The sequence below is a fragment of the Gossypium arboreum genome, chromosome 1 (assembly GCF_025698485.1).
Source record: "Gossypium arboreum isolate Shixiya-1 chromosome 1, ASM2569848v2, whole genome shotgun sequence".
Classification (NCBI taxonomy): domain Eukaryota; kingdom Viridiplantae; phylum Streptophyta; class Magnoliopsida; order Malvales; family Malvaceae; genus Gossypium; species Gossypium arboreum.
In genome coordinates, this window is record NC_069070.1 from 15,692,593 (window position 1) to 15,750,000 (window position 57,408).

The 57,408-nt window shown below is 34.5% G+C and overlaps 2 protein-coding genes and 1 pseudogene across 3 annotated transcripts; 1 reads left to right on the top strand and 2 right to left on the bottom strand.

Annotated features, from left to right (window-relative positions):
* Positions 1-22,420: 22,420 nt before the first annotated feature.
* Positions 22,421-26,942, top strand: LOC108483475 (calmodulin-binding protein 60 A-like). 2 transcript variants are annotated; one of them, XM_017786904.2, is made up of 7 exons: positions 22,421-22,922; positions 23,227-23,305; positions 24,667-24,719; positions 24,815-25,302; positions 25,671-25,831; positions 25,981-26,187; positions 26,282-26,942. In XM_017786904.2, exons 1-7 carry the CDS (start codon positions 22,822-22,824, stop codon positions 26,816-26,818), a joined length of 1,626 nt encoding a protein of 541 aa, XP_017642393.1. In that variant the 5' UTR covers positions 22,421-22,821; the 3' UTR covers positions 26,819-26,942. The 2 variants fall into 2 exon arrangements, with proteins under 2 accessions (XP_017642393.1, XP_017642394.1); XM_017786905.2 differs by having other exon boundaries at positions 22,428-22,576.
* Positions 26,943-27,026: 84 nt separating this feature from the next.
* LOC108483476 (probable aspartyl aminopeptidase) lies at positions 27,027-31,406 on the bottom strand (annotated as a pseudogene).
* On the bottom strand, positions 29,468-31,652 carry LOC128279306 (probable aspartyl aminopeptidase). The gene is made up of 6 exons (XM_053018255.1): positions 31,637-31,652; positions 30,951-31,079; positions 30,593-30,642; positions 30,328-30,530; positions 30,093-30,162; positions 29,468-29,557 (listed from the first exon to the last, which is right to left on the bottom strand). The coding sequence occupies exons 1-6, from the start codon at positions 31,650-31,652 to the stop codon at positions 29,468-29,470; spliced, it is 558 nt and encodes a 185-aa protein (XP_052874215.1).
* Positions 31,653-57,408: the final 25,756 nt, after the last annotated feature.

Below are 57,408 nucleotides of genomic sequence, written 5' to 3' on the forward strand. Positions count from 1 at the left end.
GATCATCAATAGAGTTAGGAAATATTTATTACCTCCTTTCGAGATGTTAGGAGACGGACCCCATAAATTAGAATGAAAGTAATCAAGAGTCCCCTTTTTTGTTCAGTGCACTGCTGAATTGAAGCTAACTCGAGTTTGCTTCTAAAAAACGCAATGCTCGTAGAAACCTAACTTACCAACTCAAATGTCTTTGAGAAAACCCCTGTTGCACAAGACTGTCATACCTTTCTAACTCATACGACCTAGTCAGATGTGCTAAAATTTGGTTGAACCGGAATCGATGGAGAAAGAATCATGCCCCAGTGTCATGACATCATGTTGGCTCCCATCACAACGTGGAGACGATTTTTGACATTTCTTCAGTAATTGCAGCCGCACCAGTAGCTGTTTACCCTTACAGAATGTATAGTTTGTCCTTTTTCTGTCTTCTCATTACAATGAAAGCTCCACGAGAGACTTTTAAGTCATTTGATTCAATGGCTATCTAATTTGCTGCAATTCATTGCGCAAATTAAACAATTTTCTGCACTTAAAGAGCTCGTATGAAAGCAATTTAATCGTATGAAAGCAATTTAATCATATGAAAGCAATTTCATCATGTTTTTACTTAGTTTTCATATTTTGGTAATAGATAAAAAAGTGTAATTTGAGCCATTTATATGACTTTAGAGGCCAAAATAGGCCTAAAGGAAGGCTAATGTATTCTATGAGTGTGTAGGACATCATTCGAAGGCATAGGAACACGAGACTGACCACAATGTTGCAACATGGAGTTTTGATGTCGTAACATAGTGAGTAGAGTACTCAAAAGGAGCAAAATACCTTCAATGTCACAACATGGATAGAAGGTGTCGCGACATAGCCCTATACTCTAGCTTGAGCTGTAAACTTCCATCAGTGCTACGACATAAGCCAGAGGGTATCGTGAAACAGAGGGTGTCGTGAAACCGCCTTGACAAGGAAAGTTAATGAGCCAAGGGCCTTTTGGTCTGCACAATAAACTTTAATGTAAAAATGCAAAATTAGGTCAATAGAAAATGGCCAACCTTGAGCCTATAAATAGACGACTCTAAACACTTCATAAAATTTTTTTTATTCAAGTTTTAGTTTACAACTTCATTTAGTTTTAGTTATCAGTACGTACGTTTCTTTTATCATTGCAATTTACTTTTGCTTCTATTTTGTTCTTTAGATAATCTAATTTAGGGATTCATCAAATCTTTTGAGGATTTTGTTCACATACTTATCAATATATGTAAGGATTCTTCTTAAACTATATTCTTGATTTATTATTCATGTTCATCTTTTCAATCAAGTTTATGATGTTTACTAGATCTATGAGGAACTAGTTCTTTTATGAGAGATTAGCTAGTGGACGTGGGAGAAATTAACTTTTATGTAGGGTTTCTTAGCGGATCAGCTGGTGGGGATAGAAAGAACTTAAAACCACTATGCTTGACAACCCTAGGAAGTCATCTAGGGAAATGAACCAAAAATTGGTATTTCCTATCCTTGAACATGTTACCCTAATTTGGTTTGGACTGTGAGGTCGAGAGATAAGTAGTTCTTTCTGACTCATTAGTTTAGTGGAAAATCGAGAGATCCTACTAAGTTAATGACTAGTTGATTGAACAGAACCCAAAATAGGAGTTAGTTATGACCACCGAAGCGACTTAGCCTTTCGTCCTTAGAATTGATCAAATCTAAAAATTAGTTTTACGTCTTTATTTTTATGCATCTTAATTATTTTTATAAAGTATGAATTTTCATCACCTTATGATTTATTGTAATATAGTTTATTTAAATTACTAATTAGATCTATTAAGAATTAGTTTAGTTTTGCCTCCCTTGGGTACGATCCTCGGAGTACTCCAATACTTCGTTGTATAAATCTATATTACAATCTAACCTATTTTCTTTCTGAAACCATCTAACGATAATATTTGGTTGCAGGATTTATAGTCTAGAGGTTAGTATGTTAGGAGGTGGTCAATTTGTTGGCACCATTGCCGAGAAGACAACGCCACTAGATTAAATTTACTTTTTACATTTAATAGAATAATTAAGAAAATTTTAAATTATAGATGCAATTTTAATTTAATTTAATTTATTTTATTCTTCTATACTAACGTTTTTCTTTTCTTTTAAGATCTCAGTTCACATCTTGGAAGAAGAAGATACCTGTTCAGCCAATAATTGAGAACAACTTGGCAGTATTATCAAGGACAAATTCGATTATCCATGGTCTGACCATGAAATGAACTATGGTGATGAAATATACGAAGAGGGAGTGTATGAAGAATGATAGATTATGGAAAATCAAATATTGTTAATGATAGAGTTGAGCCAACGAAGAAATAAATCTTTAACAAACCAGTGGAATAGAAATCAAGGTTCTGATACGGTTGAACATCCACTCTAGTTCGTTCGCATTCAGAGCAATATTGAATATAATTCTTGGAAAATTGAGAAGGAGCAACCGATGGCAACAACATTCTGCACCGATAAAGTTTTGAATAGCCTGGCTGACCTGACTTTAAATGAAAATAAAGAAGATCCCAATGATTCTCAAGAAGAGATTGCTCCAAAGGAGGATGCTAAAATTGAGTCAGAACTAATAGTCGAGTTGGCAATTAAACTTGAGAATGTGCTAAGCACTTAACTTGTCCCCACAATAATACCATTCCCCTTACAGTCGGAGAACGAACAACAAAAGGATGAAATGGAATGCGTAAGTTTTTTGAACTTATTCCAATTACTTAATGTTAAGTTACCCCTCATTGAATCAACGGAAAAAGATCCAAAAGGTACAAAGTCTCTAAAATAAATAATGGATGGTCGAAAGAAAATTGAAAAGGGAGATCAAGTTAATATCAACACATGTTATGGAGAAATAATCACTAATCAAATAACCCCAAAATTGAAACATTCAGGGAGTTTCACGATTCTAATAAAAATAGGGAACATATACTTTGGTAAGGCCTGATGTGACCTAGGAGCCAGTATTAATCTTAAAAACACCCAATTTATACTAGAGCTATTTAACAGATCTTTGGTTAGACCGAAAGGGATGCTTGAAGATGTGTTGGTTAAGGTGCGTAAATTAACCTTTTCGATTGACTATATAATCCTAGACTTTGAGACCAACTGTGACACCATCATTTTTATAGGGAGACATTTCTTAGCCACCTCTAAGTCCACTATTGACTTAAAGAAAAATGAACTGAAAATAAAAATCAATGGTGAGATTGAAACATTTAAATGTGGTGACCTGCAAAATAAGGGATATAAGGAAAATTTAGGGAAATCATGCTATAAAATATCTATAAATTTCTCTAACAACTCATGTGGATGTTTGACTATATTAGAACCTTTATTGCTATTCCATTGGTTTGTTGAGGCTTCATTTCTTCGTTGGCTCAACTCTATCATTAGCAATATTTGATTTTCCATAATATCCTATTCTTCATACACTCCACTCCCTCCTCATATATTTCATCATCATAGTTAATTTCATTGTCAGACCACGGATAATCGAATTCGTCCATGATAATACTGCGAAGTTATTCTCAATTATTGGCTGAATAGGTATTTTCCTCTTCCGAAATGTGAATTGAGATCTTCAAATAAAATAAAAATGTTAATAGAGAAGAATAAAAGTAAAAAAAAAACAAAAATTTTAACGTATCTAACGTATCTATAATTTAAAATTTTCTTAATTTTTCTATTAAACGTAAAAATTATCTAGTAACGTTGCCTTATCGGCAACAATGCCAACAACTTGACCGCCTTTGGACGTACTAACGTCTGGAGTGTAAATCTTGCAACCAAATATTATCATTAGGTTGTTTCCGCAAGTCTACGGGTTAGGTTGTAATATAGATTTAAATAGCAAAGTATTAGAGTACTTTAAGGATTGCACCCAAGGGAGATGAAATTAAACTAATTCTAATTTCTAAGTTAATAGATCTAATTAGTGCTTTAATTAAACTATATTAAGATAAATCCGAAGGTGATGAAAACCATATTGTATGAAAATAATTAAAATGCATTAAAATAAAGATGGGAAACTAATTTGTAAACTTTATCAATTCTAAGGACGGAAGACTAACTCATTTTGGTGATCATAACTAACTCCTATTTCGGGTTCTATTCAATCAACTAGTCATTAACCTAGCTGGATCTCTCGATCTTCTATTAAACTAATGAGCCAAAAAGAACTACTTATCTCTCAACCTTACAGTCTAAACTGGATTGGGTAAGGTGTTCATGGATAGACAATACCAATTTTGTGTTCATTGCCACCTAGATGGCTTCCAAGGGTTGTTTGGCCTAGTGATTTTAAGTTCTTCCTATTTCAACCAGCTGATCCACTAAGAAACCCTACATAGAAGTTAATTACTCCCACGTAAACTTGCTAATCTCATATAAGAGGATTAGTTCCTCATGGATCTAATAAACATCATAAACTTGATTGAAAAGATAAACATAAATAATAGATCAAGAATAGAGTTTAAGAAGAATCCTGATATATATTGATAATTTCATAAACAACAATACAAGAAGAGTTGATGAATTCACAAATCGAGTTCCACAACAAATGAAAATAACCTAAGTCTAGAACAAACTAGAAAGAAACTAAAAATAAAACTAAATGAAAGTCGTAACCTAAAACTTGAATAAAAATCATTTATAAAGTGTTTAGAGTTGTCTATTTATAGGCTTAGGTTTGGCCATCGTTCATTGACATAATTTGGCTAACATTTTTGCATTAAAGTTTATTGTGCAGACCAAAATGCCCTTAGCTCATTAATTTCCCTCGTCAAGGCGGTGTCGCGACATCCTCTGGCCTGTATCGCGACACTAGTGGTAGTTTATGAGCTGAGGCTTGATTACAGGGTTCTGTCGCAATACCATCTGACTGTGTCATGACATTGAAGGCAGTTTGTTCCTTTTGAGTGTTTTGCTTACTATGTCGCGACATTTGTAACACTGGGGGTTTGTGGAAGTGTACACAGTCATTAGCAAGTAATAAGTAAGTAACAAAGTTATCGTCTTCACAGGCACTGTATATGTTAATCAAATAATTGCAAAATTAAATATTACAAGTTTTTAATAAAACACAATAATTTTGATTGGTAGGTGTTAAAGTAAGTTAATTAAATGAAAATAAATTAATCTAAATGCAATAAATGAAATGAGATGGTTTAGCAACAAATTCACAATATTCAACAATAATAACATGAATGAGCTAGAATAATTACACATTTGACTAAGTTCATTTTCATCATGCTTAATAAAGTTTCAGAAAATATTCTATGGCAACTCGATCATTCATTAACTTTGAAACCAGTTTTAAGTCCTTTCGGAATCTTTTACTTAGAAAAACATGCATACTACCATGATCATATTTAACTAAAGGGTTTCTTAGAGTTTATGTGAAGTAACAAGGATAGATCAGGCTTGCAACAATTTAATCACACAACCCTAAAGTTATGCAAGGTAATAGAGCTCTCTCTCAAGTTATTAAAAAGATCAGGATCTAAATTAAGCATGCACTTTCCAATTATTACATCCATTAATTGCCATATTGTCAGGATCGATCAACTAACTCTAATGCATTCAATCACATTTTAACGAATGAAATACATGCATGATTTTAATTTGGAAGCATGAACGATTGAGGCACAGAACATCATGAACACAAATCGAATGATCTTCATCAAATTGATGTAATCATTCTAGCTAAACAAAATTAAGCTATCATTGTTAATGAAAAAAATAAAAAAATTGCGAACATGTTTAATAGCTAAGAACAAATTAAAGATAAGGAAGAAGAAACTCTGAATGATTTTAACAGTCATCTAGAAATCAGTTGTAGTGGCTTCCTCTGATCCTTATGTTTGCTCTTTGACAAAGTGCTCCTCAAGGTGGCTGGCCAAGAAAGAATTTTCTTAAGGAATTTCTAGCTAAGGGGAATGGGGAGAATGAAAGGATTTTAGCGTGAAGAGGAGAGGAAATGAACAAGTGAAGAATGAATGATGGATGTGAAGAGAGGGATGATATTTATAGTAGAGGGATAACTAAGGAGTTTACTAAAAATAGCTTGAATATCCCTTAGGTTTCTCATTTGCTTGGCCGGCCATAAATTGTGGAGGAAGGAGTTGATGGTTGCTTGATCCATGCTTGATTTCATGCATGATCATGCAATGAGGTGGACGGTTTCTTAGGTAAATTTTGAGAGTTGATTTCTAATTTGTTTACAAGTGTAGGAACCTCCAAATTAATTATCTCAAAGCTAATCTTGGACTGCTATTCATGCTTTAACCGAATTTGGGCTCCTCTCCCCTACTTGGATGGTTTTGTGATCCAATTAATCAGGCTTGCTCTTTTTAATCAAGACAACTTCAACTGGATCAAATTGAATGCTCAATTTGTTGTCTTTGTCGTCCAATTAAGGGGGATTTTAATTCATATCCATGCATAAATTGAATAAGCTTCCCTTCTTATTAATTCAATGGTCCCACTACAATAATTAAAAAATAAAAATTAATATGTAATAGAAAACAGTGAAACTATGCAAAAGTAATACAAAAAATTATAAAATTGCATACTTCACTAAAATTATGCCCATTGTTTCAATAAAAACAGAAATCACCCAATTTAAATATCAAATACTCAGTATTAACATAAATTTGAAGTAAAAAGGTGACATAAACGGCTATAAAAATCTATATAATTTAGATTTTACAACATCGACACTCCGTGTTGCAATATTACGGCCAGTCTTGTGTTCCTATGCCTCCGAATGATGTCCTGCACACTCACTGGATACGTTAGCCTTCTTTTAGGCATATTTTGGCCACTAAGGTCATATAAATGACTCAAAACACACTTCTTATTATTGATGAACTAAAGATGAAAATTAAGTAAAAACATAACTAAATTGCTTCTATTCAAGATCCTCAAGTACGAAATATGGTTTAATTCGCTACAACGAATTACGATAGATCACCTGATGCCAATGGAATACAAAAAATGCATTGTGTTTCCTTGGTGAAAAAAATGGCATTAATCAAATCAATTTTCCAGTGTCTAATATCCTAGTCAATAAGATTTGAGACTTCATCCACAATTAGATTAATAGTAGATTCCTGAATTTTGCTCGAAAATGTACCCGACAACTAGCTATCATTCCAAACTAAAATGTTGAGACCCGAACCAACTTTCTAGCATATCCCTGCTTCAATGAGCCCTTTAGCGCTCCAAATGCTTTTCCATATAAGTGAAGGATTAGACCCTATCCTAGAACTTAAGAAGTCAGAGTGTGGATGATATTTGGCTTTAAACACTCTGGAAACCAAAGAATCTAGATACACCATAAGTCGTCATGCTTGCTTGGCCAATAATGCAACATTAAATTTAGCTAAGTCACGAAAGCTCATACCACCATTCTCTTTAAGTATACAAAAGTCGGTCCATTTACACCATCTAATCACCGGCTGATCCCTCAAGTTGCACCATCAAAAAACATTTATAATCCTTTCCAAATCTCGACATAAAGAATGCGACAACAAAGAACAAGACATGGAACATGCATGAATAGCTTGTGAAATCGACTTAATAAACATTTCCTTATCACCTTGAGAAAGCATTGGAACATTCCAATTTTATACTTAATAAACATTTCCTTGTCACCTTGAGAAAGCATTGGAACATTCCAATTTTATATCCTACTATAGAGACAATATTTCATAAATTAAAATCAACCTATTTCCTTCTCCTCACCATAGTCAGAAGGCCAATGTATTTATCCACGTCTTTAGTGCTTCTCATCCCAAAAACCTGTACAACACTTTTTCGATCCACAGAAAAAAAAAATTAGTGTTGAAATAAGCAAATATATTTCTCAAAATTGACGCACTACCTCGAATAGTTTCATACTTTTGAGAAGCATCTTCGAAAATAATGCTATCGTCTACAAAAAAGAGATGCATAATGTTGGGACTTCGCCAACATATTGTATGCCCCTTAATTGCCCCCCATGTCTAGCCAACTTTAGAAGAGTCGCAAAGCCTTCATCATATTGACCCAAACCCCTTGAATGCTGAAATGACACATTTAACCTCCCATTCATCACCACGGAATAACAAACTGTACTAATACAATGCATAACCAAATATACCTAATGTGGAGTGTGCCTCACATTTTGTATGAAACAAAGTTGACATCGTGATAAGGAAGAGTTGAAATCCTGACGATGCGACACACGATGTCCCAATGAGAAGAAACTGACGTCCCGACAAGTTGATAAACGATGTCACAACATGGCGATGTGTTCCCTACTAAACTGGGTTTCTTCTCCTAGTTAAACTCTGCTAAATTTTCCTAGTCGAACTTTAATAGCTTTAGGGATATTTTAATCAAATTAGCCCATGAATTTCAGCCTATAAATAGGGCTTTTAGCAACCTTAGAGAGATTGATTCAATTTCATTTAACTTCAAGTTATTTGAAATTTAGTTTTAGTTTACCAACGGGATTTTTATTCTTTTTTCAGACTTCTCGACAACTGTTAAATTGTTTTCGGCTTATAAGCGTGGAAATATGAAAATATACACACATTTTCATACCCTTTTTAACTCAAATTCATGCAGTCTCGGTAAAATTCTTGTCGAAAAATATATAATTATTATAAAATAATTAAATTGTACTTAAATTATTAACATAATAAAATTTACTTAATTCTATAATAAATTTTGATTAATTTTGATCATTTTCAACAGATTTGCACAAAGGGCGAAAAATGGCTCAATAGACATTATTAGAAGTGCAAAACCGAGAAGCAATTTTGAAGCATCAAGATGAATTAAGTTTTCAGCCAAAGATGGTCCAAATTATGTGTATTAATTCATAATATAATTAATTTTAATTTTAATCCAATTTAATTTGGGTTAAATAAATTATTGTTAATTAATTATAAAAAGGGGCCTAGTTGAGCTAAACCAAGAAACCCGATCCAACCAAACATTGGGCAGCCCAAAATGGTCCCACATGTTGACCCAATCAGGTTTTTTGGCTGATTATTAGGCTTGCAAAATGGCCCTTGAAGACTCCTTCAATTTGCATTCAAACCCTCTCCACTATTCATGCCTTTCAAGATTTGCCCCTACCTAAAAGTAGCATGTTTTAAATCTTCAAACATGCCACATGTGTGGCCGGCCATGGGGGGAGTCTTTGGCTGCTGATTTTGGCTATTTCTGGCAGCCTTCTCAACCTATAAATACCCCCTTGGCTGCTCACTTCAAACACATCTCAAAACCATTCATTCTTCACTTCTCTCTCACTTTTCTCTCTTCATTGTTCTTCATTTCCTTCCCCATTCCTTGCTGATTTCACCTCTTGAAAAAGAGTCCTTCAACCACCATTTGGAGCAGCATTCAAGTGTTCGTGGAAGCCTCATTTCAACAAGAACAAGCGGAGAAGGAGGAGCAGAGCAACTTAGTCAAACTCGGAGAAATAGCAGATTTGATTCTTGTTCCTTATCCTTTTAATTTTATTGTTGTTGTTATGAACATGTCGATGAATATTTGTGATGTTGACATGTTTAATTTAATTAATATGGCTTAAATTTAATTCGTGTTAGGTTGATTTCATTTCGTCTACTTGAGTTATTAAACTTGTGTTTGTGTTGTAATAGGTCTCAGTAAGATGTTTGATTAAGTAAAACTATGACCAAGTTATTCTTGCATTACAATTGTAAGGTAACTAATGAATTAATTATTTAAATGGATTGAAATTATAATTAATTGACACGATACTTAATCAGTGCATGATTAATCATCTAAGGTAGCTGAGGGTTAAATTAGCAACGGTATCTAACGATACATTAGCCTTGTATAACTTACAAGATTATTGTGATTAAACTATTTCAAGGTAGGAATACATTGTTACCTCACGTAATCTTTTATGTGCTCATGAGATTGAATTAATTGTTTGAATTGACATAGAGATATGTACAACAAATTATTTTAATTTTATAAATATGTATGTGCATTAACACATTTACTTATTAAAATTTGTTTAATCGGTTGAATTGACATAGAGATATAGTCAAGAGATAAATGGATTTTGGTAGGTAAGTATGTCCATAAGTTAGCAAATTATCGAGTTGCCGTGAATTTGTTCGTAACAACATAAACATGAGTTTAATAATTCTAAGTTAAGAAATGTAATTAATCTAGCACTATTATGCCATCTTGATTAAAATCATCTTTTGGAATCGTGCATTGGAACTTTTATTTTATTTTAATTTATTTTACTTAGTTAAAATCTTAGTTTTTAATCACCTCCTCAAATCAAAATATTTTTCTTCACCAAAGTGTTTTAAATTGCATTCATAAATAATTCTTTTCACAGTCCTTGTGGGCACGATAACTCAACATTTACTTGTCACATTATTACTTGTTGCGATTGTGTACATTTGCACATTTATATTGTTCCAAAGCGTATCCCCTATCAAAAGAATCAATTTCTCTTTTCCCTTCTTTTTAGTTTAATATTTGCTTTGCATGTTTAAATTAAAGTTAGGAAAATTTGTATTTAAACCCATGACTAGCTAAACCCATAGGGATATTAACGATCAAAGGTGGGATTAACTGACAGAAGAATTAGGGTTTGCCTTAGAATTGGTTGGCTTGAATTATGTATGCTCAAACCCTAGGATTGACAATCCTAGGAAGTAATCTAGGTAATTGAGGTCGAGAGAATAATTTACCGAGCACCTCTTAATTTAAACCCAGTTTAAACTACGTGATCGATAAATAAGTGGTTTTGTTGATTGGTTAATTAGTTAGCGGCCGAGAGGTAATAACTAGTTAATTATTAGCTAGTTCATTAAAACTTGAATTCTAAAGTGAATTACGAACACTAACTTGAGTTAATATTTTGTATGTCAATTGAGTGAATTTCTATTGTTAATTTTATTTATGCTATCTTTGTTGCTTAATTTTGATTTGGTTTTTCGTACTATAATTTTAGATTATTATTGTCATGTTAGTGTAGAAAGTAGTTTTTGGTTTGAATCAACCTTCCTTGGGTATGATCCTGGGATTACTTCCCGAAGTCTTTTGTTTTAAACTTTACTATATTACAATTTGACATGTATACTTGCGGACACAACTATCTATTTTATATCTTTTTGTTGCAGTGTTTCCAGTTCAAACGTTCGTACGTTTAGCGATGATCAACTCCCATGACCCATTGTTGTAATCTCGTTCCTACGTGCTTAATACAAGTAGGGATGGTCCCAAAACTTCAAAACAAAGCTTTCTAATTTCTTCTTCGTACGACTCCTCAAGAACCCAACAAGCCTCAAAATGAAATCATCGCCTCCTATCTCGCATGCGAGCCTCTTCTTTACACATCATATTATTAACCAAAATTGGACATTGATCTGAAAAATAATGCTGTAGATGCATTAAACCAAAAGAAGAAGAAAACTCAAACCAGTTAGGAGTAGCAACAGCTAGATTAAGCCTTTCTCGAATATTGGCATTTGATGAATGTTCTTGTTCCCAAGTAAACCACCTTACTTTATACCCAATATCTGATAAAACATAATCATTTAAAATAGTTCGAAATGCCTCCATTGTCATTGCTCCCAAAGGCAACCCTATTGTTTCTTGAAAGAGTTATAAATCTCATTGAAGTCCTCAAGCACTAACCAAGGAAGAAAAGAGCTATTTCTTAGCTGACATACTAACTCCCAAAAATTAACCCGGAATCGCAACTTTAATACTCTATAGAAACCCGTTAACCACCACTTCCTCCCGTCAGCCCCATCATTGATCTAATCATCAATATGACTACCAGGAAAGTTGCATAAACTTATATTAAGCCATACTCTCCAAGAAAGAGATAAACCACCTCTAAATCTCGACGTTGCCGCATCAAACCCGTGATAGAAGCCACACTACCTATGCACCCTCTCTATCCTTTGATTATTGTGTTTCGCTTTGATAAGAAACACTAATTAGGGATTGTACTCCCACAACTTTGAACCGACCAAGGTTCTCCAGCCCACAAACATTCCAACTAAGGATTTTCATTGCATTCGGTTGATATGCTTACTAAGTCCAGCCGGTAAAACATTTTGAGCCACAGACTGACCCATTAAAGCTTTAGCAGAATCCCCATAAATAAAAATTGAAGAAGCATGAAAGTCTGATCTAGGCCTCTTTTTCCCATCAACCAGATCCAAAGGACTTTCCTTATTATTTAGGCCCATCCCATCCATATCCAAAGCCCTATCCCCTATAGGTATATTATTTTCATTCTCACCACTTGAGCTCCTTGCCAAACTAATTCCTAGATTCATGCTAATCTCATTAAAAAAATTATAAATATTTGAATCCCCCAAATCATTCCCCATATCTTACCCATTCCCCTAAAAAATTTGAGAATCGTATATTAGAGTCCTCATGAAGCCAAATGCTCTTTGACGGGGCATCTCACTTAGGGTTTGCCCCAAAGATTCATCCCACTCCATATTCATCTCTTTACTTCCTAGAGTAACACGGGTTGGATAGAAACTTTCCCCATGACCAAGCCTCCCATAGATGACGCAAAATAGAGTAAGATACTCATATTGAAACCAAGCATACACATGCTTTTGTGCTGACAAAGCAATCTTTTTCCTTCTCTTCAAAGGAGCACGAATATCCACATGAACCTGCACACCAGTAACTGTATAAGCCCTTCATGTAATGAACTTTGCATCATAATTTATAAATTGTCCAATAAAATTCTCAAATTGTTTTGTCATATTCTTTGACACCAGACTGTTTGACAAATCATGGATTTGAACCCATAAATTAGTAAAAAAAACAACGGGACTGAAGCGAATCTTAGCCAAATTGCAACTAGTGAAAAACCAAAAAATGGTTATTAAAGGTCCAAGGAGCACCATCAACAAACTTAGCCAAATCCAACTCATAATAAAATTGGAAAGATACTGCTTCAACCCCAAGTCCTTAATAGATACTCTTTCCAATGGATGCCATAAATTTGTCAGTGTAGTTCGCATAGCTCGAAATTGGACCACACTAGCCGTCAGAAAACACCCTACCAAACAAAGCCCCGTATCGGCACCCTCGATCTAATCTTCTAAAACTACTTGCCAATCCTCCTCCTCACCATCATCCAAATGTAATCTAGCAATGCCATCCTCCTTCCTCAATCGTACTAGCCTGACAGCCAATTGGTAGCGCCACCAACACACAACAAATAGACACCCACTTACCAAAGTCGGAATCAAATAGACCCAACCAGATCTCTTACATATCGTACCCACATAGGGAAGAGATTTGAACACAACCAAAAAAATTAGATGAAAAAAGAGACAACATCCATAAAAGAAGACAAAAAGACATGATCAATTTTTGTTTCTTTTGGAATTTTTATATATATTTTTAGAATTTTATGAAATTTTAAATTTTTTGCATAATTTTAAAAATCATTTTATTTTTATTTTTATGCAACAATTAATTATTTAAAATTTTCTTTTCAAATTGTAGTAATCTTAATATATTATATTAATTATAAAAATTAAATTTATGATAACTATTTTGGAAAAATGCAAATAATAATTCAACACTTGTATCATTAAGCAATCAATCATTTTAAATAAATTAATAGAAATTTTTGGAGACGACATTGTTAAGAGAGGTAACTACAAATTTTAAAAGATTAATTTTCATTTACCATAAAATGGATACTGAAAGATACCTTTATTCTAAAAGAATTAATAAAAAAATAAAGTGATTGATGATTTAGGAACATATATTATAATAAATTTTTCCATTTATTTCATTTGTATTTTCCTTTTGATAACCTACAAGGAAAGATTAAAAAAATAAAATAATGGTCATTTCCTTAACCTAGCACATGTAAAGTATTTCCATGTATTTTCTTTTATATATATTTATAAATTTAATAAACATATTGATATATAAATTAATTTCAAATTAAATTTTATTTAGTAATAATTATTTATTTATATTTAAATTGAAATAATATTAATACATTATATTTTATATTAATTATAAAAATGAAATTTAGAATAACTATTTAGGATCATATACAAGACTAAATATGATAAATACGCCATTTTTTCAATTGGCCAAATAAGCCTCCTTTTCAAGATTTAGGAAAATAGGTCGATTTTGGAGAGTGTGTGAAAGCGAACCCAATTGGACATGTTTTCCTCTTATGGTACAAATTCCAATGCGCCAACGGTAGAATTTTTAAACAGTCCAATGGTTTTTTTATTTTCTTATAAATACCAGGACATTTTTCATTCTTTTCACTCAAATCTAACCCTTTCTATTCTCTCTAAACTCTTAATTCTCTCAATTTTCTCAAGATTTGTTTGAAATTTTTCAATACATTTGTATAAAAATATTATAGTTTTATTTTATTATTTCATAGATTATTCATTTTGATTAAATTTTCAATAATGGCAAGTTCTCTAATTCATTTTGACGACAAGCACATTTTCGCTGCTCAATCGATAATGGTAAGGAAAATTTTTAAAATTTTTCATTTTCAATTAATTTAATTTTAAAGTTTTTTAATTTTTAAAATTATTTTATTTTGTTTATATTAATAGGTGGATGATTGTGTTTTGAAAGGGTTCATACACAAGTTATCAAAGAGCCTAGATAATGAAATTTGTGGTTATTTGTAAGATACGTGATTCTTACATGCGTCTCGTATGCTTGGGGGCTATAAATTGGATCCTACACTTATCAATGCATTTAAGGAAAGATGGAGACCTGAGACACACATTTCATCTTCCATGCGGTGAGTGTATAGCTTTACAACTCAATTTATCGGTGGATGGGCCAGTCGTTATAGGGGTGATCTATCGTAATTCGGTGTAGCAGATTAAACTATTTTTCGCACTTTAGGAGCTTGAGCATAAGCATTTTAGTTATATTTTAATTACTTTTCAGCAAGTTTAGTTAAGTGTACTAAGATTTGTTATTCGAGTCTTTTATTGACCTTAGAGGCCAGAAGAGGCCTAAGGGTGAACTAATACACTTCGTGAGTGTCCAGGAGACCATTAGAAGGCGTAATAACTCAATATTGGTCGCTAGGTTGTGACATCTAAAGGTTGCAACACAAAGTATTAGATGTTGCAACATAGGGAGTAGAATTGAAGAAGTCCAAGACTGCCTTTAATGTCGTGACACAACCTGAAGATGTCGCGACATATCCCTAAAGATACCTTGAAGCTGAGCATACTGCCCTTGATGTTACGGCAGAGGACCTGATGTGTTGTGACATCGCTTCTACACATGAAAATAATACAAGCCAGGGGCATTTTGGTTTGCACAATCCAACTTTAAAGCTCGAGAATGTCAGTTGACCTAGGATTAAGGACAACAACCATCCTAAGTCTATAAATAGGCTCAACTAACACATATTATGGACCCCTTTTTCCTTTGTATAATTTTCTATTTAGTTTTAGATTTTAGTTTTTCTTTTCCGTTAGGTTTTAAACTTTATTTCCATTATTGTTATTTACTTTCGGGAAGAAATTAGATTCTGAAACTTTTCTCAAACTCTGTGAAGATTCTACACTTTAATTCAATACAATCAGGCTTATTCTAAAATTTATTCTTGAAATCGTTCTTTATGTTCACTCTTTTATTCAAGTTCATATTGTTTATTGGATCCATGAGGAATTAATCCTCCTGTGGGGGATTAGCGAGTGGAAGAATGAGTAATTAACTGTTTTGTAGGGATTGCTTAATGGATCAGCTATTCAATATGGGAAGAACCTAAACCCTAGGCCTGATAACCTTAGGAAGTCATCCATGTAGGAATTAACTTGAAATTGGTATGGTTTATATGTGAACACCTTAACCCTAAACTGGTCAAGACTGTGAGGTCGAAAGATAAGTAGTTCTTGCCGACTCACTATTTTAGTGGACTTATCAAAAGATCCTGCTGATGCACTGACTAGTTGATTGAACAAGAGAACCTGATACGATAATTGATTAAGATTACTGAAGCGAGCTAATCACCCATGCCCATATTTGATATATATTTCTTTAATTGATTTCTTGCTTTTCATTCATTTAATTCTCCTTTATTTATTTTATTATTATTTTATTATAATCCAAAAAATCTTTTTGTAATTCTTCGTACCATAATTTGATTAAAGTATTAATTAGATCTATTTATGTTAAAATTAGAATTAATTTAGTGCTCGCCTCCCTTGGGTACGATCCTTAGAGTACTCACGTACTCTGTTGTAACTATATTACAACCTGACTCGTATACTTCCAAATACCGTTTCCACATCTTTCGTGTAGGATTTCTACTCTGGACATTGGTATGTTTAGAGGCAGTTAAGGGGCAGTGGTCGTTCCTGGTAAGGAGGACCTTTGTGAGGCAGTTTTAAGAAATGTGCCAAACCAGTTTCAAGATGACCAGATAGAGATGAAATGGTTGGAAGATAATTCTAAAGACCTTCCTAAGGATGTGACTAACATTGAAAAAGAATAATACGCTCAAACATTCATCCTAAGGTTAATCAGAGGCATTCTAATGCCCGATAAATCTCAAAATTTGGTACATATAAGGTGGTTGTTGCACCTAGTCAACTTCAAAGAATGCGGTGACTAAGTTGGGGATCAACCGTGTTGGTCACATTGTATAGGGATTTGTGTCGGGTGACGAAATCAGATAAGATATCAATCGGTGGTTGTCTACTCCTGTTGCAGTCATGGGCATGGTGTCGGCTACCATTTTTACGTCCCCAAGTGGACAACCCTTATACATTCCCATTGGTGACAAGGTAAAATTCATTTGATAAAAATATATGGTTAACATAGTAAATGTTGTTTATTTATTATATGTTCGAATTAACATATTATTTAAGTAAGTGGAACCATAGGTCGAGTTATGTGGGACTATCGGAGTAACTCGAAGATATCTAACTGTTGTTAGATCAACACTCGGAAGTCGAGGTTAGTTATTGAATTTTTTAAATATGTAAAAATTATGCAATGATTTGAAATTTAAAATTTTGTAGATAACAAAATTTATAATCATGTACTACAGTTTGAATGGATGTCATAGGTCGATCTGGATATCATAGAATGTGTTCTGCTCGAATTTTTGGCCATTCGAAGTATGTGGGATATGAATGTGCTATTGATAATTTACACGATGATGGAGATGCAGGAATCCGATTGAGTGATATAACAATTCGGGTGGAGGCAAAAATTTTTACCAGCACCACAAGACATTGAAGCACTGCGCAAGCTTGATTTGTAAGGGAAATCCGACAAAAAATAGTGAGAATTTCACAATGAGTATATCGAAATTTGAGATTGTATGATGGATTTCATACCCATTCGCGAACCTTTTTTCACATTGGACACGATGACCTCTATAGAGTACATGCCTTTGTTTAGACTCACCGGCAAGTCATATCTAATGTCAATAGAGGTGAGAAGTAGGAAAATTCTTATGAAGAGGTCATGATGATCACCCCAGCATCGTATGTTCAGAATAAGTTTCGCGATGGGTTCATCATTGGCTCTAACCCAACAAGGGGCACCGATGTCTGCACCACATCTCGGTCAGTTCCCCCTACATATTCTAGTTCTTTTCACTAACCCCATGTATTTTTTACAAGTACCACACTTGCACCACCGCAACATCCTGTATCTATACCTTTTACAGGTGTGTATTTCACGACACCCATGTCCCCAGCATATTACTCGGTGCCGACATCAATGCAGACATATCCACTAATAACAATGGTTCCGGGATATTATGTGCAACCGGGTTTTGCAACATCATACGGTTATTCTTTGATAGTGTCACAAACACCCACCATGTCATTGTTTTATCAATGTGGCTCATCATTGCAACCACCTTCTCATAGAATGGAGGACACGTGATGGGAGGCTAGGATGAGCATCGCACTCAACCACGAAAGAAAGAAATGAAAAAGAAGACGAGGGTGGAGATAAAGATGAAGACAAGGATTGAGATAAAGATGAATACAAGGTTTATGAAAGAGGAGGAATCGACACCCCAAGTTGTATGTAGAAATCTTACTCACAACCATCAGCTACTGCCTTGTGACAGACATTCGGCCCGATGAAGCAGATGATATATTTTTCATTTACTTTTTATGATGTAAATATAATTTATATCAATAAAATATTATATATTTTTGTTGCAACTCACAATTTTATTTTTTAAATTCTAATTTATATGGTACGAAATTCTTCATATATAATATTTTATATGAAACATGTAACGGCCCCAAAGTTAGTGGTGTTAGAAAACACGATTTCAAGATTCCATTTTTATAAACTGGATCCATGAATATTTTTATTCAATATTTAAGAAGTTATATAGTAGGTGAATTGAATTTTGGATAGGTAATTTTATCGAATTAGTGATTAATTAAGGTATAGGGACTAAATTGTAAAAATGCTAAAAGTTCAATCACTAGAGAAATTTTAATTGGAACTTAAATTAGGGCTTAAAGTGGAAAATTTTCCACTATATGAATGTTAGTAGACGGTGGCAAATGATGTTAAACATTAAAAAGGTTAGTTTGGTAATTTAATAATTAGTTATAAAATGAAAGACAAATAAAAATAAAACCAAAGGTGGATGGATAGAGACCATTCATCTCTTCATTCATGCAAATTGAAATTAACAAGTTGGCGAGGAGGAAGAATCGACCTTAGGGTCTTAAAATTCAAAGCTTCAAGTGGTTAGTTCAATTTAGTCATTTCCTTGTAATTTTTATGTTTTTCAAAATCCCGAGAGCTCAATATAGCTGACCTATGTGATATTTTTCAGAATTTTTAAAGTTTTAGAATGATGCCATGGATGAATCTTTGAAGTTTTAGGTATTAGATTTTTAGAATTTAAGCTTGGGAGTGAAAATGACTAAATTGCAAGGTTAAATTGTAGTTGTGTACAACAGGGACTAAAATGTATAAATTTCAAAATTGGTGGTAAAAATGAGAAATAGGAGGTATACAAAGGACTATAGTGGAATAGGTTTAAAAATTTGGGTTTTGAATTGAAATTATGTTAGTCTCGGTTTTAGAGACTAAATTGAATAAATGTCAAAATATGTAAGACTTTACGATTGATTGTAAATTTAGTTGGAAAAATAATGTTGTGCATTTTCGTATTAATGTTCGTAGCTAAAGTCGATGCAGGAGCATAAAAAAGAACGGGAAAAGCGAAAATAGGTGACGAATAGAACGGGAAAAGCGAAAATAGGTGACGAATAGTTTGAATTTCTGTAAGGATTGAATTATTACTGATATGTTTGTGGAAAATGTTAGAATACTACTTATTTTGAATCGATTGTCTTTATGTTTAAATAAATTATCTTTATGTTTAAATCGATTGTCTTTCTGTTTAAATCAATTCATTATTGTTTAAATCTATTCTTTGTTATTTAACCTAATTCACACCTTATCATAAATGTCTGCATATTTTTTGTTACTTGTTTTTTGATAGAAATGTTTAGATGAATTGAAATAACTCATTTTGAGTTGAATGTGATTGAGGTGCCTTGAAGCATATTGGTTAGAAATGGGATTGGATTATGTCTTTAAATGTGATTTTGGTGCACTTGTAATAAGTTTAATAATTGGTTGTTGCATGTATATGGCCTAGATAAAAGTTGGGTTAAGGTAACTTGATTGTAAAGGTTTATTTTTGTGCATATGGGATAACACACGACCATGTGTCACACATGGGCATGTGACACGGCCATGTGCTCTTTTGTAATTAGAAGGTTTCAGGTTAGCATGGTTTTAGTTTGTTACATGGTTTAAGGACATGAATGTAAGGAGTAAATCATCAGTTCTTCTATACCCTATATTATAGTCAACATTTGCATTGGATTTCCAACCATATAGGTTGATGGCATATTGGTATAAGTAATTTTTCCCTAGGACATCAAACCACCGAAGTTGAAATCGAACGTATTGACTGAATGTCGTGCCCAGGTGTCAAGGTTCGAGTTACACTCATACCTCGACTGATAATGGCCTTCGAAGTTGAAATCAGTGTCTAAAACCGACGAATGTCTTCCTATTGATGATTTAGGGGCATTACAAAGGGAGTTTTGTAACAAAGCAGTGAACCACCGTACAACCGTGTTGTAGGACTTCCTATTTTTGCTTCGGTTCTCACATTAGCCACAACATTGGTCGAAAATTGACCAGCTTCATCAACCTCGACAAACTCGACATATAACTCCATTTTAGCATTTCCGCTTGAGCAGTGCGAATCTATGACCGCCTCCAGCTCCAACTCACCTTTAGCATCAAATAGCTTATATTTAAAGGGGTCCACTGATGTCAAATATCTACATTTCTAACTTGAAATTCTTCTCTAACTTGAGCCCCCGACTTTCCTCCTGATTTTAGGTTGTAGCTTACGTAATTGATTGGTACGGTTGAAAGTCAATTCCACGAACTGGGCTCTTACAAATACGAACCTGACGTCTGTATTGAAAATTTGACCGTCATAATAAATTACAGATTTCACTTGTCGACTCATTTCATTTTTAAAAATAATTAAATATTTAAAACAAAAAATCTTCATATAGTTATCCAAAGAAATGCAGACGACACTCGCAATGCAACTATTAAAAATAAGAACGGATTTGCTTATGTCTAAGTACTGAATAATATGGTAGTTTAATAGCAAAAAAGAACAAAAAGAGAGGGAAGGCGTGCTTCAAAACACATTTTCATCGAATAATGATAATGAAAGGGTCTTCTATGCTTGAAAATATGTTTTAGCATAATCAATTTCAACATACGCGTACTTGAAAGAGTCTTCAGTATGCTTGAAAATGTAGTGGTAGACAGAAAGCTCGCCCAGATGAACTCGCTTTCTATCTACCATCATTCAAAGCCTGCAAAAGTGCCTTGATCCTTGGAATCTTAGGTAAGATCTAAGGCACATCATTCAAATATTCAATGAAAACGCCTCTTCTATGACGTGTTTTCAACCATAAGTTATTTTTTTCCTTTTCAATATCACCCCTCCCCCGCGTCTATAAAAAAGGGCTCTCCTTTCATACTCCATTATCTCTAAAACCATCATCTCGCTCGGCCATCATCCCTCCACTTTACAATATTTCTCTCTCTCAGTTTTCTTCCCTACTTTAGTGGTCAAAATTTTCATCATGATATTTATTCTTATTTGAGGTATTCTTGAGTCGTCGGTGATGCGATATTGCTCTGAGACACACATTTCATATATCCTGTCGAGATGAGACTATTACTTGAAAAACCTATCCTGTGAAAGTTAGGTTCCAAGGTGACGGTGTTTTATATGGTCACGGGTGGAAGTCTACTAGAGGTTTCGGTCAACGACCGTTATAAGGTCATAGGTCGGAGTATAACTGAAGAGCCACTTAACGGTCATTCTGTGGGCACGAGCTCAAACTTTTTGTACACCCTATGATTATGGCATCAATCTTATGTATGGTATATGTAAGGCATCATTTGCAGGTATCCAAAAAGCTTGAACTCGTGACTGTATAACGACCGTCAATTAGCCCCTAGTTATACTCAAACCCTTGACCGCATAACGACCACCGACTGGGACCTCCACTTAGATTTTGACCTATAATTGTATCAAGTATTGTCACATTGAAACCTGACTTCCATAAGATGAGTTTCTTAAGTAATGGCCCTATCCTGACATGACATATGAAGTGTATGTGTTTTGAGATACGTTCTTACATCCCTAGTCTTTCAAATCTACCTATAAACTTTCACGGTTTCACTCTCAAAACCTTAAACCTAATAAAAACCCTAATTTTTAAACAAAAAAATCTAACCCTAATACCAACCTTAACCCTAAAAATCATAAAAAATTGGTGGCTGAGGAGAGTATGTGCAAGCGCATCTAGCTAGGCGCGCTTTCACACACTGTCTTCAAAATCGACCTATTTTTCTAAATCATAAAAAAAAGACCTATTTAATCAATTAAAAAACCACATATATTGCATATTTAACCGATATACGAAATAGGAAGAATAAATAAACACGTAGTGTTAAGATAAAATCAATTATGTTAAACAAGCTAATAGAAAAAGAAAATAATTTTTTAAGTCTCGAGGCTAATTTAAAATTTAATAGATAATTTAGGAACATCTCAACCTCACTTAATACCAAATAATTACGTGTCTTTTTTTCTTTTATTTCATTTGAAATTTCCTTTCTTCCAATAATTCACAAGTAAAAAGAGAAGAAAGGACAGCAAATCATGTTTATAGATTTGTTTAGTTCCAAAACGAGGTCAGTGGGGTCCCACATTCAGACAGATATCCTTTGGTTACATATAAACACACAACACAGAATCACAACCACCTACCCAAGCAGTTGAAGTGTTAAACTCAGACAAGAGAGAGAGAGAGAGAAAGGGCCAATACAGGATCATGAAAGAGATTCAGGGTAAAGAAGCATCCCAGACACAGCCAAATTCAGACAATGGGTAGGAAAGTGGGATGGGAAAAAGGGTTTTAACTCTTGCTTCTTCTTTTTTTCCACTTTTGGATTTACTCTTTGATTATCATTTACTGATGAATGAATAAATAAATAGTATCTCCTCCTGCTGGTTTCCTTTTCAATTGAAGTGCCGCATGTTGGGTTCTTTAATGTTTGTGAATGAACCTCATCACCATCCAAACAGCTTAGCTTCTGGGGGTGTTTTCATTCTTGGAGTTAATAGTTTTAACAATGTCACATAAGAGACCCCAAGAAGATAGTACTAAGGGTCGACCCTCAGAAGCCTTTACTCCTGATCAGGATAAACGGAGAAGGGTTCCTACATTGAGAAAGTACACGCCTTTCATTTCTTACATTAATTTCATTATTCTTTTTTTCCTTATTGATGCATAATTTGGGGTTTTCTTGTTAGGTATAATTAAGTTTAAATGAGTGAATATTTGTACTGAGTTTATTTCTTAGTAAAGTTGTTGGCTGATATTGTAACCAATTAAAAGAACTGAATTAGGCATTTGGTTGAACCTCACTTACACCTATCCATGTGTTGTGATGAATTGGTAATATAATCCATCTAATATTATGCATTATTTTTATAGTGTTTCTTCTGGTTGCTAATCTGTTTGTAAACGATGGTAGTGTGGTTCAGGAGGTGATGAAGTTGCAATCAGTCCAGCATTTGCTGGAGCCAGTTTTGGAGCCATTAATTCGTAGGGTGGTATGTTTCTTTCCTTAATCATGTTATTTCAAAAGTGCTCCTACATTATTTATCATTTTCCAGCATAGAACAGGCGTAGATTTTTATTTACATGGTAAAAGAGAGTATTAGTGAGCTTGCCTTTCTCAAGAGTTGAAATCATAAATTACCGTGTCCTATGCTTAATGAGGTTTAGTTTAGCAGTTATTATAGTCCACGCTACTTGGACACGGGAGTAAAAAATTTTGGATACGGTTACACATACAGCGGTGACATTGGCATGTTGCAGTTTTTTCCTTAAGGCTTTCCTTATAATTGGAAGGCCTAAACTTATTACCCAACAATGGGGAATTAAGCCAAAGTAATCAGTCCTTAAGGGAGCACATCAAATGGGCCTATATATAAATGTTGGATGTCACTGATAGTATATCGCCTACCAGGTATTGTACTCTACCTTTTGGGAACTAAGTGACATGGAAGAATAAAAGAACAGACAGTGGTGGCAAGATCAAGTGCAGGGGCAGAGATTAGGGTTATGACCCAAGGCATTTGTGAACTCTTGCGGATAAAGATCATCTTGGATGATCTTAAGGTTAAATGGAATGAGTCAATGAGGTTGTATTGTGACAACAAGTTGGCTATTAGTATCACCCACAATCCAGTTCAACATGATAGAGCCAAACATATTGAAATAGACGGACACTTTATAAGGAGAAGTTGAGAATGGAGAATCTCATTGATCCTTACATCTCCACTTCGTGTCGATTAGTTTTAGTTTGCAGGTTTAACTATATTATTGAAAGTATGTTTTCAGTCTAATGATCATAGCTTAGCCATTAACCCCATAAAGATTTGTTGGATCATATGCACCTTTGTGTTTAGCAACAAAATTGGTTGTCTTCATGTGTCTTGGGAACATATTTCCTCGACTTAGCTGTCTTTTTCTCTAGTTATTTCACTTAAGCTTTGAGATCAGATAGGAAGCATGATAAAACAAAACTGAAGGTGTAAACTGAATTAATAGAAAACAGAAAGTTGGCCTTTCTAAAATAATTAAAACTCTTGATACTCGATTCTATGTATGTCATACAGATGTGTCTTGTATGCTTTTCAGTTCAACACATTCTCTTGGCATCTTCACTCAACCTTTCTGTGAATGTTATATCAATGCTATTTTGCTTCACTGGATGGACATGCTGCCAAATATTGTTGTGTTTTTCATTGTCTTTTTCTAATGCCGATGCTATTGTGCCTGACATCTAATTTCAAAGTTATTCTTGGAAAAGCGAGCAAAAACTTGTATTCTTATCTATTAGTGGCAAGCTCCCTTATATTTTGGTAGTTCTTTATCATATGTTTATTAATTATGTTATGTTCCTTAGGTCAAAGAGGAAGTTGAAGTGGCTCTTAGAAAGCATTTGAACAATATGAAAAGGTACGAATTCAATTAAAAGAAGGGAAAAAAATTCTCCAGAAAGTTGGGTTAGCTTCATAGTATACTAACCACGAGATTCTGCTCTTTTTTTAAAGGAATGGAGGGAAGGATGTAAATTCTACATCAAGAAGCTTACAACTCCAATTCTTAAATAATCTCTCTCTTCCCGTGTTCACTGGAACTCGAATTGAAGCAGAAGAATGTTCTGCCATTAAGGTGGCCATAGTCGATTCTCTTACTGGACAAATAGTTTCCTCTGGCCTTGAGTCTTCTGCCAAAGTAGAAGTTGTGGTTCTTGAGGGAGATTTTGATGGTGATGAGAGGGACATTTGGACACTTGAAGAGTTTAAGAATAACATTGTAAGAGAGAGAGAAGGAAAGAAACCTCTCCTTGCCGGAGACGCATTTCTAACTCTTACCGGGGGAATTGGATTAGTGGGTGAAATTTCGTTCTCGGATAATTCAAGCTGGACGAGAAGCCGTCGATTCAGACTTGGTGCCAGAGTTGTTGATGGCTCAGATGGAACTAGAGTAAGAGAAGCAAAGACGGAATCCTTCATTGTCAGGGATCATCGTGGTGAATGTAAGTACTTATTTATTAGTACCTATATTATATAGCACATGAAATAGAAATTTTCAGGCTACGAAATCAGATGCTTGTCACTTTGAGTAGTGTTCTGCAGTCGTCTATTATTGATTATATCAAGCTGTTGAACAAATTCTAATATCGTTTTCCTTCTTTCTCCACTTTTAATCTATTATTAAATTGCAAATATCAAAATACTCTTCAGGATTCCAATCACAACAAGAAAAATAGAAGTTACATTGCTCTCTTTTTTCTTTCGTTTCGGCTTCTGAATTTGTATATGCATTGACATGGTTGTTTTTAAGCCATTATGAGAAGGAGAAAGAAGATACAACTCTTTTTCAACTTTCAGTTTCTGGTTGCAGTATACAAGAAGCACCATCCTCCATCTCTTTCTGATGAAGTGTGGAGATTAGAGAAAATTGGCAAAGATGGGGCTTTCCATAAGCGCTTGAGTCGGGAAAATATCAACTGTGTAAAGGATTTCTTGACCATGCTCTTCATAGATCCTCCAAGGTTGCGCCATGTAAGACTTTGACTGCTCTTTCTTTTTGCATGCTGCTTAGAATTTTTATGGAAGGTTCCTGTTTAGCCAGGTTTCATGTTGACTATTCATCGACATTTAGGATTTTGACGATGTTAAAATACTAATAGCAGGAATATTTGTTTATGCAGATCCTCGGCACAGGTATGTCTGCTAAGATGTGGGAAGTCACGGTGGAGCATGCTCGAACATGTGTGCTTGATAAGAGGATGCACTTGTACTGCCCTCCTGGTTCTCAACAAAAATCTGGTGTGGTCTTCAACATTGTTGGACAAGTGATGGGTCTACTTTCGGAATGCCAATATAATACAATTGATAAGCTGTCTGAAACTGAGAAGGTACACTTACTCTTATCTGATTTTGTCTATCTATTTTTATTTATTTACTTTACTTTTATCATTAGGAGCTTCTGATTATCTGCTCCACCATCAGATTGAAGCCCAAAACTTGGTAATTTCTGCATTGCAACAATGGGAAGAAGTTGTTTCATTCGATGATGAAGCCTCACTGACAAGCTCAGTCAAGAGGGAGATTTCTAATGGTACCAAGTATTTGGCTTCTCAAAAGATAGGTGGATTTGATTATGCACAACCAAGTGCTTCTTCTCCAGATATCATTTCAACCATCTATTCAGTCGGTGGCTTGAGCGGCTTAGACGATTATGCGCTGCATGGATATGACCAAGCATTGAGTTATCCTGGCCAAGTCACTAATTCCCTGATCTGTGACACAGATATTACTCAGACTTTCTGTGATGAAGATCACCTTCGGTATTTCGGTAGTGATCTTCAACCCCAGAGCCTTGGTTTGGAATCACAAGCGGATCTACAAACTGCGGTTGAGGGATTCCTTTTGCAGCGTACTGTTGCCGTTCAAGCGCAGAGGAGATGGACCAAGGTTTTCAGTGTGCTGAAATGGTTCTCCATTAAAAGAAGAGTTAAAGAAAAATTCCGAGGTCTTCAGATATAGCCATGGGTTGCCGTATTTTTACGGATTCCTTTGTTTTTGTGGATTTCAGAAAATGCAACCCTGTAATATCATATTAAATTGCGATGTCTGTGTGTGTCTATACAGAGAGAGGGGCTTTACAGAATTAGGCTGATTTTTTGTTGTAAAAGTATGGTTGCGTCGGTGGAGACATCAATATAAGAAAAATAACTCTAACACGACAAGATACTAAAAAAAACATTACAATACTTTAAACATTGAAAATATAAAATATATGATAATGGATGCTACACGAAGATCAGGTCTATTGCATGCCTGCCTTCATGAGCATTCACCAGCAGCAGATTTGAATAGTACCAGAAGCTGATGCCATTGAAATAACACCTTACCAAGCCACCATACAAATTGTAGATCTAGAAACATACACCAACTAAACCAAAAACTGAGACTATGCGTCACATGTTTGCAGTCCATTTTTGAGCAAGCCATTTGGAAGTTATGTTTGGTTTATTGTACCTTCCCATCGAAGATAAGAGGATCTAAGTGTCAACAGAGATCTTGGTATCAAGCTGAGAGAATTTGTGGAAAAATGCCTTGAAATGCTCATATGAATGCTTCACATCATCAACAGCACACATTTCTCGTATGCTATGCATTGATAATTGTGGAGCACCGACATCTACTGTACAGATCCCCACACCGCTAGCTAAGATAGGACTAATGGTTGAACCACAAGGCATATCGTTCCGAACCACGAAATCCTGCATGTATAGAATTTACTCCCTACAGTTCATGCATTGTAGATCTAGAAACATACACCAACTAAACCAAAAATCAGTTCATGCATTAAACCACTTGTTATAACAGAAGCATTTCCTCTCTACTGTCTTCAGATAGAACATGATGCCAGAACATTTCTGCCTTGAATCACAAGTAAAAATTTCAGTGATGATGCTTCAACTCTTCATTTTTCCAAGTACCGGGTACCCACATCCAATGCAATCCAAACACGGGTATGGTGATACGAGACTCTAAGGACCCTCCAAATACATAGAAATCTTTGGGTAGGGGAGATGAACATAGCTGTATCGGACTCATACTTGTGTCTGGCACTCACAACTAAGTCCGAGAAACATAGATTTTGAGGACTGAATAAATTTCTTATTTTCAGCAAAAGCTCATCTCCCATTACACTCAGTTTTATTTAAAGAAGTATGATGGTTATTACTGATTCAGTTCCAAGGGATCAAATGCTCTTCGTTGTTTTTTTTATTTTTTATTTTGGCCAAAGAGATCAAAAGCTCTTTAAGTTAAAAATCACATGAAATAAAGTTTTCTTTATCATTAAAGTTAGTACATCAAATAATTCATAGCCACTCTATGGTTAAGATAAGGATGGAACTGACCTGGATAGGAAGGTTATGCTTCACAGCTATTTCCCGAAATATGAAAGATGTGACTGCATTGGTCGCATATCGTTGGTTTGCATTGTGTTTGATAACAAGACCCCCGTGCAACTTAGGTTGATGGCTTTCCTCATGTTTGTCCTGTACATAACACCATATTACCGCAATGCAAGAAAATAAATTATCTGGAAATGCGAGTTATGATTTGTTAGCCAACAACATACCATGTAATTTGGGTGAAGGGCATGTGCCATGTCAGCCGAAACAAGGAAACTTCTCTGGATAGCTTTTGCTAGCATCTGAAAAGAAACAATGTCAATCTATATGCTCAGATATGTGCTAACTGCTCTCAAATTTTGTTAGCCAACAACATACCATGTAATTTGGGTGAAGGGCATGTGCCATGTCAGCTGAAACAAGGAAACTTCTCTGGATAGCTTTTGCTAGCATCTGAAAAGAAACAATGTCAATCTATATGCTCAGATATGTGCTAACTGCTCTCAAATTGGAAAATCTGGTATGGAATGATGAATGTTACTCCAGTTCACATGACTAACTTTTCACCTTATCTTTCACCTAATAGGAATCAGAAAAGGTAACTGAATAAAGGTGGATATAGAAAATACAGGTGGAGGATTAGTAAACACCTTAGAATCAGAGGTGAAAGAATAAGTTATTCGTGACAGAGCATCTAACATTGCAGGAGATCCCGCTCCTTCTGCTGAATTAGATCCAACCTCCTCATGATCAAACAATGCCACCATTCTAACACCACTCTCATTTTCAAGGTCGTTGTCGGAGGATGTAGCATCAATTAATGCCTGTAATGAAATTACATCATGAAAAAGGGATGAAGCAAACAATATGCATACCATTATCAGGTTTAATATAACACGGCTCCAAATATTCCTCATTTGGAACGAAAAACAGAAAACCAGATCTACATATTACAAGAGTCAATAAACTCAAACATAAACCTATAATTTTGCTAACAGCAGCAAAAAGCTATTCATACCTTCAGAGAGCAAAACGACATGCAAAGATTGTCAAGCCTTCCGGAAAGATAAATTCCTTTGCAGCACTGGCTACTATACTTGATTGGGTATCACATGCTTGCAACTCAAAATCACATATTTGATCTGGTTGACATCTGAGCTTATTTGCAATCATCTAGATACAAAAAAAGTAATAAATTTATTATTATTTTTAAAAGAGCTCTGATATGTAGCTTACTGCACTTGATAAAACCCGGGATTAAAAATTATCAAACCTGTAACAGGAATGCATGATGTCTTGATTTGTTTGTTGTCTTTTCAGCCAAACCGTTTTCAGCAAACTCTTTATTGAGCTCCACCTGTGAAAAGCGGTTGAACAGATTGAAAAGAGAACAAAGAAAAGCAATTATTCGTCCAGCAGAAATGCAGAAAAAATGATGTTCTAGTCAGTCATGAACTCATTTAAATAAGCTTGAAATTAAACTACGTAATCTATAACGGGAAAGAGAAATATCATGAATTGCCAAAGCTGATGAAATAGTTTTTTAGATGTGAATCATATGGGTCATTTATCAATATATCATTCAACACTGGCATTCCTAAAGTGGCTTTGGTTCCAGTAACAATATGAATGGATCACTAAATGTGCAATATAGTCATATGATATTTTATATTATTAGTTTCTAGTCACGAAGCAGCAGATAACAAAGAAGCAACTATCGAAACACCAAATGCAGAAGTAAAAGGCCTTTACCTATTTCACTGGAATAAAGTTTTAAACCGTTGTAGTATGGTTGACACAGGTCTACAATAATAAACGAAGTCAGGATATGGAAATGATGAACAACTAAAATCAGAAATATAGCATGCAATAAAACACGGATAAAAAATTACCTTAACTGATGTTGCCAGGACAGGTAAAAGATGACTCTGTGTGTTGACCTTGAATCCATCATTAACACCCCTACTCACAAGAAATGCAATAACAAAGTAATTTCTATCTAAAATACTAACAGAGATAGTAAGAAATCAAACTCCTCAAAGAGTAAAGTTAATTAAATCCCACAAAGCAGTTATTTACAGCAATTACAAGCATATAGCACTTTGGGAATTCATCTAGGAAGCCTACCTGTCTAAGTGACTTGCCAGGGTAGGGACACGCATTATAGGCTCTTCAATTCTAACTAGCCGATGTGAATAGGAAACAGAACCACCCTTCTCCTCTCTTATCATCGCCCTTCCTGCAACTGTCAAGTCGCGATCAAACCATGTATGCCACAAACCACCTCCATACGTTTGCACACCCACCTCCAGATAACCGGCTTTTTTTACCTAATCAATCCCACAAGTCATTTTTTCTTCAATCATAAATTATTGGGTAAACATTTTTTTACCTCGGAAACAGGCTTCAATTTTAGACAAGGGCTATCAGTATGCGCACCGACTATATGGAATCCATTTCCAACAACATATTTAAGCATACAAAATATTAGTGGATAAAAAACTAAAACATCATCTAATCACAATAAAGACATAAACTTTCAATCTTTTTATATAGTAATTGACAACAACAAAAATCCTCGATCCCTAGTCAGACCACAGTTCTTTTCAAGTCCATATTAGCAAAAATAAAAGAGAGTAAATTTACTTCCATTTTTACCTTAAATTTTCTTGCCAAACAAATAAAATTACAAAAATAAACAAACAAGTCCTATTTGTTTCTTAAGAAAGCAAAAAAACCATACTTTTTACCAATAGCAAAAGCAACAATGGTTGAATGATTCCTGGTCAAGAAGTATCTTTTCCCGGCTTCTAATTTCCAATCCTCTCTCTCTACTACTTGTTCATACCCAACCTTTTGCAAACGTTTCTTGGCCTCATCTGTGAATAAATAAATAAATAAAAACACAGCAAAAAGATTCAATAAAACCCAAGAGAAAAATGAATACACAAAGAATATAACAGTAAATTACTTAGATTGAACGGACTTGAATAAGTTAAACTTCCACCAAATCGAAAATGGAGAAGAAAAGGATTACCAACTGCGTGGAAAGCAGTTGATAAGAAAATTTAAAAATATATAATCTTTATAAGAAAATGTTTGATGAATTATCAAAACTTTTATAACAATTCTTCTAAATAATATTTTTTTATCATAACTTCATAAAGTTATTTTTTATATATAATTTATGATAAAAAAAAACTATAATATTTTTATAATATATAGAATGGATATATAAATAAGTTATGTCTAAATTTAACCATAAATTTTATAAATAAATATATTATAATACTTTTATAATAAATAAAATTTTTACCATAACTTTAGAATTTTTTGGTAATTAAATAAATTTTTTGTTATAACTTTATAAAATACACAAACTATTTTTGTAATATAACTTTTTAGAATTTATAATATAAGAAATTTTTGTCATAACCATCCCTAACACCCATATGTTTTTATACTTATAATATAATTTTATAACTTTTATAATGATTTTTTAGAATTGGTTTTAGGTGTAATTACCTGCATAATTACTACAATTCTCACACCTTAAAAATTGGAAAGTATTATTGAGGTGCTTCAATCACACTTAATTCAATGGGATCCATCAATTACAATAGTTATTTAAACATGTCATCCTTGCACAATTGCTTGCACCTAAATCCAATTATTGTGTGACTTTTTAAAAATTATCTTAATTTTTTTATAATTGTAAATTTAACCCTTAACAATTTATCTCTTTTACATGAAAAAGTTAATTGGATCGTGAAAATTTTAATGGAACTAATATGACAACTTGTGTAGTCGTGTACTTCATAAAATCTCAAAAAGTAATTAAAGATTCAATAAATTTAAAAAAATTTCATAAAAAATAAAAATAATCTATGTTAGCAATGAAGTATACTTAGATTGCCACGTAAATTGTCATGTAAGTGCTAATAAAATTTTAGTAACAAAATGGCTTGACTAAAGCTTAAAGGTTGAGGGCTAAAATAATATAAAAAAAGTCTAAAGCCAACGTGACAAATTTGTAAACATTAAAGGCTAAATTGATTTTTTTTCCTTTTTTTTTCACTAAAATAATACTTGACTCACCTTTGAGTCTGAAAACGAATACCCGAATGAAGAGATGGTTGGGAGCCCGATAAAATTCAAGCTCAAGAAAGTCCAACTCTGTAAAAATTCAAGTCCAAAATCAATCTAGCCCGAGTTCGAGATAAACCCAACCTAAACTCGAAAAAAGATGAATTTATAGTTGAACATCTATAAGAGATATTAATAATTAATATAATGAAATGTCCCAAATATTTAGATTTTTGAATGTGTTTGGTTGTCAGATAAGTTGACTTAGTTTGGTGATTAGGTGCCTTCTGCGTTCGCGTTTGGGGCGAATTGTGGATTCTTTTTTCTATTGCGTGGGGTTTGTTGAGAGTTAGAGTTTTGTTTAAATTTTAAAAGTTTCAACATATGGGGTTTTGGATAGGGATTAAGATAATATTAGATTTAATTATATTTTAATTAAATCAAATATCCTTTATTTTGTTTTAATCTTGGTAACCACCCAAAATCCTTCTTTTGGGGTTTCATGTTCCTTACTTTTTGGCTGTCATTTTGCCACTTAAAATTTCCTTCTTTTGGTTCATTTTTGATTTGGCTACATACACTTTCATCTTGTTTTTCTTGCTGCCATTGCTCGTTCCTTTTGTACTTTTGATTTCGGTTTCGACACTGAAGATAAATTGGTGTAAGTTGTTGGGTATTCTTTTGGCGTTGTTCGTTTCTACTCATCTTCGTTTGGTAGTTTAACGATTAGTTTCGTTATGTAGAAATATTTATTTTTAATACTTAGGGCAATTGGTTCATTCTTTCTGGGCGAAGGAGTAGTAAATCAAGATCCTTCGGTGGTGTAAGCGTCGATTTTGATCGTTGTGCGTGAAGAGTAAGTGTTTGAACTCATTCTTTGGAAACTGTTTGTATGGAAAAAAAAAGGGTATTTTGAAGTTGGCTTTTTGTGATTCATAACGTATTTCATGTGTCGATGTTGTGTCGATATAGATCGAATTCATCACATGTAATTTCCTCGTCAGAAATTGAGATTCAACCTAATATGACATACAACGAAGAACCAATCCGGATTCTAGCTCGAGAGATTAAAGACTTGAGAAATAAATGCATAGCTTTAGTAAAAGTCTTGTGGCATCGTTACGATATCAAAGAGGCTATATGGGAGTCTGAGGAAGCTATGAGAATGCAGTGCCCTAACGTATTAGCTATGAGAAAGCAGTGCCCTAACCTATTCACTAGTAAGATTTTTGGGGGCAAAAATCCCTAAGGGGAGGAGAGTTGTAACAGCCCGTTTTTGGACAAATCAGAACATTGGTTTTGGGACCACAAATATGAGGTCAAAATATTTATTTTATTATTATTTTAATGTTTACAGCATGATTGAATGATTGTGTGAAAGTTTCGTTTAGTAATTTTATTGTTCGGTTGGTTAATTCGGTAAAAAGGACTAAATCGCGTAAAGCGTAAAACTTGAGTTCTAATAGCTAAAGGTGTCTAATAGCTAAAGAACTTAAAGTTTAGGTCCTTAAGTGGAAAATATACCATTAGTATGTTAGTGGATGTTAATGGTTTGGCATAAATGAAAATTTTAATTTATTTTAAGGTTAAAATGGTAAAATGATTAATAAATGATAGATAATTAAAACAAAATCAATTATAATTCTTATTCTTTCATCTTTTAACTAAAATTGAAGAAGAAGAAAAATAATATTAGGGTTCTTCATTCAACTAAGGCAAATTGATGCAATTAGGTATTTGTTTTGTCCTGTTTTTAATGATTTCTATGTTTTGTGATCGTTGCAACTAGTACTAGCTAACCTAGGGACTAATTTGCAAAAATGTTAAAGATTTTGAATGATTCCATTGATGAATATATATGAGTTTTGATGTTTGATGATAGATTATGAATATTTATTATGAGTTATACAAGTTTTGTTGAGTGATTTTTGACAAAAATGTCAAAAAGGGATTAAATTGAGAAAATGTGAAATATGATGGTTAAAAGTGTGAATAAATTGAAAATATAGGCTTCTAGTAACATGTATTAAATTCAGCTAAGCATGGATTTGTACTAAATTGCATGAATTTGCAATTTTATGTTATAAGGACTAAATTGTAAAAAATGTGAAAGTTAGGGGTAAATGTGTAAAATATCCCTAATATATATTTTGGATTGAATTTAATAAATATTTGATTGAACGAGTTAATTTTGAATATATTTAGATCAATAAAAACAAAATTCGGATCAGGATCGGGGAAAAACGAAAGTTATTGACTAATCGACTCGATTCACCGTTTTAATATTTGAGGTAAGTTCGTATGTAATAAGCATTGTTATAATTATGCTTTTAATTCTTTGATATTGCATAAATTGTATATATGATACTACAGTCATGTTTGACAACAAATCGGCTATATATGGCACTTAGTGTGCGATTCGACATAGCTTCGGCTATATATGACACTTAGTGTGCAAAATCAAGATAGCTTCGGCTATATATGACACTTAGTGTGCGATTTGAGATAGCTTTGGCTATGTACAACACTTAGTGTGTGAGATATTGAGTATTCAACGATATTCCGAATATGTATGAGCTTGTTATGGATTGGTACAGGTATGTACATGCATAGTATGAGCTTTAAATCGAAGAAGTTACAAAGTTTACATATAAACGTATGAATAAGTATGTGAAAGGTTTGTTAGTAAACATGAATTTTATGTAATATGTTTAAATTGATGAATGGTGTATTTGTGATTAGTTAAGTTTTTATAATACGAGTTTACTAAGCTATAAAGCTTACTTTGTTTATTTTCCATGTATTATAGTGATTTCAAAGCTAGCTTGGATTCGGGGATCGTCGAAGACTACGTCACACTATCCAATCATCACTTTGGTACTTTTGAGCTTTTGGTTTGGTCATGTGGCATGTTAAGATTATGGTCATATTGATATGTATTTTGGTAGTGAGTTTTGCTATTTGAAATGACTCGTGAATGGTCATGTTTTGGTTTGTATACATAGCCATGAGACTTGGCTTGTTTTGCTATGTTTGAACCAAATGTTGGCATATATAAATTTATGGCTTATGTTATGAATTCATGTAAAAGTATTTTGAGTCCATAGATGAATATGTGAATGATTTATATTATGAGGTTTGTGGTATTGGTATCATTCTTATGAATTGGTACAAAATGATGTGTGTTTGGTAAATGTTTAGCTAGTTGATTGGTATATGTGTTTAGGTATGTTTGATTAAGAAAAACATAAGTTATAAGCATGTTGGTTATTAGTGTCGGAAATAGTATGAAATTTGTCTTGGTTGTGGCTAAAATATATGTTCAATTGTGCTATGTTGTGATGCCATTTGGGTTGTTTAAGTATATGAAGTTGTGGGTAGCAAATTGGCTTGATAAATAGCCTATTTTTATCCACACGGATAGAGACACGGGCATGTGTCTCAGCCGTGTGTGACACACGGACTTGTTACACAGCCGTGTGTCCCCTGGTGTGGAAATTGAAATGAAGTCAGTATGTCGTGTGGCATAAGTTAGTATACCCTACAGGTTTGGCATGGCCTAACACACAGCCTAGCACACGGGTGTGTGTGGCCATTTTTAGGGCACACGGGCTAGCCACACGGGCGTGTGTGTTGGCCGTGTGACTCAGGCTAGAGAGTTACACGGGGTAGGACACGGGCTGGGGCACGAACATGTGCTCCCATTCTGAATGCCTACACAACCATGTGCCCCTATTTCGAATGCTCACATTTGTTTTAAAATTTTAAAATTTCCTTTAAAATGACTTAAAAAAACAATTTTTATTTTTAAAATCTAAACTCTCTCTTTTTAAAAAATACTATTTTTCTTAAAAGATTGAAGCTTTTATTTTGAAATAGTTGGAAAAAATCGAAATTTTATTTTCAAATTTTAAACTTTCCTTTAAAATAACTAAAAAATATATTTTTAATTTTCAAAATCTAAACTTTCTCCTTTAAAAAAATATTTTCTTAAAGATTAAAGCTTTTACTTTGAAGTAGTTGAAAAAAATCAAAACTTTGTTTTAAGAATTTAAACTTTCCTTTAAAATAATTAAAAAACAAATTTTATTTGTTAAAATCGAAAATTTCTCTTTAAAAAATCACAACTTTTCCCATAATCAAATCTTTTTTTTAAAGAAACCTTTATTTTAAAAAGGGGAGGGAAAAATAGAATTTTTGGGAGCTCCTAGAGGCGAAAGATCAATGGTCCAGTGACGTCCCCTTCATCGGAACCCAAAATCCAATCCTTCATGAAATGTCTATGGGCAAATATATATATATATATATATATATAAGAAAAGAAAAAATAAAATAGAATGCTTGTAGTTGTTGTGTTTTTTTCTACCTTTTTTAAGAACAAAAACAATGAAAAGCCTCATTTTTTTTCCTTTCATGTTTATATATTATTTTTTTGATCTTGGTTATTTGTAAAAAATAATAATAATAGTGTTTAATAATAATAATAGTAGTGATGATAATAATAATTTGGGCTTTGACAGGCCTAAAAAGGAAAGAAGAAAAACAGAAAAGAAAATTAAAGGTCTCAAATAAACCAAAATCGGGTGGGCTTCAAACGGCCTAAGAGAGAAAAAAATTTAAATGGACCCTCAATCAAGCTTGGATAAAAATGGGTGTCTACAGTATGGATTTGATATGATATGAACATTATTATGTGATATTTTACTATAAAATTAATGTATGTTAAATGTATGAATTGGGGCAATGGGCCAAATCACTCACTGGGTTATTAGCTTACGATTCTGTATGTTTTAATTTAAGTAATCCTTCAGCCTAGCGGTGGATGGCGTCTCGGGAGGCTCAGGTTTCACATCCTCAAACATAGTATTTTGTGGTTTTATTATGTTTGTTTTAATTGCACTTTACTATGGTTGTTAGTTTTGGACAAATTATGGATCGTTTAGTTCATTAGGACTCAGATGGCTCATTTTGCCAATGCCTAAAATGGTTAATAAACTTATCTAAGGTAACTAAAATTAAATGATAAGTTTTTCAAGTAATAGGCGCCGCAAGTTAAGTTTGAGGATTACAATAAAATGAGTAAAAAGGATTTGGTTAAAGAGATTTTAACTCGGGATTTTAACGTGACAATTTGTTTTATTTTCTTTTACTAAGAAAATTTGTTTTATTTGTACTTTGTTTTGCAATGTGACCTTTATAATCTGACTGTAATGTCTAGGCCAGGTATGAGATGTTACATTTGGTGGTATTAGAGCTAGTTTCAGAAACTCGGCTGCATGTTTTTGGGTCTAAATTATTTTAAGTAAAATATTGCTAAATTGGGATTTTGTTAAAATTATGTTTGAAACTTTTGGATAAGTGAAACCGAGACTCTGACGTCGATCCAAGGAAGTACTTTAAATTTTAGTTATACAATAAGGACACTTTGTATAAGAAACTATAATGTAGGGTATGGACTTTAGAGACTATAGTACAAGAAGAAAAAATTAAATAAAAATAAAAATAAAAATGTTTTCTCTATGTTCCGATAAGTATCATGATAAGACTTTATTAATAAAAATGGAACTTAAACTAATTGCTCAAAATTTCTGAAACAAAATGTAGATAAGAAAATAAGTATTTATGGTTCTCGTGGATGTGGCACCCGGGGATGCAGTGGACACCGTCGGGGCGCACGAGTTGAATCTTCTTAGTGGGTAGTATGCCTCACTTAGATAAGAGTGGAACTGTCGGGACTCCGACTGCTGAGACTGAGCCTGTAACTCAGATTTCCGGGGATGATGCACTATCTCAGGCAATGTTGAGGGTTTTGGAGAGGGTCGCTGGGACCCATACTAGATTTGGATTGGGGAGTCGAGGGTCGATTATGGAATAACTTCGGTTTAATAGAGCTGAACCGTTTAGGGGCATCATTGGAGTCACCCCGATTATGGATGAGTATTGGTTGAAAGTCACTGAGAGAATTATGAATGAGTTAGATTGCACCTTTGAGTAGAAGTTAAAGGGAGCAATATCCTTGCTTTGCGATGAGGTATATCGTGGTGGATGACAGTTCTGAAGGGCGCTTAGCCAGAGCAGCCGACATGGGGTTATTTTCGGAATGCTTTTCAAGGTAAATACGTGGGGGTGAGCTATGTTGAGGCCCGTAGTGAGAATTTATGAGTTTAGGGAGAGAGATCAATGGCCGAGTATGAGGCCAAGTTTTTACGATTGAGCCGGTATGCTCGGGGACTTGTTTTTAATGACTATGAAAAGTGTGTAAGGTTTGAAGAGTGCTTGAGGTATGACCTCAAGGTTTTGATAGCCCCTCAGAGAGAACGGGTCTTTATAGGTTTTATAGATAAGACAAAGATAGTTAATGAGGCCAAGCACGCTGAGCGAGAGATGAAGGATCGAGAGAAATGTCAAAATATGAACAAGAGGGATTCAGGTCCTTCTAGTTCTTCTCAGTGGCCCATGAAATGAGCCAGATATGATAAGCCATTACGGGCAGAACCAGTCACCAGATTGGAGCCAGCTGTTAGAGCTGAGCAGGTTTCAATATGTGGTTATTGTAATAGACGTCATCTGGGTGAGTGTTGGAGAAGAACTGGGGCTTGTTTTAGTTGTGGTACAGTGGGGCACAAGATTACTGAGTGTCCCTTAATGGTTGGGCTTGGGCAGGCTCCAGTTCAGGGTTAGATTTCGCCTCAAAAAGTTGGTTAGCAACCTGTTAGAGGTTGTGGTCCAATTTGGGGTGGTAATGGTAGTGGACGTGGTCAAAGAGCATAGGGTGGAGGTGCAGGTTAGGTTGAGGCTAGACAACCAGCGTTGATTTATGTAGTGAGGCGCCGAGAGGATAGAGATGCGGCTGATATGATTGCTGGTACATTCACTATTTTCTCACTGCCTTATTTTGCTTTAATTGATTGTGGATCTATGTATTCTTATGTATCTAATGGTGTTGTAGGGAATTTGGTAATTGTGGCTGAGGATACTAGTAGGGAACTTTCTATGATTAGTCCTTTAGGTCATTCTGTACGAGTTAGTGAGTGTATAGGAGGTGCCTGCTGGAAGTTCAGGGGTTTATATTCCCTGCTGATTTGATGGAACTGCCTTTTGGGGAACTTGATTTGATTCTAGGTATGGATTGGTTGGTGGAGCATCAGGTTGGATTAGATTGTAAGTCCAAACGGGTGACTTTCCAAATTAGGACGATTTGTAACATCCCAAATTAGAGTCTAGTCGGAATAGTGATTTTGGGACCACAAAATTCGACATAAAAATATTTGTTTTATGATTATTTTGAGGTCTTGGCCATGAAAGCATGCATGTGTGAAAGTTTCATGAAGAAATTCTAGGTGTAAGATGTTCAATTGAAAATTAGGGATCAAATCGAATAAATTGAAAAACTTGTGTTCCAGAAGGAATTTGTATGAAATTGCTTTGGATTATTAACTAGGATGTCTTAAGTAGCAATTTGCCCAAATTCTAAGTTTTTGGACAAAAAATGGCCATGGATGGAAAATTTTGAAAGTTTAGTAAGGAAGGGCATTTTGGTCATTTAGTAATAAGTGAAATAAAAAGGGAAAACCAAAGCAAAAATTCACTCATCTTCTTCCTTGTGGCTGCCAAAATTTGCAAGGGTTTCATAAGCTAGGGTTTTGACATTTTCAAGCTTTATAATAAGTGACTCCTAGCCCCGTTTTTAACGTTCTTTACATTTTTTACATCCTCGTAACATGTTCTATCCATTTCTACCCATATTTCAAGTTAGGGCTCATGTTAGAAATTTGACCACGTATGAGATGATTTTTCTTTGATGATTTATGGAGGATTAAAAAAGTTAGATGTTAGATAAACATCTTTTACTAGATGATTTTTCATGAAAACACTAAAAAGGGACTTATTTGTAAAAGGTACAAAATGTGTGGTAGAAATGTGAAATAGAGCAAAATATGGGCTGATATGAGCTTAGAATAGATTCAACTAGGCTTGGGTAACTAAGAAAATACATGCATTTCGTTTTACGAACATTAGGATCAAATTGTAAAAATGTGAAAGGTTAGGGGTAAAGTGGTCATTTTTTCTAAGAGTGAAATTTTGGGGCTGAATTTGAATAATGAGATAGAATAATGATTTATTTTGTTTATATAGACCCCGAGAGACCAATTCCAGAGGTTGACCGTGAAAAACAAAAGGTTTCAAATAACCAAAATCCAAATCCGAAACATCTTCCAAGTAAGTTCATGTAACTCGAAGTAATACTTTTAAAATACTTAAATGATATTCCTGAATGTGATATAAATTTTGATACTCAATGTATAATAATTCATGAAACATGATTGTATTGAATTTAAAAAGGATTTAAATATCCCGGTTGAATGAAAAAGGGTATCTGATGGAATTCTTAAAAATAAATTGACGGTAAAAAGGATCTAACCCGAATGGGTGATCCTTATGTGATCTGGCCTCCTGAAGAATATGTATTTAAATGGATTTAGCCCGGATGGGTAATCCGAATTAGGATCTGAATTTATCCTGGACTGGTAATTCAGATCCAAGCTCATTAGAGTATTTGTCGTTGTAGGGGATTTAGCCTGGACTGGTAATCCCGCCGTAAAGAATGAGGTTCGCGGGAGTGTGCTCGTTGAAAAGGTCACTAATATGAATTGATGATAAGTGATTTAGTACGCCATAAGTGTACTAAAGAATATCCATCGAGATTCCGGGAAATTCAACGGGATTAGTATAAGAAGTGGAATTGAGATTTTTGTTATGATGAGCTCATCTACTATTTGTTTATTATTATATATTACTATGTGTCTAATCTTGATGATTGAGTACCTGTGTTAGGGAATATATTCTATACTTGATGGATTGCCTATTTAATGTGTTTGTATGTTAAAGTAAACGGTAATACTTTCCTGTTATATGGACTTACTAAGCACGTAAATGCTTACCCCATTTCATTTTCCCTATTTTATAGAGTTCGTGAACTCGTGGAGCTTGGAAGACGGTGGGAGCCTTGATCACACTGTTAACGAGTCTCATTTTGGTATAAAGAAACATTCATTTTGATATAATGTCATGTATAGGATTGTTGATCATTTTGTTATATGTGTCATTTGGTCGCCAAAGAAATGGCTTATGAAGATATGCTAATTCGTTTTGTATACGACCATGAGATGTGGCTCATATTGATATGGGTGGTAACCATACTAAATATACATGTTTAGGTTTAAATGTTTCTTGTGATGTGATTGTATAGCCTAGCATGAATAGATGTATAAAATGAGGCCCAATAACTTGAGAATGGTTATGGCATAAAATGGTATGTGGTTATATCATGGCCTAAGTATAAAATGTGGAATGTGCTAATGATAACCCCAATACAAGAAGTGTAACTTGAACAAGTGTAATAACGTTTACATATATGAATCACGTCAAGGATGTTTAAGTGTAATTATATACCATGTTAAGTGTCCATGAAATATATGAATGTGTATGGATGTAAAAGGGTGACCAATGGCTTGGAAAATAGCCTTTAAATGGTCCACACGGGTACACACATGGGTATGTGTCTAGACCGTGTGTGACACACGGTTTGCCCCATGGGCCTATTGAATAGCCGTGTGTCTCCTACACCTTAATTTTGCAAGTCAGTATGCTCAGTAGTAAACACACGGGCTAAGACACGATCGTGTGTCTATCGCTCTTTACCGTATGGCACCAAAAGAGTTAAAGGAACTTAAGTTACAACTTCAGGAACTTCTAAATAGAGGATTTATTCGACCTAGTGTGTCCCCGTGGAGTGCACCGATGCTTTTTATTAAGAAAAAAGATGGGTTGATGAGAATGTGTGTGGATTATCGTTAGTTGAAAAAGTTGACGATAAAGAATAAGTATCCCTTTCTGAGGATTGAAGGCTTATTCGATTATTTTTGAGGGGCATCTGTGTTTTCAAAGATTGATCTTCGCTCTGGGTATTATCAGTTGAAAGTTAAGGAGGTTGATGTATGCAAGGCTACTTTTAGGACTCATTATGATCATTACATGTATCATCTACAAATCGATGGTCAATCCGAGATAGTGATTCAGATTCTCGAAGATATGCTACGTTGTTGTGTTCTACAATTTGAAGGCAATTGGGAAAAATATTTACCGTTGGTTGAATTCGCGTATAACAATAGTTTTCAATCGAGCATAAAGATGGCACCGTTTGAAGCTTTATATGGTCGTAAATGCTAAAATCCATTGTATTGGATTGAGCTTAGTGAGAACAAGATTCATGGAGTTGACTTGATCAGAGAGACGGAAGAGAAAGTGAAAGTAATTCGTGACAGTTTGAAAACAACTTCAGATCAACAAAAATCATATGCGTATTTGAAACATAAAGACATTGAATTTCAAATCGGTGATAGAGTATTTCTAAAATATTCTTCGTTTTGGTCCGAAAGGAAAATTAAGTCCGCAATTTATCGGGCTGTATGAGATTATTGAAAGAATAGGGCTAGTGACATATCGACTAGCTTTACCGTCAGGGTTAGAAAAGATTCATAATGTATTTCTTGTGCCGATGTTACATCGATATAGATCAGGTCCATCACACGAAATTTCTCCGACAGAGATTGAAATTCAGCCTAATTTGACATATAACGAAGAACCTATTAGAATTTTGGCTCGAGAGGTTAAAGAGTTAAGAAACAAGAGCATAACTTTAGTGAAAGTTCTATGGCAATAGCATGGTGTTGAAGAAGCTATGTGGGAACCCGAAGAAGCTATGAGAAAATAGTACCCTAGCCTATTTTCTGGTATGATTTTCGGGGACGAAAATTCCTCAAGGGGGAGAGTTGTAACAGCCCGTTTTTAGTCAAATCAGAACAGTGTTTTTGGGACCACAAATCTGAGGTCAAAATAATTATTTTGTTATTATTTTAATGTCTATAGCATGATAGTATGATTGTGTGAAAATTTCGTTAAGAAATTTTATTGTTTGAGTGCTTAATTTGATATAAAGGACTAAATCGCGTAAAGTGTAAAATTTGAGTTCTAATAGCTAAAGGTGTCTAATAGCTATGGAAATTTAAAGTGGAGGTCCTTATGTGGTAAATATCCCATTAATATGTTATTGGATGATAATGGCTTGGTAATTTTGAAATTTCTGATAATTTTTAAGGTTAATTTTGGTAATTGATAATTAATGTTATAATAAATGAAATAAAACAAGATATTATCCTTTTCTTCTTCATCTTCAACCTAAAATAGGGCAAAAAGAAGCCATTTTCATCCTTTACATTCTGCCAAGCTTGTTTGTGCAATTGGTGAGTGATTTTTGTCTCGTTTTTAATGGTTTTATGTTTTCAGTGTCGTAACATAATCTAGCTAGCCCAAGGACCAGTTTGTGAAACTTTTAAAGGTTTAGGGTTTTACCATTGATGAATATGTGTGTATTTTGATGTTTGATGATAGAAAATGAATGGTTGTTGCTAGGTAAACAACATTTGTTAAGGGATTTTTGATAAAATTGTCAATTAGGGATTAAATTGAAAAATGTGATAAATTGTGTGATAAATGTATGAAATAATGAAAAATATGGGATACTATGAGTACAAGGGAAATTCGGCTAGCATGGGTAGGGACTTAATTGCATGAATTTGTATTTTTATGAGCTAGGGACTAAATTGTAATGAAGTTGAAATATTAGGGGCAAAAGTGTAAAATTCCCATAATATGATTTTTAGGTTAAATTGAATAGAATTATAATTAAATAAGTTAAAATTTGATTATATATAGATCAAGAAAAACAAAGTTCGGATCTAGATCGAGGGAAAGATTAAGTATTAGACTAGTTGATCCTGTTCCAACGTTTTTTTTATTGAGGTAAGTTCGTATGTTAATAAGTATTTGTAGCAACCCAAATTTACCCGGGCCCATACATTAAAAAATAAATGAACAAATAAAAAAAATAAAAGTTTATTTATTTCAGTCCAGTTTACAAAACCCCAAATGTTAGTAGCCCAAATACTTAAAACCTCAGACCCGTTACACACAAGCCCAAAATTACATTTTAGCCCAATTGAATACTAAACCCAAACCCAAACAGACCGGTTACAACCCAAATGCCTAGGACCCAGCAAGCCCATTAACCCGTAACCCAGCTAAACTACCCAAAACTCGGTACCCATTACACCCAGGTCTAAAACGTACAAGGCCCAATTGGCCCAACCTACTTTTCAGCAGCTAAGAAACCCTAGCTAGGGTTCGCACCGCAGTCAAGGTGTCGTTCCATCTCGTGCCGATCCAGCTACCCATCATCAGCGCCGTAATCGGCTTATTCACCGACGAGATCTCCTCACGAATACCTGCAAGACAGAACAAAAGAAACCCACAAGACACGGAGCAAAGAAAGGAACCAAATAGTAGCAGATAAAACCAATAAGGAAAGAAATATTTCTTTCCCAAACGTGTATAATTTAAAGGCTATAAAGCCTTTCCTCCGATTTGTAAAAAGGGGGACTTACGTTCTGAGAATACACACAGAGAATCAATAAAATATAGGGATTCAACAAAAGAATTTATTCTTGCATACATATACAAAAAGCATCATAGTCGATTGAATATACAAAGGTGAAATCTTGTTTTAAATACATGCAAGTATATATTGCGAATAAAAAAAAGAAAAGGGAGACGAACCTTTTACGATCTGCCTTTAAACGGAAATTCCCGATTTCGATCGCCACGCAGCGATGGCGGCGTTCATGATGGCGCGTGGGCACGTGAACGCCTGAGAACGGAGGCTCGACGGAGCTCCGGTGCTGGTCCCAAGTCCTCATTCAGAGGATTTCACTTTTTTTTTTAGAACCGGGTGCAAAAATGAATTTAAAATTGAAAGTTTGGCTTATATAGCATAAATGAAATGGTGTCGTTTTGGTTTAATCCAATAAGCACAAAACGTCGTTTCTAGGCATAGGATCCGCGCGTTGACCTGATTACCCGGGGAGGATCCGCGCGTTTTTGAAAAATGGGCAAATTGCCCAATTGATCCTTCCGTGTTTTCTGTGTTACCTGTGTAACTTCATTTTATTTCTTAATTTAGCCCAAATATTCTAATTCCATTTCAATTTGGCCCTCATAGTAATTTAAAAATCGTATTCGGGGTAACGGTATCGTTTTGAGATTAGGGCAAATTGCCCAGTGAGTCCCTCGGTTTTTATGTGCTTTCCAAATGGGCCCAAATTCTTTTTATATTTCTCTAATTAGCCCAAAGTTTTCAATTATTTTTAATTTTAATCCTTTTATATATTTTAATTTATTTTAAATACTATTCAATTTTTATAAATATTAATTGTAAAAATAATATATATTTATGTAACATCCATTATATTATATTATTTTTATTATTATTATTTATTTATAAATTACATGTTATTATATATATAATATTATTATATTTTTATTATGTATTATTACAAAATTATTGTTAAATAAATAGTGTATATTATCCTTATTTATAGTATTTATATTTCATTATATTTTATTTTTTATTACATATTACATTTTATTATATATTTTTATTTTATTTATTATATGGTTTATATTATTATATATATTTTGCTTATAAGTTATATTCTAAATTTTACTATATTATTTCTTACATTATTTCATTATAAAATATATATTATTTTATCACTCATTAGTTATATAGTTTGATTATTTTAGTTTATTATTAAATAAATATGTGTAATATTAGTACTTAGTACATTTTATATATAGTTATTATACCTTGTAATATAATTTATATGCATGTATCATTTTAAAAGGAAAAGACTCTCTTTTATTATTTTTATATTATTTAATATATTTCTAAATAGCTTTTTTTATATTTTGTACACTAAATTTGTTTATTTATTTTAGATTCTCCTTTATTTTGATATTGTCTAATAGGTTAAATTTCACATATCATTTTATTCTTGATTTTTATATTCACATAAAATTAGTTAATTATGATAATTTAGATATATATTTATGTAAAATGTTGTTATGTATGTGTTATACAATTTATACTATTGAATTCATTATATTCCATGTTGTATTGTGTATGTAATAATACTATTTATAACCATGCATGAAATAATAGCATATTATGTAATTTAGATCCTTGTTCATCACCTTTACTATATTTGCATAAAATGATAAAGCATATATATTGTAATTAGGTTTATTTGATTTCTTGTGCTATGTAAACACATCATTATTTTCAAGACAAAAGAAATCTCATTTGATTCAAAAGGAATTTTAAAAAGTAAGGCAATGTTTTGATATTTGGGAATTCGGGAAGTAGTAATGTTTTGATATTTGGGAATTCGGGAAGTAGTGCCCTAACATGCTGGGTTGCAATTTCCTGTTTGTCTAAATATTTAAAATATCCTTTTTAAGTGAGTTTTACAAATCATAAGATGATTTCTGCTACGAAAGTTTAGAAATATCGTGTCCAATTATGCTGGATGTGATATTTATATTCCTTCAAAGCGAATGAGTCTTGATTCTTTTAATCTAAATTATTATAGTTTTAAGGAAGCCTTATTTCTTTAAATTCTTTCAAATTTCTGACATTAAGACAAAATTATTCAAGTTGGTACCAATTTTGGGCGTTACGAGGGTGCTAATCCTTCCTCGTACGTAGCCGACTCCCGAACCTATTTTCTCAAAATTTCGTAGACCAAAACATTTTATATAGTGATCCAATCACACTTTAAAAGATTGGTGGCGACTCCCATTTACGTTTTTCAAAAGTCGATCCCCGTTTTTCAAACACTCCCCTTTAAAAATTGGTTTCGACAGCTTGGCGACTCCACTGGGGACGTAAGAGAGTCGAGCCAAGAAATTGATTATTTTATGTCTTAATATCGAAAGTTTTGGAAAATTTAAAAATTGATCCTGTTTTACATGTGTTTGCTGCATATGTTTGTTATCTTATTGTCGTACATTGCATTTGCATGACCGTTGTGGTGACACCCTTAAGTGGGAGTGAGAAGGTACACTTTCGTAAGGTTTTCACCTTCGTATGAGCTAGTGGATTGCTTCCGGGATACTGTACCTATGTCTTCATGAGATTTTCATCTCCGTATGGCCATAGGGAAATGTGTCCCCCTGAACTGAACTCAGTCTGTATGAGCCTATAATGGGTGAAGACCGAGGAATCTGCTGGTTCAGGTACCCTTGCTTTAGAGCTAAAACTCATATAGTGAACCTTTAAGTGTTTACCCTAGGGAAAATAGTGATAATCTTTAGAAAATTTCCCTTGTAAGTATTTGTTTATCATTTTCTTATATATATAATACTGACCTATTTTTTTTTTATTTTGCTGTCATTGCATGTCATTTCACATTTAAAAGGTGTCGATTCAAGGCTCAATTTCTAGATTAGAAAGTTTTGTAATGAGGAATGAATACCTTAATAAAGTGGAGGACAATGCTGCTGTCTGTACCTGGTCAGAGAAAACCCAGTTGGAGAAAGGAGATAGTGTCACCAAGGGGTATACATCAGAGTTATGGGACTTCACCCGTGTTAATTCGACGCAGAATGAGTTGCAGGAGTTAAGAGATATTTGGGCCCAATGTGATGACGAGGCTAAGCAGCTCTTCTATCAGAGTTACGGAGACCTTCCCTATTTGCTAGATGTTGAGGTAGATAGGTACTTGTTTCGAGCCATGATACAATTCTGGAACCCTGCATATAGTTGCTTTACATTTGATAATGTTGATATTGTACCTATTTTAGAGGAGTATATGACTTTACTGCGTTGCCCGAGGACTCAGGGTTACAAGGCTTATGTTAGACCTGCTAGCCTTCCAACTTTTGCGAAGAATTTGGTGATGATTACGGGGATGAGTGAGCAGTGGGCTGTAGCTCGTGTGCAGCAAAAGGGTGATTGTAAGTGCATTCTATGGGCCGTTTTGAGGGATTTGATATCGACGCATCCAGATGTGAAGAAAAAGGTCGACGTCCTAGCTTTGAGTATTTACGGCATAGTAATCTTCCCAAAGGCGTTGGGGCACATAGATGAGTCTGTTGCAGATTTGTTTGATTGACTTGGTAAACAGAACACACCTGTGCCCGCGATCCTAGCTGAGATGATAAGATCCTTGAGTGCATATCGAAGAGCTGGTGAAGGAAGGTTCGTTGGATGTGCATAGTTGCTGTTGGTTTGGTTTCATAGTCACTTCTGGAAGCTAGATAAGGTTCCTTGCTGAGTTTTCTTTGAGGGTTATTCTCCCTTAAAGGAAGCAGTAGACATGCCTAGGAGAGATGACATTTCGGAAGAGAGGTGGATAGACATTCTTCAGAATCTTCGAGAGGAAGATGTTATGTGGAAGGCTCCTTGGTTGGTTCCTAGTGAAGTTCTTTACCGATGCGGCAGTTTTGATTGGGTCCCTTTGCCAGGAATTTGGGGAGCTATTGGATATACACCGTTGCTAGGTCTAAGGCAGTATCAAGCGAGGCAGTTTATACCGGCTACACAGGGTTTAGCTCAGAGTGATTTCTCTTACAAAGGAGATCACTACAAGAAGAGGATGCAAGAGATTTCTGAAGCTTGGAAGAAGCCTTTCTGTATGAAGATCTTGGCTGAAGGCTTGGCATCAACCCTTGAGTATAAGGGGTGGTTTAGTAAGAGAGTCAACGATAATGTTCCTAGGCCGATTTTGGGAGTAGCTCGATCATTAGAGGAGAGCTTACGAGTGATTCCATCAGAGTTGGAGGTTATGAAACAAGAGTTCGAGAGAAAGAATTTGGAGCTGGAAAAGAGGATTGAGAAGCTCAAAGAGGAGAAAATATGCTTGAGTCTCGATGTTGACGTTCAAAAGATGGAAGTCGAGAAGGTGAAAAAGGAAAAGAGAAAAGTCGAGGAAGATTGAGATGACTTAAAGACGCATTATAAGAAGGCCTAGGTAACATTGAAAAGGGTCGGATTAGGGAGGTTTTCAGAGTAATGGCAGCATGAGATTCAAGAGGAAAGAGCTAAGGCCGAATATTGGGAGAAGAAGTTCCAAGAGATGCAGTCGCGTAATCAGGCCTTAGAAAAAGAAAATCAAGGGCTAAAAGTTAAGGTGACAGAGCTTGGACGATCTCTTCATCATTACCGAAGTCATAACTCTGCGATCGAGTTAAAGGCAAGCTTGGACAAGATCGAGAAAATGAAGCACAATATTGGAGAGTTGGAAGCAGCACTACAGGGCTGTGAGCTACAGATGGAGTAGCTTGAGGCAAGAGAGGAACAGTGGAAGGGAGAACTTCACCATCTTCAGAATCAAGTGGGGGATAAAGATCATGTCATGGGAGAGGCCCTAGTTCAGATTCAAGAGGTTGCTGAACACTTGCAGGAGTTGGCAATACAAGCTAGAACGCTGAGTGTGATGTATGAGTCATCGTCAGACAAAGGACGAGAATTAGCATTGTTATTAGATAGGGTTAAGACTCTAGGCCTACAGGCAAAAGTGTATTTGTAATCCATTTTATGAAAAGATTTTTGTTCCTTAAATAACGTTTTCTAAAATGAAACTGAGTCAGAATCAACATCTTTTTGCATTCATGCATTTACATCTCATAGCATTTTATTACATCATATGCATTCAAGTTTATAGAAAGACCCTAATTAGTTAAAATTATTAGGGAGAAAGAGAGTAAGAGAAAGAAAACCTGGAAGCGACACATCCTTATGGCACACGCGTTAAGTCAAAGAATATGGACCAAAGATTTGAACAGCTACAGAAAGACATGCAGGACCAGTTGCAGGAGCAATTGGCAAAAATGCAAAATAATATGAGGGAGCAAATGCTAGAGGCTCAAAGGAATATGATGGCTGAGATGGCTCAACTACTGAGGGCCACTGATAAGGGAAAGGCTCCCATGGCAATCGCTGGAGAGGAGAATGAGGGTCATCCTCCTGGTTTCACTCCACCTCACATACAAACTCAACCTGAGGCATATCCTCGAGGGCCGTCTGTCACAATAAGGCCTCAACAGGGTCAAGTTGATGCTGGAATCCCCATAAATTTTCGAACTGGCTCGGAATTCAACTTGGGCGACAATCCTACAAATCCTCTCGTTCCTGACTTAGACATGGCTGAAAAAGAGAATTTAAGAACTGAGGTTGCAAGACAGTTGGAAGAACGCTGCAAATGGTTGGAGGAAAAATTCAAGGCTCTAGAGAATGCTGATTGACATCATAGAGTTGATGCCAAAGACTTGAGTTTGGTCCCAAACTTGGCGCTTCCCCATAAATTCAAAATGCCAGAGTTTGAGAAGTACAACGGGACTACTTGCCCAGAGGCCCACATCACGATGTTCTGCAGAAGAATGGCCGGGTACGTAAACAATGATAAGCTATTGATCCATTGTTTCCAAGACAGTTTAGTAGGAGCGGCAGCCAGGTGGTACAATCAACTGAGCCGGACCAGAATAAGTTCATGGAGGGATATTGCACAAGCCTTCATACAGTAATACAATTATGTGACAGACATGACTCCAGACAGGATCACGTTGCAAAATATGGAGAAAAAGCCTAATGAAAATTTTAGGCAGTATGCACAGAGATGGAGAGAGGTGGCCATGCAAGTTCAACCACCCTTGTTGGAAAAGGAGACTACCATGTTATTTATCAACACTTTAAAGGCTCCATTCATCACCCATATGATCGGAAGCACCACCAAAAGTTTTGCCGATATAGTCATGGCGGGGGAGATGATTGAGAATGCCATAAGAGGTGGCAAAATCGAAGAAGAAGCAACCAAGAGATCGGCTCTAAGAAGGAAAGATGGCGAAGTGAATAACACAAGCACCTATAACACGAGGGCAATTACAGTTGGTCAACCTAAAACAACTGCGGTTGATCAACAAAGTTCTCAAAAGAAAGAGTTGAGAACCAGGCAGAATATTGAAAGGATGCAATTCACACATATTCCCGTGACATATCGTGAGCTCTATCAAAGCTTATACGATGCACATGTTATTTCTCCTTTTCATTTGAAACCACTGAAACCCCCATATCCCAAATGGTATGACGCAAATGCTAGATGTGAATATCATGCTGGAATACCGGGGCATTCGATAGAAAATTGTACCGGTTTCAAGAAAGTCGTAGAGAGGCTTATTGAGGTGGGTGTAGTGAAGTTTGACAATACCCCCAGTCCTGAAAACCTGCTGCCAAATCATGGCGATCAAGGAGTGAATGCTATTGGCGAAGCCAGTGAGAGAAGAGTGAAGGAAGATATTGCTGAGGTGAGGATGCCTATGAAAATAATCTAGGAGAAGATGATGAAGAGAGGTATGTTAACCTCTAAAAATGATAAAGGAGAAATAAGGAACTATGGTGAGTTCCATGAAACTCAAGACTATGAAGAATTCAAGGCCTTGGTGCAAGGCTTTATAGACAATAAAGAGCTACAGATTTTTGAAGGTAGCTCTAGTAAAAAACAAGTATGTGTGCTGGAAGAAGAACCGAAAGGAATTAGCCGGCCAAAGATTATTATCTCCCTGCCGGGGAATAATGAAGTGGAAGCACAAATGGTGCCTAAGGTCATAATTCGTAAACCTGTGTCCTTTCCTTATAAGGACAACAAAAGGGTACCATGGAGTTATGATTGTCATGTGTTATTACCGGAGAAAGAGGATGTGGCCAGTACGTCCAAGGATGTACAAATTAAGGGTTCCCAGACACGGAGTGGGAAACAGTATGATACAGTGGGCATCAAAGAGGAGCCCATAAAAATAAAGAATGCTAGTGTGGAGGAAGAAAAAGAAGCTGAAGTGCCTATCAATGAGCCAGTAAAGGAGGAGGAGGCTAAAGAATTTCTAAAGTTCCTTAAGCATAGCGAGTATAGCGTGGTCGAGCAGTTGCGCAAGTAACCGGTTCGCATATTAGTATTAGCGCTACTTCTGAGTTCTGAGGCACATAGAGGGGCATTGATGAAGGTGCTTAACGAGACATATGTCACCCATGACTTATCCGTTAACAAGTTGGATCGGTTGGTGAACAACATAAATGCTGATAATTTCATCTATTTCAATGATGATGAAATCCCGCCGGGGGGCAGGGGGTCAACCAAGGCCTTGCATATTACCACTCGATGCAAGGGGTACACACTCCCAAGTGTGCTTGTCGACAATGGATCAACTTTGAATGTTTTACCGTTGTCTACTCTGAACAGATTACCCATTGATGATTCTCACATGAAAACATGTCAAAATGTGGTCAGAGCGTTCGATGGAACAGAAAGGAAGGTGATGGGAAGGATTGACATCCCCTTGGAAATTGGGCCGAACATATATGAAGTAGACTTCTTGGTGATAGATATCAAGCCTTCCTACAATTGCTTGCTAGGCAGGCCATGGATACATTCAGCAGGAGTGGTGCCCTCATCATTGCACCAGAAATTAAAGTTAGTGACTGAGGGACGGTTAGTAACCATCAATGCGGAAGAGGATATTATAGCCGCAGTCACTAGCAAGGCCCCTTATGTCGAGACGAATGAAGAATCTATTGAGTGTTCCTTTTGCTCTCTAGAATTTGTAAATGCCACCTTCAGAAGGGAGTGAGTTACTGGTGCCAAGGATAGCAAAAGCTACGAGGATGGCTCTACAAATGATGGCAGGAAAGGGAGCCTTACCAGGAAGAGGTTTAGGAAAGTATCTGCAAGGATGGACTCAGATCCCAAAGTTGATTGAGAAAAAGGATCGCTTTGGTTTGGACTTCAAACCAAACTATAAGCAAAGGAGAAAAGACATCGAGAAGCGCCAAGATAGGAGAAGGGCACGTTTAGATGGAAGAGAAATAGGGTGGGAATTGATGACATTCCCTCCTATATCCGAAACCTTCATATCAAGAGGAATCTTTACAGTAATATATTATCCTTGATATAATAAAATAAGGAAATAAACTGATAAAAAGGGAAGTTTTGAGTTATGGCAACATTGGGAAGTAAATTATGATATCTTGATTCAAGAAAGGACTAAATTGTAAAAGTTAGAAAAGTTTTGTTGCCTAAGAGTAAATACTCAAGACTTAAAGGGTTAAAGTGTAAATATGAAAAAGTTGAAGGACCAATAGTGTAAATATTTTAAGGGTAGAATGATCTAGGAACTAAGGAAAATGGATGAATTAGGACCAAATTGAATAAGTGAAGAACTATGAGGGACTAAATTGCAATTTTACCAAATTAAATGATGACTCAAGGATGGAATTCTAAAAGATCATGAAGGGCAAAATGGTCAATTAGTAAGAGAGAGAATTCTAGAATGTAATGATTATGTTAATGATATTTTAAATTAATTAATTAGATAAATATTATTTTATTAATATTTTATGAGATATTTAATATTATTTTATTATTATTTATTTAGTATATAAGGAAAGAAAGATGAAGAATTTTCATCATCTTTCCTTTCCATGCAAACTAACGTGAGAGAAAGAGAGGAAGAAAGAAAGTTTTACTTTCTTCACAATTTGGTCCTTTACCAAAAATTCACCATTTTCACCCAAAAATCAAATGAATTTCCATAGCTACCAAGAGAGAAAATGTTAAGGAGAACATGGGGAGTTAGAATATCAAGTTGGATTCAAGAAATAGAAGCTGGAGGAGAGAGAAAATCAAGTTAAAGATTGGTATCAAGAGAATAAAGTAAGTACATCAATATTTCAATATGTTTTTAAGTTTGTTATTGTTGATAAATCATGGAAATAATGTTATAGTAGAGTTTTATTACATAAGGTCCTATGTTCTTGATATGTTAGTGAAGAGAAATAAGAGAAAGTGATGAGAAATGGTGTAGAAAAAGAAAATAAGGGTGTTATAACATGGTAATTAATATCTTGCACTAAAACAGTTATGGACAGCAGCAGTAGTCTAACTTTGAAAAATCACCATAAATTTTATAAATTGAATTAGAAGATGAAAAAAATATGGAATTAAATATTAATGAGTCTAGTTTCTCATAGAAGAAACAGTGTAAGCAATGAATTTGTAAATTTTGATATATAATGAATTTTGTGAGACAAGGTCAGAATGAATTCGGGTTCCCCTGTTTAGACTTTGAAAAATAATAAAAAAATAAAGAAAAATAATTAGAGGCTTAAATTTATATTTATAGAATCCTGAATGAGTCTAGTTTTATTAGAAACAAACTAGAACATCATTTGAATTCTGTAAAAGGAGATAACTAATTTTTAGTGAAGAAGGGTCAGAACTGTCAGACAGCAGAACAGGGGTGACTTTAATGAATAAACTGTACTAATTGGCTAAACCAAAAATTCTGAAAATTTTATGATAAGAATACATGTGAGTCTAGTTTCATGAAAAATTAACGGATCTTAATTTCGAGTTCTTTAGCTTAATATATAAATAATTTAGTGACTATGACGCAAATGGACAGTTTTGAATGTACATATAAGTAAATAGTGAAATTATTGATAATGTTACTTGTTGTATGTTATATAAATTAAGGATGTGGAATGGAGAGGAGGAGGAGGAAAATATGTATGAATATTCATCTAGCATGGCTAATTTGCATGTTTTAGGCTCGGGGACTAAATTGAATAAAAGTAAAATTTTATGGGCAATTTTGTAAAAATGTCGAAATGACTAAATTGCATGAAATAGATTATTTTATTATTTAAATTACAAAATTTAACGAAATTATCAATTTAGTTCAAGATCGGTGTAAAACATGTTTTAGGGATTAAATTGAAAAGTGTTGAAATTATGGAAAATTTTGATATTTTATAGAATTCATGGATATTATCATTATATATGAGAATAATGTTGGAAATAAGGATTAAATTGCAAGAATTTTACTTTCACATCCCTAAGGATGAAATCGTCATTAATTAAAGTTTAGGGGCAAAATGGTAATTTTGCCTAGAGCATTAATTAAATGTATTAGAATATGAAATGAATGAAAATGATGATCAAATTTATTTATAAAGATCCGGACGACACAAATACGAGACTTGATCATGGAAAAGAAAATATATCGAATAATGAAATAATAAACACGAGCAATCAATGAGGTAAGTTCGTGTAACTTGAATTATATTCGAAATGCTTGAGATTGTATGTTATTGATGTGAATATGATTTGAATGTTCATTGTATGAAAATTTATAAAACATTGATATATTTGATAAAATGGGAAGAAATCCGGTTGAATGAAAGGAAAATTCGATGGATTTACGAAAGGAATTGACGGTAAAAGGATCTAGCAGGACGGGTGATCCTATCTGATATAGCCCTCCAGAAGAATATGTGTAAAATGGATTTAGCCCGAACGGGTAATCCGAATTAGGTCTGAATTTAGCTTTGGACTAGTAATTGGATCCAAGCTCATTAGAGTAATTGTCGTTGCAGGATTTAGCTTTGACCGGTAATCCCGACAATACTCTATGAGTTTATATTGCGATTTAGCTTTGACCGGTAATTCCGCCAAGGATGAGGTTCATGGAGTGTGCTCTCTGATATGAAATGTGTAAGACCATGGTTGAAAGATACCATGGCAACCTGATATGAAATGTGTAAGACCATGGTTGAAAGATACCATGGCAACGTGATATGAAATGAACAAGACCATGATTGAAAGATACCATGGCAACATGACAGAAAATGAGTAAGACCATAGTTGAAAGACACTATGGCATCATGTCAAAGATAAATAAGACCGTGGATGGGAGACGCTCTAGCATCTGTTGAACAATTGATATTCAGGTAATATGTATCAGATGACGAATGGTTATATGAAATAATTATGAAGATAGATAAACGAAATAAGTACAAGTACATGAAATATAATTTATGTTAAGTTTGATATAAGCTATTACCTAATAAATATACATAAAATATATGGAAATGATGGAGCATGAAATATTGATATAATGAAATGAATGATATATGCTTATGAAGAAAGCGGTAAGAGCATGATATGTTTCATGACATGTACATATATGATTATCTTTGATATGTTGATACAAGGAAATTATGTAATTGAGACTATTATTAAACTCAAGTACGATATGTCGAGAAAATAGATATATCGATGTTGAATTTATATGAGATATGTGCAAGTATACTAACAATGTTGTTGTTTGATGCTTATACAACTGTCAAACTGTTGATTGAATGGTAATATATTTATTTATATGATGCATTGAATCGGTAAGTATTTAAATTTTTTTTAGTGATCTGTAAATGGTAGTAATGCTCCGAAACCCTGTTCTGGCAGCGGATACGGGTTAGGGGTGTTACATTACTTAAAGAAGAGAGTCATCAGATTAATGCTGCGCATGACGAAGGATCGGAACAAAGGAACCTTGAGGGCATTTGCCCTTATGAATCGGGAAGCTTTTTGAACAATTGGACTGTGGAGGAACTTCCTGTATTCTTTAGAAGTTCTTCAGAGTAATTCTCGAAACATTCTTGTTACTCTAGAGCCTAGGAGTAATAGGATTACATTTGTGAAAATAGGCTTATGTTCATCTTTTATTATTTAAATAAAATATAACTTTTATCAATTTGAACGAGTATTGTTTCATTTTTATCAATTAATATTCCGTCAAATTTTGACAATTATTATTCTTTCATTCATAGTACATAAATAATCATTCTTAAAATTCATTCATTCTTTGTATATTCTTTATACTTCACAGATCCCTAGATATCAATGACATGAGCATTGATATATCAAATCCTGATTTCTCTTATGAGCAAGACATGTGTTTAGAAGAATCCCAGGATTTTGAAGATGTTATGATGTGTCTTTGGATCTTTTGAGAATGGTAAAACAGGAGGAGAAACAAATCATGCCACATGAGAAAGAGGCAATAGAGAATGTAGCTCTAGAGGAAGGAAAAGAGGTGAAAATGGGCACGCATATTGACGAAGACACAAGGCAAAGACTGATTGAGTTGCTTCGTGAGTTCAAGGATATCTTCGCATGGTCCTATCAAGATATGCCTAGTTTAAATACTGATATTGTGGTGCATCGTCTCCCAATAAGACAGGATTGTAAGCCAGTCCAACAAAAGTTGCGGAGAATGAGGCCAGATATTGTTCTGAAAATAAAGGACGAAGTTAAGAAGCATTTCGATACGGGT

What these genes read in the sequence shown, in the direction of transcription:
- LOC128279306 (XM_053018255.1), bottom strand. An exon ending in CATTGTTGCTTTTGCTATTG is followed by an intron (nt 30,643 to 30,950) that starts GTAAAAAGTATG and finishes GATTCCATATAG; the next exon opens with TCGGTGCGCATACTGATAGC. An exon ending in AATTGAAGCCTGTTTCCGAG is followed by an intron (nt 30,531 to 30,592) that starts GTAAAAAAATGT and finishes GGGATTGATTAG; the next exon opens with GTAAAAAAAGCCGGTTATCT.
- LOC108483475 (XM_017786904.2), top strand. Translation starts at nt 22,822, where the DNA reads ATGTCACATAAGAGACCCCAAGAAGATAGTACTAAGGGTCGACCCTCA. An exon ending in CAGGGATCATCGTGGTGAAT is followed by an intron (nt 25,303 to 25,670) that starts GTAAGTACTTAT and finishes TTCTGGTTGCAG; the next exon opens with TATACAAGAAGCACCATCCT. An exon ending in ATCCTCCAAGGTTGCGCCAT is followed by an intron (nt 25,832 to 25,980) that starts GTAAGACTTTGA and finishes TTGTTTATGCAG; the next exon opens with ATCCTCGGCACAGGTATGTC.